This window comes from Pseudophryne corroboree, chromosome 3 (assembly GCF_028390025.1).
Source record: "Pseudophryne corroboree isolate aPseCor3 chromosome 3, aPseCor3.hap2, whole genome shotgun sequence".
NCBI classification, from domain to species: domain Eukaryota; kingdom Metazoa; phylum Chordata; class Amphibia; order Anura; family Myobatrachidae; genus Pseudophryne; species Pseudophryne corroboree.
Window position 1 is genome coordinate 722,541,363 of NC_086446.1, and position 72,089 is coordinate 722,613,451.

The 72,089-nt window shown below is 47.8% G+C and overlaps 1 long non-coding RNA gene across 1 annotated transcript; it reads left to right on the forward strand.

Annotated features, from left to right (window-relative positions):
* The first annotated feature begins 1,799 nt into the window (after positions 1–1,799).
* On the forward strand, positions 1,800–43,340 carry LOC135058200 (uncharacterized). Its single transcript, XR_010244672.1, has 3 exons — positions 1,800–2,231; positions 28,511–28,670; positions 41,459–43,340. It is a non-coding gene; the product is annotated as an uncharacterized LOC135058200 (long non-coding RNA).
* The last annotated feature ends 28,749 nt before the right edge of the window (positions 43,341–72,089 follow it).

Consider the following 72,089-nt stretch of genomic DNA (forward strand, 5'->3'; position numbering starts at 1 on the left):
TCAGTTGTGGTTCCTCTTCCCAACCATCGGAAGAATCCCCGAGTTCACAACACCCTCAGTCTAGGCCAGTGACATGTTGGCTGCTGCTGTTCTACGCCAACCTGTTGGGATCTGCTGCTGGTAGAGACTTGGCATGGCTGACTCTCTTAGGTTGGAGTCCTGCTTCCTCTGCTCGTCCGCATCCCTCCCCTCCTCCTCAGTCACACACCGCAGACCTCGCGCAGCTGCCGGGCACTGTGGTAAGGGGAGACTGGGAGTGACTGGTTATCCCCCAGGAGACGCTGCGGCTGGAGGGAGGAGGGGTCATAGCATGCACGCGGCGTGGACCTCACGGCTGCTGGGCACTGTGGTAAGGGGAGACTGGGAGTGACTGGTTAGCTCCCAGGAGACGCTGCGGCTGGAGGGAGGAGGGAGTCGGAGCCTGCAAGCAGCTCGGACTTCTGCAGCGCTATCCGCCGGCTAAAGTGTGTGAAGGAGCTGGGCGCTCCTCACTGCGGGTGGCAGCGCTGCAGCTAGCGGTGGGGTTGCCAAGGCTGGAGAAAATAGAGGCAGTACGGAACCTGCACAGCGGCAGGTGCCCCACAAAACTGCAGCTAAGAAGCGTGGAGTGCTCCAGAAAGTGACGCTCCTCCGCGCCAGAGAGACCCTGCTGAGTATGCTGATGTAGGGGGTCAAGCACACAGTGAGCCGGTGCCCGTCTGTCTGTACGGCATACCCCCTCACACACCCCCATACCTCCCAACTCTCCCGATTTTCGCGGGACAGTCCAATTTTTTGGGGTCTGTCCCGCTGTCCCACCCGCGGGTCGCAGTGTCCCGCGGTGGGGGGAGCAGTTGGAAAGCTCCTGGAGCAGCGGTGAATAGTGGAGACAGAGGGAGAGGGGGCATCAGGGGGTACGGATTAAGGGGGGGTTCCAGCAGCAGAGCAGGATTAAGGGGGGGCCAGGTGGTATGTACCGTTGGCCCCACAGTTTTAGGGGGCCCCCCAGCTCGAGTAGCTCTGTCCCAGCTCATAAGCTCCCCCGTTTTGCCAGCAACAGCGGCAGCATTGTGCTACAGTCAGCACACGCTGCTGCATATTGGCAGGTCTGTGGTGTTGCAGGGAGGCAGCAGTCTCCCTGCTTTCTTCTGCCTGTGCGGGTGTGTAGGGGGGAGCGACCACCTCCTCTGGATTTAGCCCTAGCTGAGGGGCCAAAATTCCATAAAAATAAAAAAATCCCGGAATTTGCATAAGGGGCCGTGGCCTCGCGTCCCGCGATTAGGCAACGCCCCCAACCCCACAGCAGGCACAGCAATGAGATAGGGCTCCCCTGTCTCAAGAGCCATGGGCCCCCCGGACTCATAATCAGCCCCTGGGGGCATGCCAAGAGCTCACAGAGCGCTGGGCATGCCCCCTCACTGACGAAAACGGGGGACCTCCCGTGAAGCCACGCCCCTTGTATTGGTCACGCCCCCTTTTAGCTGCGTGTGTGTCCCTTCTTCTGCCTAAAGAAAGCTCCCTAAGAAAGCTGGGAGGTATGCACCCCTTCCTGTGCCATGCCCATACTATCTGCTTCTTCTCCTAGTCTCCTATAGATTTGGCTAGATCTGTGACTCATTTGACTAACTCCGCCCAGTGTTGTGACTCTGCCCAGCGTTAGCAAATAAGTCACAAAGTCACAGATCTGGGCTATTATATAGGAGATTATGTATCGAGTATACTGTGGGAGAAGTGCATGCAGTTACACCCAGTGGCCACAAGATGGGGCAGTTGTAGTAGAAGAAGATACTGCTGAGTGAAATTCTAAAGCTCCACAGAGAAGGTTAATGCCCAGATCCCTCAACAGAGGCCCCAGAGTGGGAACACAGCCAAAATTGTGCCAGAGGGCCACCAGACCTGGTGCAGCCCCAGTCCAGAGTCCCCCCACAGCACACAGGCACACTACCTCTTATTATCCAGCTCCTCCAGAGAAATCCAAAATGGCCACCGCATCTCCTGGGCGCCTGTCTCTCTGCTGTCCCCCACTGCCAGATGCCTCCTCTGCCTGCTGCCCACGGGGGGTGACCACTGGGGGTCTGGAGAAGTCAGCCGCTGGTGCCTGCGTCCTGGGGGAGGTCCGCGCCGATTCCCGGAGCTCCAATCGCGGGTGTGGAAAGTACGCGAGGCCCTGGCTTCTGGAGGTGCGTAGGCCGCAACCTGCGGGAACAGAGAGAACTGCTTCCCGGCTCTGCGGCAAACTCTACTGGGCACAGGTGTGTTACAGGGGGAAGGGGAGCCCCCGGAGGGTGTCCACAGAGCAGTGGCGCACCCAGGGGGGGGTTTCCGAGCACCCAGAAACCCCCCTCCACTAAAAAAAAAAAAAAATAATTTTTTTTTTTTTTTTAAGCTGCATGAGTATTATTAATGGCTGTCTAGCGTCCTCTGCAGCCTGCTGTCTTCCTGGTGGCACTTGTAAGAGCAATAAAAGTTTATTTTAATTATAGTACATATATATATTTCCCTCATGTGCTTATCCATTCTTACTTTAATAATCTTCAACTGCATCAACTCCAGCAGTCTTCGGCCACCTGATACTTATTCCAGTGTCATCTGCTGATGTAACTATGTGTATTTACCCTGTACTTGTCCTATACTGTCATCAACTGTAAGTTGCTGTTTTCCTGTTTGATTATTCATGTACTCTGTAATTGGGCGCTGCGGAACCCTTGTGGCGCATATAAATAAAGGATAATAATAATAATAATAATATATCCATGTACATACATATATACACATGTATATACATACATACATATAAACACACACACACATGATATATATATATATATGTATATATACGTGTGTGTGTGTGTGTATGTATGTATGTATATATATATATATATATATATATATACTGTATGTGTGTACTGTAGACAAGCCTCCTGGCTTGACCATAGTTCTGCAGCCACCACAGGAGAGACACCCTGGCCCTGGGGGACAGGCTTATTTTCTGATGTATTTGTAGATGGGACCCCGACCACTTGTCCAGAAGGTCCCACTGAAATGTCCTCGCATGGAACCCGCCGAAGGGGATGGCCTCGTAGGCTGCCACCATTTTTCCCAGTACTCGAGTGCATTGATGGACTGATACCCTTTTTGGTTTTAGCAGGTCTCTGACCATGTTCTGGAGTTCCCGGTCTTTTTACACTGGGAGAAAAACCCTCTTCTGTTCCGTGTCCAGAATCATGCCTAAGAAAGATAGCCGAGTTGTTGGAATCAATTGTGACTTTGGTAGATTTAGAATCCAGCCGTGCTGCTGCAGCACCCTCAAGGAGAGCGACACGCTTTTCATCAATTGATCTCTCGATCTCGCTTTTATCAGGAGATCGTCCAAGTACGGGATAATTGTGACTCCCTGCCTGCGCAGGAGCACCATCATTTCCGCCATTACCTTGGTGAAAATCCTCGGGGCCGTGGAAAGCCCAAACGGCAACGTCTGAAACTGGTAATGACAGTCCTGTACAGCGAATCTCAGGTACGCCTGATGAGGGGGATATATGGGGACATGAAGGTATGCATCCTTTATGTCTACTGACACCATAAAATCCCCCCCTTCCAGGCTGGAGATCACTGCCCGGAGCGATTCCATCTTGAATTTGAACTTTTTTAAGTACAGGTTTAGGGATTTTAGATTCAGAATGGGTCTGACCGAGCCATCCGGTTTCGGGACCACAAACAGGGTTGAATAGTACCCTTTCCCCTGCTGGACTAGGGGAACCCTGATAATCACTTGCTGTTGATACAGCTTTTGAATTGCAGCTAAAATGATTTCCCTCTCTGGGGGAGAAGCTGGCAAAGCCGACATGAAAAATCGGCGAGGGGGCACCTCTTCGAAATTCTAGTTTGTAGCCTTGGGATATAATTTCCATCGCCCAAGGATCCACGTGTGACAGAACCCAGACCTGGCTGAAGAGTCGAAGACGTGCCCCCACCGGCGCGGACTCCCTCAGCGGAGCCCCAGCGTCATGCAGTGGATTTAGTAGAAGCCGAGGAGGACTTCTGCTCCTGGGAACTAGCCGTCGCAGGCATTCTTTTCCCTCTACCCTTACCTCTGGCGAGGAAGGAAGAGCCCCGACCTCTTCTGGACTTATGCGACCGAAAGGACTGCATCTGATATTGTGGTGTTTTCTTTTGCTGTGGGAGAACAAAAGGCAAAATAGAAGATTTACCCGCGGTAGCCGTGGAAACCAGGTCCTCTAGACCCTCCCCAAATAAGACCTCACCCTTGTAAGGTAAAACTTCCATATGTCTCTTTGAATCGGCATCCCCTGGCCATTGGCGGGTCCACAGGGCTCGCCTAGCAGAAACAGCCATGGCGTTGGCTCTTGAACCTAACAGCCCAACGTCTCTCGCAGCGTCTCTCATATATAAGGCTGCTTCTTTAACGTGACCCAAGGTCAATAAAATGGTATCCCTATCTAGGGTGTCAATGTCAGATGACAAGATATCTGCCCACGCTGCTACTGCGCTACATACCCATGCCGACGCTACCGCCGGTCTGAGCAAGGCACCCGTATGTGTATAAATTAATTTTAAGGTAGTCTCCTGTCTGCGATCAGCAGGATCCTTGAGGGCCGCCGTGTCTGGAGATGGTAGCGCCACCTTTTTGGACAAGCGCGTTAAAGCCTTGTCCACCCTGGGCGAGGATTCCCACCGTACCCTGTCCTGCGCGGGGAAAGGGTACGCCATAAGAATTCTCTTGGGAATCTGTAGTTTCTTGTCTGGAGTCTCCCAAGCCTTTTCAAATAAAGCGTTCAGCTCATGAGACGCGGGGAAAGGTTACCTCAGGTTTCTTTTCCTTAAACATGCAAACCCTCGTGTCAGGGACAGAGGGGTCATCTGTGATATGCAAAACATCTTTTATTGCAATAATCATACAATGAATACTTTTGGCCACCCTAGAGTGTAACCTCGCATCATCATACTCGACACTGGAGTCAGAATCCGTGTCGGTATCAGTGTCTGCTACGTGGGACAAGGGACGTTTCTGAGACCCTGAAGGGCCCTGTGACACAGCCAAAGCCATGGATTGACTCCCTGTTCCTTCCCTGGACTCTGCTTTGTCCAATCTCTTATGTAATAAAGACACATTTGCATTTAAAACATTCCACATATCCAACCAATCAGGTGTCGGCGTCGCCGACGGAGACACCACAATCATCTGCTCTACCTCCTCCTTAGATGAGCCTTCCGCTTCAGACATGCCGACACACACGTACCGACACCTCCACACACTCAGGGATATATATCTATATGGAGACAGTCCCCCAATAAGGCCCTTTGGAGAGACAGAGAGAGAGTATGCCAGCACACACCCAGCGCCACCGGACACTGGAATATAAACCCAGACAGTACAGCGCTTTTATATATATATATATATATATATATATATATATATAAAAATACACTCACTGCGCCAAATAGATGTGCCCCCCCCCCCACCTCCTCTTTTGTGCCCTCTGTACTTGTGTTCAGCAGGGGAGAGTCCAGGGAGCCAGCTTCTCTGCAGCGTGCTGTGGAGAAAATGGCGCTGGTTAGTGCTGGAGGATCAAGCTCCGCCCCCTCAACGGCGGGCTTTGGTCCCGCTCAAATCTTTATACTGGCGGAGGTTTGTGTAATATACTGCCTCTGCAGTATATATTTATGCCAGTGTCCCTAGAGGTTAATTTTGCAGCCCAGGGCGCCCCCCCCCCCCCCCCTGCGCCCTGCACCCTTACAGTGTCGTCAGTGTGTGATAGTGTGGGAGCAATGGGGCGCAGCGTTACCGCTGCACGGTACCTCAGTGAAGATCAGAAGTCTTCTGCCGCCTTTGAAGTCTTCTTTCTTCTTATACTCACCCGCTTCTATCTCCTGGCTCTGTGAGGAGGACGGCGGCGCGGCTCCGGGACGAACAACGAGGGTGAGACCTGCGTTCCGACTCCCTCTGGAGCTAATGGTGTCCAGTAGCCTAAGAAGCAGAGCCTATCATTTAAGTAGGTCTGCTTCTCTCTCCTCAGTCCCACGATGCAGGGAGCCTGTTGCCAGCAGTGCTCCCTGAAAATAAAAAACCTAACAAAAGTCTTTTTCAGAGAAACTCAGTAGAGCTCCCCTGCAGTGCATCCAGTCTCCTCTGGGCACAGGATCTAACTGAGGTCTGGAGGAGGGGCATAGAGGGAGGAGCCAGTGCACACCCATCTGGAGCTAATGGTGTCCAGTAGCCTAAGAAGCAGAGCCTATCATTTAAGTAGGTCTGCTTCTCTCTCCTCAGTCCCACGATGCAGGGAGCCTGTTGCCAGCAGTGCTCCCTGAAAATAAAAAACCTAACAAAAGTCTTTTTCAGAGAAACTCAGTAGAGCTCCCCTGCAGTGCATCCAGTCTCCTCTGGGCACAGGATCTAACTGAGGTCTGGAGGATGGGCATAGAGGGAGGAGCCAGTGCACACCCATCTAAAGTCTTTAGAGTGCCCATGTCTCCTGCGGAGCCCGTCTATACCCCATGGTCCTTACGGAGTCCCCAGCATCCTCTAGGACGTAAGAGAAAATAGAAAGAAGATACTTATATGACACATATTCTGTGTCATAAGTTTCTTCTTTATATTATTCCAATCATTTTAATACATACAATGAGTTTGGGAGGCACTGATAGCAGTGTTGGAAGCAGTGGCGGATCCAGGGGGGGGGGGGGGCACTCGGGCCGTGCCCCCCCTGTCATTTGTGGCCCGTTAAGTCTCAGGGGCCCCGGCCGCGGCCTCGGATTGCGCTCAGTTGCAGAGGATTTTCTTTTTTCATTTGTGCCGGCCCGGCCCCAGCAGGCTGTCAGCGCATGCTGATTTGACAGCTGCCGCTGGGACCAGAGCCGGCTCACGCCCACAGTGAGTGCAGCCCTCCCTCCCTCCTCCTCTCCTGCTGCAGTGCATGTGACCAGCAGGCAGCAGCGCACGGAGGCCGGGAGACGGGGCGGGCTGCGGGACAGGCTAAGGAGTCAGACAGCGCGTAGTGGTGGACCCTGGACCGCGTGGACTGGATTTCACTTCCAGCCAGCCCAGGCTCCCCAGCTGCCACACAGAGAGGAGACAGAGGCGCCGATCGAAGCAGGCAGAGCCGCAGAGGCAGCAGCAGCAGGACGGAGACAGTTACTCACTGTGTATATCAGCCTGTCACAGTGAGTATGCTGTTTGCTGTATCGATGCTGCCAGCCTGTGCCAGCTACCTTTAACGTGTGTGCGGCTGCTGCTGCTGCGGCGGGCACTAAGGGGGGGCGATCCGGTCTATATGTATTATATGGTGGTATGTGCCTGCCGGGGGTGGGGGGCAATCAGCACTTGGTGTGTGGTGAATGGATCAGTAACCACTAAGACGTCACTGGCAGTGTGCCTGCCAGTGTTGGCCTCACCTCCAGCAGCACCGTCCTGGCAGGCACCCCCCCCCCCACACACACACACACGCTGATTGTTGGCCTCACGAGGGAGATGATGATGTGGCTGAGAGATGACAGGGGAGGGAAGAGAATGGTGTGGATCAGAGACACAATGGGGAGGCTCATACTGTGTGGTGTAACTTGAATTTTGGCTCATACTGTGTGGCATAAGGTGAATTTCGGCTCAGACTTTTTTGGTGTAAGGTGAATTTCGGCTCATAGTGTAGTATAATTTTATTTTTCGGCACATACTGTGTGGCGTAAGGTAAATTCCAGCTCATACTTTTTGGTGTAACGTGAATTTCGGCTCATACTGTGTGGCGTAACTTGAATTTTGGCTCATTCTGTATAGCATAATTTAAATTTCGGCTCATACTGTGTGGCGTAACTTGAATTTTGGCTCATACTGTGTGGCATAATGTGAATTTTGGCTCATTCTGTATAGCATAATTTGAATTTCGGCTCGTACTGTGTGGTGTAACATGAAGTTCGGCTCATACTATGAGGCGTATTTTGAAGTTCTGCACATACCATGTGGCGTAATGTGAATTTTTTGAGGGAGGGGCCCCCAAATCGGTATCTTGCTTAGGGCCCCATGAGATCTAAATCCGCCTCTGCTGCCCGCCCACTATGCAAATACTCCAGCCGCAGCCAGAGCAGTGAGGGGCCGGGCATCCCACATATCCAGGCTGGCAGCCTCTCACTGCGCTGCTGCGGCTGGAGTATTTACATAGTGGACGGCATCCTTCCTGCTGGTACTAGTCCAACCTACCACGTTGCCTCATTGAAGACCGGAGCTGCTGCGGAGTGCGGGACTGCGGCGGGTATGATGGCTGAGAAACAGCTTCCGACCTCAGCTGCTGAGCCTGGACACTGGTGCCAGGAAGCAGGCTTAGGTAAGCAGGAGGGGGGCTGGCCAGCTTTGCTGCTGAGAGGCAGCCCCTGTGATCAGCTCACTACTCACTACCCTGGCAGCAGCCCACATATGAGATTTCTCTTCAACCCTACACTGACACACACTGCCCCCTGCCCCTCACACACTGTACCCTGCCTCTCACACACTGCCCCGCACACGCTGCCTCCTGGCCCCTGCCCCTCACACACTGCCTCCTGCACTCTGCCCCTAACACGCTGCCCCTCACACGTTGCCCCCTGCCCCTCACACCCTGCCCGCTGCTCCTCACACGCTGCCCCCTGCCCCTCACAAGCTTCCCCCTGCACCCTGCCTCTCACACACTGCCCCCTATACACTGTCCCTCACACGCTGTCCACTGCACCTAACATGCTGCCCCCTGCACCCTGACCCTCTCACACTGCCCCCTGCCCCTCACACGCTTCCCCCTGCACCCTGCCTCTCACACACTGCCCCCTTCACCCTGCCCCTCACACGCTGCCCCCTGCACCTCACATGCTGCCCCTCACACGCTGCCCCCTGCGCCTCACACGCTGCCCCTTGTAGTGGGGACATACCCCATTTCTGGAAGCGCATGCACCGAAGCCGCACGCAAATACATTTGCCCCTTCCATGGTGCCCCCCCTATCATTTTCTTCTGGATCCGCCCCTGGTTGGAAGGTATAGATGTGTCCTCTTGTATGCGCATGCATTGCAGCATGTAAATTGCAATGCACCCCCATGACCTAGTAGGCCATATTGCAGAACCATTCACACTATATGATCCTATGGGATCGCGAATGCGAACTCAGCACATGTGACTGCTAGCGGTCACTTTTTCACAGTATGCATGGTGCGGTGTGCTGGAGTGCCAACAAAGATACAAGAGGACACATCTGTATGCAGTAAGAAATAGGGAGATGTCATCATGCAGGGAGAGAATAGCTACGTTTTCACTGTGACAATTTTCCTAGTATATGAGCCTGTGTACAGTATCTGTCATGTCTGAGCAGCAGGGAGACTTGGCAGCCAACAAATGGAGCGTTATGATCTCTTGTATGAATTGTTCTACATACTGTACATTGGGGCTAATTCAGACCTGATCGGTGCTGTGCGGCCTGAACTGCGCATGCCCCGGCGCCCCAGTGCGCCGGTGCATGCCAGACAGCAGACGGCTGTCTTTAGCTAGCGATCGCCTCTGCCTGATTGAGGGGCAGAGGCGTTCGCTGGGCGGGAGGGGGCGGGACGGCGGCGTTAAGCCGCCATTTAATGGTCATGCCATGCCAACAACACAGATTTTCCTTTCATAGTGTCCCAAGCGGTGCTCTGTAGCTTCTGCACTTGTTTCCGCTGCCAAAGTTTCAATAAAATGTTTCTTCCATTTCCAGTGTTTTTCAATAGATAAGGAGAGTCCCTGGCTAGGCACGAAATCTATATAAGAGTCTTACATTTTTGTGATTGGTTGAAGATGTCTTTGTTGCTAGGCAGATCAGAGTTCTGAATGAGTTGTAATTGGTTAGGGCCAGCCTATCGGTGAGTGTAGGGGAGGTGATTTAGTGCATGAAGAGTAGAAACTTCCAGATTTGCTTCCTCTTGTCGGTTGGAAGTGATAAGTGCAGGCTGTATTATTGCTGTCTCTCTCACTCTTTCTACCCCTTGAAAATTCTTGCTCTGATTTTTTCTCTATTCCCTCCTTTTCAGTTATTCTTTATTCCCTATTTCTTTATCTATCCCTTTCCTATCTACTTTCATTTTGTCATTTTATACTTTTGTACAGTTTTCAATTATTTGTTGCCCCCTCCCCCTGCTGCCTTCTCTTGCCCCCCCCCCCTGCCATTGCAAATTGCCCAGCTCGTGTGTCCCCTGCAGTATGCCCAGGCCCAAGCGCTCTGCTCCCCGTCCCCAGCGGCTGGTAGACTCAGCTCCCCCGCCGGGCGCTGTGCGCCTCCGCCGCCCTGCTGCTCTCCCTGCCAGGCCCGCTCTCATCTCCGGAGCGGGAGACGCAACGGCGCATGATCCGTCAGCGCCTCCCGTCTCCGTGCACACTGCAGCGCCCGGTGGCTCCGTGCATCCCGCGGTCAGCGTCTCTGGCACGGCGGCCGCTGGCGCTGTGCGGCTGATGTCTCTTGGCGGGGATTCGGCACCCCCGGCCGTGAGTGTCCCTGTGCCTGCAGCGCCGGCCAGCCGCTTCTCTCTTGCGATCAGCGGGTATGGGACGGCGGTCACCGGTGCTGCTGCGAGCTATGTGCGCGGCGGGAATTCGGTACCCCTGGCCGCGCTGGTTTAAATTATAGGGGTGGGTGCGGGCGCGGCTACCCCGGGGCATAGCGGGCCCCCCGCGGGTCCCGCGCCCGGTGCTATTGTGGCCCCTGATGCGTCCCTGGCTGCTGATGGGCATCACAGGGCCCCAGTGGCCGGGGGTGTCAGCGGGCATTTGAATAATCTAGCGGGGGGGGAAGTACTGTGCTCCGAGTGCAGGCTCCCCCCACGACGGCCATTTTAGTGCCTGGCTGCAGCTCCCATGAACCTCAGCAAGCTGCTAGTGCTATGCTGGGTGGGGAGGGGCAGCCATCTGCTGGACACTTGGAGGTACTGCAGGCCTTTTCTGTACAAGGCTCCGCAGCAGCCTCTGTGTCTTTTCCAGGCCAACCTGCGTCCTTTACAGCTTTCAGGTCCGTGGCGGGGGATAGTTTTACTACAGGCACCCTTGGCTTGCCGGCATTCTCCTCCCCCAGCGGTATGGGCCTACCTTATTTGCAATTTCCGTTTGCCCCAGCAGTTTCTCAAAGTTTTCCCCCACTATCAACCCCACAGGTGGTCCAGTCAGTCTGGTCCTCTGGGATGGGGCAAGCTTTCGGCCACCCCCCTAATGTTTCTTCTTTCAGGGGAGGGTTCCAGTCCACTTCCCTTCTGGCGCCACCCTTCCATCAGTTTCCGTACTATCAACCGCTTTATCCCCCAGCGCAGCCGGGCCCTACGGGTATCCTTGGCAGGGTGGTTTTGGGTCCCCAAATGGTCGCTTTCCCAGCGTTAGCCAGGCAGGTACCGTGCCTCCGTACCTTCCCCCATCCCATGCGCCGCCAGTTCAGGCGGTACCGTCCGTGTCGGGTACACCGTTACCTTTGGGGGCCCCGGGCGGAGAAGCGTCGCGCCCCCTCCCCGGTCCATTGGTTGGTTTGGCTGACGTTCCTGGTAACTTAATGCCGCATGTTTCAGTTCCCGAGGTTAGCGCAGACAGCTCTTCGGCCCCTCAGGCTGCTCCGGTGCAGGACGGATCCGGGAGGCGCGGAGACGCGGACCCATCTCCGGCAGGTGCCAGTACTTCGTTTCCTGGTCTCTCGCAGGCGGCTGAGATGGCCGACACCCCTGGCCCTTCAGGTTCTGGTGAGCATGATGTTGCGGCTGATTCATCTGTTGTGTCATCATCTGAATCCTCTGGTAGCAGCGAGGGGTCTGATTTGCCCAAACGCCCGTGCAAGCTTGCGAAATTAGTTGCGCGCGAGGTCGCCAAGGTGGTGGGCAAGGATAAGGTGCAGAAAAAGGTGGCGGCTCCTGACGAGCCACCGTTGTTTTCGGAGATGGTTCGCTGCACCAACACTGCTGTTACTCGGGGCTTACGGAAGAGGATGAAGGAGAAAATAGTTAAAGGGAAATTTGTCGACCTGTTCACCCTCACGGACGACATGAGGAAGGACTTCGAAAAGGCTAAGAAGGTGGGGGTGTCGGTGAAAATGCTTTCCGGAGTTTTCATCACTGGTTGAGAGGTTTCTTAGTCTTTTCTGCTGTTTACCTGAAAACTCGCCCCGACGAACATCTGAATGTGGTGAAATACATGTTTTTTATTAACGAGATGTTCTTAAAGTACAAAGGTTCCGTCCGGAGGGATTATGATGAAAAATTCCGTAAAATTCAGGATGGCAATCCGACGTTACCTTTGGGTTTTAAGGATGTCGAGGTTTGGATGGAAGTTTCCAACCAAGGGGGTAGTACGGTTGAGGGACAGACCAAAAGGAAGTTTTTGGGGGGTAAGAATGTCCCCGGGACGGCAGCGAAGGGCAAGTGTTTCGCGTTTAACGACTCTAAATGCACTAGGGGTGGGCCTGTCGTTTTCGTCACTCCTGCCGCATCTGTGGAGCCAATCACCCTGCCAAGGATTGTAAGTCTGGAGGCGGGGTTAAGCAGGCCGACCAGGGTGCTGCTGCCGGCAGTGCGAAATAGGGCAACCCTATAGTTGTACCGGAGTTGGCTAAATGGTTGCACCGTTGCCCCAAGAGGGCAGATGCAGAGTTCTTGTTAGCCGGGTTTAGTTGCGGTTTTCGTTTGCCCATTTCGGAATCAGTTCAGGTCGTGTCTCGCAGGAATTTTAAGTCGGCAAGAGAGTTTCCCCATGTGGTCAGGCAGAAGGTGGAGGCGGAGGTGAAGTTAGGTCGCATGTGCAGCCCTTTCACATGTGAGCCTCTGCCCGGGTTATGCGTATCCCCCTTGGGGGTAGTTCCCAAGAAGGCACCCGGCAAATTCCGCTTGATCCAGCATTTGTCCTACCCACATGGGGGCTCCATTAACGATGCCATTCCTGAGGAGTTTTGCACGGTCAGGTATCAGTTGTTTGATGAGGCACTTGAGTTTATTTGGGGTTTTGGGCCCGCAGCCAAGTTAGATGTTGAGTCCGCTTTTCGCCTTCTTCCCCTTCACCCCGACTCTTTCAGGTTCATGGGTTTTCGGTTAGGCGTTTTTTTCTATGTGGACAAATGTTTGCCGATGGGTTGCTCTTTCTCTTGCGCCTATTTCGAGAAATTCAGCTCGTTCTTGCATTGGTGCATTTCTGCGGGAACTGGGCACGTTGGGATTGCCCACTATCTCGATGACTTTCTTTTTGTAGGCCCAAGAGACAGCAGCATTTGCCAGGAGCTCCTTTTTTCGGCGGTCGCCTTGTTCAGGGTTCTGGGAGTGCCTGTTGCCCACGATAAGATGGAGGGACCCACGTGTTGCCTTTCTTATCTGGGTATCGAGGTTGACACTAGCACGGGTTGTTGTCGCATTCCTGCGGACAAGGTCAGGAAGCTTTTGGGACAGATCGAGGACTGCTTGAGTAAGCGTAGAGTTAGACTTCGTCAGGTGCAGTCTCTTTTAGGCTCCTTTAATTTTTCTTGCCGGGTCATTCCTATGGGGAGGGTTTTTTGCCGTAAGCTCGAGAGGGCCATGGCTGGAGTGACCATTCGTCTGTCTCGTGAGATTAAGGACGACCTTAGAACTTGGTCGACCTTTTTGGTTACCTTTAATTCAGAATTGTTGTGGCCCCTCCGGCCCGTCGTTAATTCTTCCCTGGAGCTGTTCACAGATGCAGCAGTTTCTACGGGTTTTGGTGCTTTTTTCCAAGGCGAGTGGTGTGTTTCGGCCTGGCCCCAGTCTTGGGTATCACGTGGATTTACTGCTAACCTACTTTTATTGGAGCTGTTTCAGATAATTGTGGCAGTGGAGTTGTGGGCCTCCAAGTTGGCAAACTGGACGATCGTCTTTTGGTGCGACAATTTGGGGGTGGTGCAGGCGGTAAACAATCAACGTGCATCATCGCCACAGGCTTTGCGGCTGTTGAGATTTTTGGTGTTACAATGTCTACGTTTTAACATCAATTTCACAGCAAAGCACGTGCCTGGGGTCGAGAATGGCATCGCTGATGCGCTGTCGCGTTTCGACTTTGCCAGGTTTCGCATGTTGGCCCTTGGGGCGGAGGCCCTAGGCTTGACATGTCCAACTTCTGTTTGGCAGACTATAGAACTGGCGTAGTCGGCTTGGCGCTGAATTCCTTGGCTCCTTCGACCCGTCGGGCATATGCTGCTGCTTGGCATGAGTGGCAGGTGCACCAGCTTAGGTGTGGGGCCGGGGGTAAGTCATAGGAGGATGTTTTGTTGGCCTTTGTTTGGGAGTGTTACCAGAGTGGTAGGTCCAAGGCATCCATGTCCGCGGCTTTGGCGGGGATTTCGTTCCATGCTCGGTTGCAGCAGGGGACGGACCCCACCAGGTCATTTACTTTATCCAAGGCGCTCAGGGGTTGGGCAAGGTTAAGTCCATCCCAGCCAGATACGCGCAGACCTATTGACACACAGTTGTTGCATGAGCTCATGGCGATTCTGCCGGCGGTGACTGATTCCGCGTTTGAAGCGTCCCTTTTCCGTGCAGCCTTTTCATTCGCATTTTCTGGGGCCTTTCGAGTTGGCGAGCTGGTGGCCGCTAATAAACGGTCCACTGATACAGGCATGCTTTTCAGGGACCTGGTGCTAAAGGACGGTGTCGTTATGTGTAGGTTACCCCGTTCCAAGACCGACCAGCTGGGTCGAGGACGCTGGGTAACTTTGAAGGCTCAGGAGGATGACGACTTGTGCCCTGTACTGCTCGCGTAAATTTATTTGCCCTTACAGCCTAATTGTGGTGCTCAAGTACTGCTGCACGGGGATGCATTGCCTCTTACTCGGTTTCAGTTTGCCGCTGTGTTGAAGCGCTGTTTGGCCGCCCTGGGGCTTAATAGCGCTGAATATGGGACGCATTCCTTCCGCATCGGTGGAGCAACTTGCGCTGCTGCACGCGGCCTTCCACCGTCAGCAATTCAGGAAATGGGTCGATGGAAGTCTGCCGCGTTGATAATGCTGAAATATCCTTAGGAAAGAAAGCTATACCGAAAACACACCTTAAATACACTTTACCATGGAGCCGCTGTGGCCGCTGTACTTAACACACACTCTGCGCACTTTGTACGCTATTAGCGTACAAAGTCCCATACTGCGTACGGACTTCGCGTACAAACGCCGCGCTAATGGTACAAAGTACTCACAGCGCGTACACACCCAGAGATACACCACAAACCCTGAACAGTTATGCAATGCAATGAAAATACGCTTTAAACCTTAGTAGGGCAATGAAGACACGACACCACTTGTGATTTTACCGCTGGGTTCCGACACCACAGTGGATTATTGCTAAAAGGGGGGTTACAATACAAACTACAATACAATATAATATAACAGAGTAAATGGCTACATTCAATGGTACCTACGTGAGTAGATTCGCTTGCGCTTCCCGGCCCGGTCCTCGGTCATCTGATAGATAACTTTGTGAGTCTTGTGTCAGACCAGGCCTGCAGCAGCTCTCTTTATACAATTCTTCCAAAAAGGAATACAATAGATACTGTAATCTCTTTGTCCATTGGACACAGGAATGCACATTTACAGTACAGGAGAGGTCATAGGTCGGTTTGAATAGGTAGGCAATGTCTTTCCCAACTGCTCCTGTGGGTGGTCTCCTCTGGATTCCCGCCGCATACATAATGTACAGTAAATACAGTTTATATCTATATTCTGCTCCTGCACATAACTATCCGCAGGAACATGCGATCTTTCTCAAACCAACACCGGAATGTTACCCTTAAAATACCCTTCAGCTGGATACCAAACACCACCTTAGGACTTTGTTCTGTCCCCTCCTATTCTGTAAAGGTGAATCCCTTTGTTCTGCTACCATTTAAACTGTTGTTACTTTCTGATGTGGTGCACAGGGCCGTCTTTTCGTATGGGCTCAATGGGCTCTTGCCCAAGGGCCCCAGGAGTATAAGGGCCCTAGGCTGATAGCTGAGAGCCCCCTCTTTCCAGGGGTACCAGATTTTTGAAAATCGGCCCTGGGGAACCAGAGATATCGGACTTCAAAGCAGTGGTCCCCATCCGAGCCTGTTAATTGCTCTACCCAGCCAGATATCTCAGGCTCTGTATGACTTAGAGTTTTTCTGAGGGTACATTTCAAAATATGTGACTCTCCACTTTCAGTGGACACTGGCAGCTTGTCTCTACTATGCCCAGAACCAGAGATATCAGCCTTCCAGCAGCCGGTCCCTGCTCCAGCTCCACATGCCTAATATGCAGTATTATATATTTGTTGGTGGATTGCTCTGGTTCCTGAACTGTGATACCCAAGTCCCAGTACCTCCTAACAGGTGGGACTCTCTAGTTTTTTTTATCCCATTCAAAGCTATGGAACTTGAGATATCTGCAGTCAAGTAAGCTGCTCTCTCACCAGAAAATGATGAAAATTAAGCCCACTCCACTATCTACCCCTCCTTTATGTATTAAACGCCCCATACCACCCTGGAAGTCGTGTACCGGGGCCCCTTCATTCAGCCCAAAGCCTCCTTCTACAGTTTAGTGTTCTCCCTCCCGCCCCATCTGTTCAGTAAAGGAGTAATTAGCAGAAATTACTGCTCCAGGTCCTACATGCTGAGCGGAAGATAGAACACCCCCTACCACCCGCGGGACATCAAAGCTGCCGCTGATAGCACCCCCCACCCCTACCGCTGGAGGATGAGTAGGGGCCCCAGGGTATTGCTGTGCCCAGGGGCCCACACTGCTGTTAAGATGGTCCTGGTGGTGCAGGGATACTATGTGTACATTGTGCACTATTTGTATTAAATATGTAATGTGTTTTGATAGCCTACCGTGCGTTCACAAACTCTACCGTAAATACTCATACCACGCGTTAATGCGCAGGACCGCGGGCGCGACCATACGCAAATTGCGGATATGCGCACGCACGACAGAACAAGTGCATGCAGGGAGGCCATCTGTGTGTAGTTTGTACATGATGTGTGTACTGCAATATTTTTCGACTTTGACAGTCCACCCTTTGGCAGTCACCAATAATTGCCACTATCTAATCACTAAACAGAAAAATATCTATACAATATCTACAGAAGCTTTGATGATCGGAGAGAGTTGTAGATGGGAAATGTTTGACCTAGTGGGATAGTAAAAAGCATGTATGTATGAATCCATGTCTGAGGGGCATGTATCATCGTGCCGTGTATGTTCTAAATAAGCTTCGAGGTATTGCGAAGCATACATTAAATCCTTCTCATCCTGTACTAAGGGTCTGTAAATGGGCCAACAAACACTACCGAGCTCTTGTCGGATTGTTCCAACAAATGGGGTGCACATTTAGTTGATGATACATGGAGGGGAGACATATGTGAGTGCTAGTATATGTGGATATCACCTGTCGACTATGTGTGCTATTAATTGGAGGTTGCAGAGATGAAGATAAGACACATATTTAAAATACATTCACATAAACATTTTTGGGTAGGGCTAATGTCTTTTCCGGATGGATGTATCTGGGCAGAGGGGGAAACAAAAGAAAAACGGGTGAAAGAAACAGGCCATGAAATTCATTTGCAATCCTTATCATAACACTGTCTCTATGGATGGGTCATAAATTAAATCTGCTGCTATAACAGCGCCCTTGCTCCTTAAGGTGTGTACACATGGTGAGATTTACCTGTCCAATCTGTCTGGTGAGAACAAAAATCTGATATTGGATGAGAGCAAATGACAATAGACCATTTGCTCCTAACCACTGGAAAATAGACAATGGTTGTTCAAATAAATAGGTTAAATCAGTTTGTTTGGAAAAATGTGTTAAATCAATAGTTTTAATCCATTTTCCAGTGTTTGGGAGAAAATGGTTGATTGTCATTTGCTCTCATCCATTGCCAGATTTTTGTTCTCACCAGACAGATTGGACAGATAAATTTCACCGTTGTGCCGTGCTTGCGCCGTGTCAGACTTCGAAAACACCTAAATATCAAACGAATAATTATGACGACAACCAGGATACAAAGGAGAAACTTCCCTACACTCGTAATAACATTTTGAGCCCACTCTCCTAAACCTGAGAACCAATTTCGTGGGTTCAAACATGAGACCCAGCCGGTCAGTTCATTACTCACAGTCGCCAAGGTAAGGTTGTGTTTCCTCCTGAACTCCCACTTCAACTGCAAGATATCGTCCATCTTTTGATCGATAATCTCCGTTGGGTCGTCAGTACTGTTCGTAATATACGTACAACACTTCACCCCATATTGAGTTGCCAGAGTAACACAGTACCCACCTGTCATGGCTGTGATATAATTTAGGACCATCCTGTGCTGAATCAGTTCCTTCTTGTAAGCTTGTAACTCCCTTCCCGTATACCTGAAGGTGTCGTCATACATCTCAGTGATATTATCTATCAAGTTCGCTAGCGCATGGATATACCTATAATTTATAATTCCTCTGGCAGTACGGGTGATGTCTAATGCGAGAAGGAATTGAATCCCGGTGGATTCGTGGATCAAATCAGAGGCTGCGTGCTCTGTCTTATCTATGAGGTGTCTCTTGATAATGTGTTCATAGTGAGTATGAGTATAAGGAGCATGAGCACTGCGGTGAACGTCTTTCATCTTATCATGGGTTATGGTCATGACCTCTGGCAGTACTCTCCCAATATAACACAATCCCTCCGAGCTCGGTGCAAGCCACTTGTACGCCTTCCTCCCACATATGAAATAGGCATCATCTGGGAGAACACAGGGGACAAAATATAACATCACCATATTACAAACTTTCCAAGTGAAGAAACCAATCCCTAGTTCTCCCATCTGCTCAGTACAAGTATCGGGCTGGATGATATGAGCACAGTACTCTGGCCATACTTTTCCAACCCACATGGTCTTGCTTCCACGAGTATACCTATACCGGAAATACCTCCCACTGTTGGCTATTTGGCGTACAAGTTCAGAGTCTATGGGTATCCTATCAGCTCTGTGTGAAAAGGTCATTGTCTGGTTATTCCACGTCACTTCGCAATTTCCCGGTCGGTAATTGGAAATATTGAAACATAATAAGGATCTGTCTACATGATACTGGTTGAGCTTCAAACTAGGGGGCCTAGAAATATTGAATTTCTTGTCCACCGGTCTCCCACCCCGTAATTCGAGTACCTCATCTATTGCTAAAGGGTATGGTACTAATCCTGACTTGCTCTGACCTTGAGGTACCTGTGAGCACACCCAACATTCTGTCTGGTTTAAGACCTTACCCACTAGTGAGTCTGTAATCACTCAACGGATGACGGTCCATGTCGATATTAAGGTTGGACTGACATCTTTGGATGCACCCATCCTCAACTATATTCTCACAATTCCTACAAATGCAATATTCATCAGACAATAACCCCTCACAGTGCCTCCGAGCTCCTTGACTACCAGAGCGCTTACTGATGCCAGCCTTTACCAAAATGATGTGCTGATCCTGAGATCCTACAAATTCGTACTTGCCATCAGAACCCATTCCAGATCCCTGCTCGACCTCTCTGGGACCCTCACCAAAACAAACTGTCCTTATCAAAACCAGAATTACTAACAGAACCCGAAACGCAGTCTCTTGTGATCGATCCATTTCGTTAGGGGAAAGGAGGAAAATAAGAAGGAGAAAAGAAAGGAAAAATGTAGGGGGAGGTGAAAAAAGAAAGTGGTACGACAACCGTTCTAGCTCTTGTTACTCTCTGTGCTCAGATGCCCTTCAACAGTCCTGCCTCTCAACTTCCCGGAACAAATACTCTAGTGTCTCTTTGCTTTGCTCTTTGGACACACAGTTCCCTTTGCTCTTTGAACATACAGTTACCAAACCACAAAAACTTGATGAAACTGCACGAGTTCTCTCCGGGTCAGCGACCTGCTTGCAGTGGGACGAGTGGATCCACGTCTCTCTTTCGGTGACCTTCAATGCTGTTGTGCTGGTTAACAAGACTTGATATGGTCCTTCCCACCTGTCTATGAGGCAACCTGAGCGTAAGAAATTTCGAAACATCACATAATTCCCAGGTTCAATGTCATGACAATTACTGTTCGGTAGGTCAGGAATCACCAGCTTTAAATTTCTCTGTTGATTTCTCAGCTGCTGGCTCATCCCAACCAAATATTTTACAGTCACTTCATTATTAAATTTCAAATCATCCTGGGGGTCTATCATTACATGAGGTTGTCGACCAAAAAGGATTTCAAAGGGTGATAGGTTAAGGGGAGACCTGGTAGTGGTTCTGATGCTGTACAATACTAGTGGCAAAGCTTCCGGTCACGACAATCCAGTTTCAACCATTAATTTGTTCAGCTTGTTCTTAATAGTGCTATTCACTCTCTCCACCTTTGCACTCGCCTGTGGACGGTACGGAGTATGCAGCTTGCTATTAATTCCCATCAGTTTGCACATGACCTGAAAGACTTTACCTGTAAAATGGGTACCCCTATCACTTTCAATTATTCTAGGGATACCATATCTACACATAAATTCCTGCACAATTTTCTTTGCAGTGAACGTAGCAGTATTTGTGGCAGCAGGGAATGCTTCTACCCCATTTGAAAATACGTCAATACAAACTAACACATATTTTAAATTCCTACAGGGTGGTAACTGTATGAAATCGATTTGTATTACCTGAAAAGGGCCGTCTGTCGGAGGAATATGGGATGGCTCTGTTGGTATTGACTTTCCAATATTCTTCCTCAAGCAAGTAAAACATGTCATTGCTCTCTTAACTGCATGAGAAGAGAATCCTGGCGCACACCAGTAGGCTCTCACCAGCTTACACATGCCCTCTTTGCCCAGATGAGTCAGACCGTGTGCCGCCTCAGCTAGACTTGGAAGATATGCTCTGGGGGCCACTGGCTTACCTTGTCCACCTGTCCAGAGTCCTGAGGACTCCTGGCCATACCCCTTTGACCTCCAGACTGCCTTTTACTGTAGAGAACACAAATCTTGCATTTCAATTAATTGTTGTGTATTGATCGTGTTAAATGTCATCAGTGATGTGATGTTCGTTTGTATGGGGGTGCTGGCTGCTGATTTAGCAGCTTCGTCTGCCCGGCTGTTACCAAGTAAAATTGGTTCTTGGTTGTAAGTATGTGCTTTGCACTTGATAACAGCGACTCTGTCTGGTTCCTGTATCGCTGTTAGAAGTCTTTTTATGTGGGACGCATGGGCTACAGGTGTGCCAGCTGCCGTCATGAAATTTCTGAGGCGCCATAGGGCCCCGAAAGCATGCACTACTCCAAAGTCTCCCAACTCCATCCCCCACCACGGGACACTTCGACCTGCAGGCAGGACAGCGATGCAGTGCCAGAAAAATGTCCCACAAAAATTAGGATAGTTGGGAGGTACAGATGTGTCCTCTTGTAACTTTGCCAGCAGCGTGCGCAGGCATTGCAGCATATAAATTGCAACTCACCCCTATAAACCAGTAGGCCACATTGTGGAACCATTCACACCATACGATCCAATGGGATCACAGATGCGATCACAGTACATATGTCTGCTAGCGGTCACTTTTTCACAGCATGCATGCCGTGGTGCTCTGCATTGGCAGGACACATCTGTATGTGTAACACCTCGGGGTTGGCGGGTGTCTATGTGGTTAAGGATAGGTATCACAGATGTTCAGTGGCTTGGTGATACACCCTTTCCCTAAGATATTTTCCCTGTACCTTGTTTGATGTGAGTGGTTCAGGGAGTTAGGAAAGATGAACAGGGAGGTCGTTTAACAGCAAATCTCCGTAGTGAATACTCTTTATTTTACCGCAATGAATGCTGGATGGAAAAAGATTAATTTTTTCATATAATCAAATTAATCAAGACAATGACATTCAAGAAAACTAATTCAATTGGTGGCATAAAAAAAAGACTAATTCAGTCGACAGCTCACAATACATTGGATGACTCATTGTGGTTTAAAAGGTACCAATTTATAATCATATAATCACTAATAATAATTAGTGCAATATTCACAAAAACAATGAAGAAGAGTATAATGGGAAAAAAAAAGAATAGTTTGCAAAAAACTGATTAAGGTCTCTGAGGCTCATAAAAAGGATACTATATTTTTCCTTTATTGTCCCTATACACAGTCCTGATCTTTACTGGCAATTTAAGCATTGAAGCTCATCGATCCTAAAGTACAGATGTGTCCACTTACATCTTTGCTATTTTGCTCAATTTGGCACAACATGCAAGACACGGCTAAGCTGATTTTTACGGGTAACGATGGATTTTAACATTTTTGTTTGCTATAATAGAATAGGTATAAAGTAACATATTAAAGTAGGACATTAAGAAAAATCACAAGGCATGGCTAAATCTCTGAGTCTATGGCATGCCATACTTGGCGGGATATAGCAAAGATATATATGGACACATCTACCACAGCGATCCTGAAGTTGAGACTGAACTTCTGCGCAAAAAGGTTAAATACCTTCTTGATGATATATGAGCCCAGGAATTAGAGGCCTATCTCTGTGTCAGGATAGACAGTGTCACTGTATTCCAATTATGCACAAAGCTTGTGTGACAAATATGTCACCAACTTGGTGAAATATTTCTATAGCAATATCAATATACTACTGAAGGCACTGTCTTTAAATTAGGGTTAGTCTATGGCAGGTGTCTGTATTATGCTTCCAGTCACTCTTTCAGTGTGGTAGCTGAGTGGTGTATATGTGTGAGGAAAATGGGGTTTAGCACTCACCCTCCTATAGTTCAGCATAGTAATTTAGTTCACGCAGACTTTCAGTATAGCTCCTCTGCGTCCCATGTCCGTCTCCATGTGGTGTCCCACTTGATCAAGATGGCCACGGCATCCGCACACCTGCTTAATCTCGGCAGCGTCTGTCTCCCACGTCCACTCTCCTAGTTCTCAGCACTCTCCGAATAAGCACCCCGCTACCTTACTCTTCAGCACTGGTTACAGCCACCACCTGTGTGACTGCCTGGCTTTCTGGCTTCACAACTCTGCTCCCCTCCTCACATATGCATCTCCTGCCTGCAATGGCTCCAGCTCCAACCACGTCACTCTCCTTGTTTCCACAAGGCTTCACTTGCTCCTCCTCCTTTCACCAATCTCACCACCTCACACATCAGGACACATGACCAGCTCTGGTTAATGTCTGCTGTGCCAGTAACGCTCCCAGGTTTGCAACCACTTGTTCACACACCTAAAGGGGCACACACTATTTTTTACGGGGTGCCACATATGCAGTGAGAATTAGGGAGATGTCATCATGCAGGAAGAGAAAACCTACATTTTCACTGTGACAATTTTCCTAGTATATGAGCCTGTGTACAGTATCTGTCATGTCTGAGCAGCAGGGAGAATTGGCAGCCAACAAATGGAGTGTTATGATCTCTTGTATGAATTTTTCTACATACTGTACATTAACTCCATTGAGAACATCACTTTCTCTCCTTCCTCTTTGGATGTCAGCAGCTTTCCTCTGAAGTCCCTATGTGCCTTTAAAAGCCATGCCAACAACACAGGATTTCCTTTCATAATGTCCCGAGCGGTGCTCTGTAGCTTCTGCACTTGTTCCGCTGCCAAAGTTTCAATAAAATGTTTCTTCCATTTCCAGTGTATTTCAATATGAATCTTGTTCTCATCTTTAAAGAACACGTGTCATTATCATCAGCCAGTTCGAGTCAGGCTTGGAGCCGCTTATACAGTACAAATGCATTAGAACACGGCTGTAGAGAATGGGGCCAGGTCTAGGTACGTGGAGGGTGTGGGTAAATAGTATAGGCTTGGCCATGACCCCTACAAAAAATATATATGAAAAAACACTAAGTGCATGCTACTCAGGGGTCTCTGAGCACCCCTCACTGAGGGGCAGATTGAGGAGGGTTGGGAGAGAGTGTTGGACTCTGCAGGCAGAGAGAGAATGCACAGTGTGTGCTGGGCTGAGGAGAGAGGCTGCTGCTGACAGATAAGAAGTGTGTGTGTGTGTGTGTGTGTGTGTGTGGGGGGGGGGGCGTGGCAGACCTGGGCCCCCACCGGGCCTCTCCTATAAGCCTGGGTAACTAGTACCTGCTACCTGCTCTCCCCTCTCTCAGCACCCCTGCATTAGAATATACTAGAATAAAAAGGGTTCGGTATGGCATCCGGACACGGGATATTTTGTACCCTCCCCTTCCCTAACCCTAATCCTCGAGGGGTGGCGGCCACGGTAAAAAAAAAAATTACATTTAGGTTTAAATTCCACTGCAAATATTGCAGACAGTAGGCAATTTTGACAAATCACTGTCCATTACATGTTCCCCATTGGCTATGTCGACACTGAAGCAAAAGGAGCTGATTTTCAATCACATGGATCTCTATTCATGGATGTAAATGGCAAGATTTTGCATACAGCATAAGCTAAATAACTCACAGAGATGGCATTTGACATGTTAGACAGGAGTGGTCGAACTGGGCGCCAGGTTTTTAAGGGCGCATAGCAACTTTACATTTTTCAGAGCTCACAAACCAGCAGTGGTGGCTTCTGATTGGCTGCTGGACTGGAAGCTTTGAGTGTCTCCTGAACCGGCACCATATTTGAGATGCCCGCTGGAGACAGGAGACTAGACTTACTGATGGGCAGGAGAGTCACGTGCTGTGGCTGTGCTCTCCTTTCTTTGGACATGGAGGCCAGCAGCAGCAAAACCCAGCCCAGTAGAGGTGGCGGTGAGCAATATTTGGGGCAATTTGTGTAAGCAGCACTACTAGGGCATTATGTGTAACTAGCACTATTGAGGACAGTATGTTTATCTGGCTCTATATTGGGGGCATTATGTGTACCTGGCACTATACTGGGGCATTATGTGTACCTGGCACTACTGGGGGCATTATGTGTATCTGGCACTATACTGGGCACATTATGTGTATCTGCCACTATATTGGGGGCATTGTTTGTATCTAGCACTATATTAGGGGCACTATGTGTATCTGGCACTATACTGGGCACATTATGTGTATCTGGCACTATACTGGGGGCATTATGTGTATCTAGCACTATATTAGGGGCACTATGTGTATCTGGCACTATACTGGGGACATTATGTGTATCTGGCACTATACTGGGGGCATGATGTGTATCTAGCACTATATTAGGGGCATTATGTGTACCTGGCACTACTGGGGGCATTATGTGTATCTGGCACTATACTGGGGACATTATGTGTATCTGGCACTATACTGGGGGCATTATGTGTATCTAGCACTATATTGAGGGCAGTGTGTGTATTTGGTAGTACTGGGAACAATTTGTGAATCTGGCACTACTGTGGGCATTATATGTAACTGGCACTATACTGGGGGCATTATGTGTATCTGGCACTATACTGGGGACAGTATGTGTATCTGGTAGTACTGGGGACATTATGTGTATCTGGCACTATATTGAGGGCAGTATGTGTATCTGGTAGTACTGGGGACTTTATGTGCATCTGGCACTATACTGGTGGTATTATGTGTATCTGGCACTATACTGGGGCATTATGTGTATCTGGCACTATACTGGGGACATTAGGTGTACCTAGCAGTACTGGGGACATTATGTGTATCTGCCACTATACTAACTGCTACTGTATTAGCATAAGGTAACAGATCTGGCTTCTGTGACTGCCTGCAACTACAGCCCCTTTGCACATCACTTAGAATCAGCCCCAAAGAATGGAAAGAATATATATATATATATATATATATATATATATATATATAGACAGTGGAAGGCAGCACTCGGAGACAGTCACAAGTACAAAACGTGCTTTAATTCATGTCGATGTTTCGGGAGACGTGCTCCCTTCCTCAGGACACAGCAAAACAAGTGCAAAAACTGTGCAATACAACATTTAAATACCTTACCTTCCCCTGGCCCGCCTGTCCCCGCCGCTGCCAGCGGCATCCCGTTTCACGGCGTCCTTAGCAGAGGATTGTCTTATGTTCCCACTAAATCTCCGGACACGTTTCAATGGAAGGTTGAAGCGTTTAAATTCAATAGAAAGTTGAAACTTAAGGAACATTTCAGTAAAGATATAGAGCAGATACAGAGGGGGACGTTTACGCCTCAGCCCAAACGGTTAAAGTCTGGCTCTAAGTTCGACCCAGTTTCGCACAACGCCTCTATCAGAACTTTCACCCGCATGATGGAACACTTGCAGGACGATCCTCCCCCCCATGTTCATAGAAATATGTCTAGAAAGGAATTCAGCGCCCTTAAGGATTTAAGTGTCAGGCAAGACATAATCATTAGGGGCGCTGATAAAGGGGGTGCGATTGTCATCTTGGATACTGGTGATTACATTGCTGAGTGTGGTCGTTTGTTATCAGATAGCCATACATATAGTCTGTTGGAGGGTGATCCGACCTCTAAGTATAAGGTTGAAGTAGACCATATTTTGACACAGGCCAAGATGGGGGGTTTAATTACTAATGAAACATATAATAAACTGGTATGTCCACATCCGGTGGTCCCAGTTTTTTACTCAATCCCCAAGATTCACAAAGATCCGCAGCACCCGCCTGGTCGGCCGATCATTTCGGCCGGGGGCTCGCTCTGTGAATCTATTGCCATATACCTAGATTTCTTTTTGCAACCATGTATTCAGGCCACCTTTTCACACCTAACAGACTCCAGTTCTCTGTTGAGACAATTTGCCCAGTTGGGGCCCATACAAGAAGGTACGGTCTTAGCAACGCTCGATGTAACTAGCTTATATACCTGTATACCGCATCGGGTGGGGCTATTAGCCGTTAGACATTTGATCACTAACAATCCACTATATGGGGGCCCTGACGTGGATCTGTTTATTAATTTATTGGAATACACTTTGACTCACAATTATTTTATTTTCAATGGCAAGTTTTACATACAAAACACCGGCTGTGCGATGGGGTCAGCGGTGGCCCCTTCGCTGGCCAATGCCTATATGTGGGAGGTGGAGCGACAGGTGTTTTTTGAGGACAGTGAGGTGGCTGCACAGATTAAGCTATATACGCGGTATATAGATGATCTGTTGCTACTTTGGACTGGTGACGAGAGGGCTTTGGCTAGGTTGGTAGAAGCACATAACCAGTCCCCTAGCCCAGTCAAGTTTACCCTCTCGACTCATAAGTCGGAAATCTGTTTTTTGGATATTAAAATCTTGCTGCGAGGTGGAGACCTACAGACAACGGTGTATACCAAGCTTACCGACTGTAACACACTCCTCAGATATGACAGTTTCCACCCACCCACTTTAGTACAAGGCTTACCGTACTCCCAATACCTCAGTGTGTGTAGAATAACTACGGCTCCTGAGGACATGGAGGTCCAATTAGAAATTATGACCAATAGGTTTCTCCAAAGAGGTTACCCCTTGGGCTTATTAAAACATGCATGTGCAAAAGCGAGATCCAAAAACAGAGAGGAATTACTCCGGGTGAAAAAACCTGTAGAGCAGACCCCTAAGGTGGCCTGGGTCAACCAATTTAATACAGCTAGTAGAAGAACTAGCAAAAAAGTTAAACAGATGTGGCCGATGATAACTTCAGACCCCAGTTTACAAGTGTTGAAAAATAGTAGAATCATGCCCGGATATACACGTAGCGCCAACATTAAAGACCTTGTTGTAAAGAATGATGTGACAGGTTTCAAGCAGATGCAGCCAACTAGTCATTTCATGACACGAAAAGCAGGCTGTTACAAATGCTTGGGCTGCACAACCTGCAGCTACATGCTCACGGGAGATTCCATTTCCCATCCCCATACAGGGAAAAAGATCAGGATTCAAAGCACACTCACATGCAGCTCAGTATTTGTCGTTTACGTGTTAATTTGCCCGTGTTTATACTACGTGGGCAAGACACAGTGCTTGTTCAAAGAAAGGATGGCCCAGCACCGGTCTGCCATTAGGGCGGCACTGGTGTCGGGCAATAGTGACCAACCGGTGGCACGGCACTTTGCACAAAAGCGTCATAATTTATCATCGGTACGATACAAAATAGTGGACCAAGTTCCAGACACATTGAGGGGAGGCAATCGAGCACAAAAACTGTTACAGCTCGAGGCGAGGTGTATCCATAAATTAGATACGATCCATCCTCGAGGTCTGAATGAGTACTTAAGCCTGAATTGTTTCTTATGAGCCAGAAAGAAGAATCAGGACATTAACAGTGATCAGTTGTTACCGCTAGTTGGGTTGAAAAGAAACAGAATTAGGGGCTGTAGGGAATGAGTGTTCCCTATAATATACTTGTCATAAAGAGTTAACCAGTCCTGCGCTAGGTGTGAGACTGTGATCTGACCGTTTCAATATTAGTTTGTCCATTTGGGTCAGGTTATAGTGAGAATAATGTATAAGCCTTGAAGATGATACTGAAGGTATCAACTATGTATTTATTTATTTATTTCAACACTGCACCCAAATTTTGTTTACAGATCACACACATATTTGAAGCAGTGTGTGTCCTAGGCACCAGGGGTTTTTATATTAACACTGTTTTCCATTTTGATGGTCTTGTTGTAGATTTCACAGTAGTTAGCCAGTTATGTTTGTTTATGTATTTCAGTATCCCCATGGCAACGTGTGTGCACTTCCTGTGTTTACCCTGCAGCGACCGCGCCGCCCGCCCACGGAAGGACGTCACTCCGGAGGGGCGGGGAGATCCGAACCCGGAAGTGTAGTCGCCGTGAAGCGGGACGCCGCTGGCCACGGCGGGCCAGGGGAAGGTAAGGTATTTAAATGTTGTATTGCACGGTTTTTGCACTTGTTTTGCTGTGTCCTGAGGAAGGGAGCACGTCTCCCGAAACGTTTACATGAATTAAAGCACGTTTTGTACTTGTGACAGTCTCCGAGTGCCGCCTTCCATTGTCTATATTTGAAGCCACTGTTGCTTAAGGAGGGCACCGGAGCAGCCACCCAGGAGGGACGAGGAGTGCCAGACCCAGGCTTGCAGTATATATATATATATATATATATATATATCTATTAGTGATGAGCGGGTTCGGTTCCTCGGAAACCGAACCCCCCCGAACTTCACCCATTTTACACGGGTCCGAGGCATACTCGGATTCTCCCGTATGGCTCGGGTAACCCGAGCGCGCCCGAACATCATCATCCTGCTGTCGGATTCTCGCGAGATTCGGATTCTATATAAGCAGCCGTGCGTCGCCGCCATTTTCACTCGTGCATTGGAAATGTTAGGGAGAGGACGTGGCTGGCATCCTCTCCGTTATTGTTGAACTTGATTGTGCACTATTGCTTAATTGTGGGGAGGGCTGGGGAGCAGCTGTATAATATAGGAGGAGTACAGTGCAGAGTTTTGCTGATCAGTGACCACCAGTTATCCGTTCTCTGCCTGAAAAAAACGCTCCATATCTGTGCTCAGTGTGCTGCATATATCTGTGCTCACACTGATTAATTGTGGGGACTGGGGGCAGCTGTATTATATAGCAGGAGTACAGTGCAGAGTTTTGCTGACAGTGACCAACAGTATACGTTGTCTGCCTGAAAAACACTCCATATCTGTGCTCAGTGTGCTGCTTTATTGTGGGGACTGGGGACCACCAGTATAATATTATATAGGAGGAGTACAGTGCAGAGTTTTGCTGACCAGTGACCACCAGTATATAATATATAGCATTACGGTACAGTAGGCCACTGCTGTACCTACCTCTGTGTCGTCATTAAGTATACTATCCATCTAGATTCTATACCTGTGGTGCATTTCAGTTGTGCAGTTTGCTGACACAGTGACCACCAGTATATATAACAGTACGGTACGGAAGGCCACTGCTGTACCTACCTCTGTGTCGTCATTAAGTATACTATCCATCTACATTCTATACCTGTGGTGCATTTTAGTTTTGCAGTTTGCTGACACAGTGACCACCAGTATACTATATATAGCAGTACGGAAAGCCACTGCTGTACCTACCTCTGTGTCGTCATTAAGTATACTTTCTCTAACGTCCTAGTGGATGCTGAGAACTCCGAAAAGACCATGGGGAATAGCGGCTCCGCAGGAGTCTGGGCACAACTAAAAGAAAGCTTTTAGACTACCTGGTGTGCACTGGCTCCTCCCACTATGACCCTCCTCCAAGCCTCAGTTAGATTTTTGTGCCCGGCCGAGCTGGATGCACACTAGGGGCTCTCCTGAGCTCTTAGAAGAAAGTATATTTTAGGTTTTTTATTTTACAGTGAGACCTGCTGGCAACAGGCTCACTGCAACGAGGGACTAAGGGGAGAAGAAGCGAACCTACCTGCTTGCAGCTAGCTTGGGCTTCTTAGGCTACTGGACACCATTAGCTCCAGAGGGACCGACCGCATGGAACTGGCCTTGGTGTTTGGTCCCGGAGCCGCGCCGCCGTCCCCCTTACAGAGCCAGAAGCAAGAAGAAGTCCGGAAAATCGGCGGCATGAAGACTTCTGTCTTCTCCAAGGTAGCGCACAGCACTGCAGCTGTGCGCCATTGCTTCTCATACACACTTCACACTCCGGTCACTGAGGGTGCAGGGCGCTGGGGGGGGGGGGGGGGCGCCCTGAGCAGCAATAAAAACACCTTGGCTGGCAAATATATCACAATATATAGCCCCAGAGGCTATATATGTGATAAATACCCCTGCCAGAATCCATAAAAAAGCGGGAGAAAAGTCAGCGAAAAACAGGCGGAGCTATCTCTCTCAGCACACTGGTGCCATTTTCTCTTTACAGTATAGCTGGAAGACAGCTCCCCAGGCTCTCCCCTGTAGTTTGCAGGCAAAAAGGGTTAAAAAGAGAGGGGGGGCACTAAATTTAGGCGCAATATTGTATATACAAGCAGCTATTGGGAAAAATTCACTCAATATAGTGTTAATCCCTAAATTATATAGCGCTCTGGTGTGTGCTGGCATACTCTCTCTCTGTCTCCCCAAAGGGCTGTGTGGGGTCCTGTCCTCAGTCAGAGCATTCCCTGTGTGTGTGCGGTGTGTCGGTACGGCTGTGTCGACACGTTTGCTGAGGAGGCTTAGGTGATGGCAGAGCAGATGCCGATAAATGTGATGTCGTCCCCTGTGGGGCCGACACCAGAGTGGATGGATAGGTGGAAGGTATAAACCGACAGTGTCAACTCCTTACATAAAAGGCTGGATGACGTAACAGCTATGGGACAGCCGGCTTCTCAGCCCGCGCCTGCCCAGGCGTCTCAAAGGCCATCAGGGGCTCAAAAACGCCCGCTCCCTCAGATGGCAGACACAGATGTCGACACGGAGTCTGACTCCAGTGTCGACGAGGTTGAGACATATACACAATCCACTAGGAACATCCGTTACATGATCCCGGCAATAAAAAATGTGTTACACATTTCTGACATTAACCCAAGTACCACTAAAAAAGGGTTTTATGTTTGGGGAGAAAAAGCAGGCAGTGTTTTGTTCCCCCATCAAATGAGTGAATGAAGGGTGAAAAAGCGTGGGTTCCCCTGATAAGAAACTGGTAATTTCTAAAAAGTTACTGATGGGGTACCCTTTCCCGCCAGAGGATAAGTTACGCTGGGAGATATCCCCTAGGGTGGATAAGGCGCTCACACGTTTGTCAAAAAAGGTGGCACTACCGTCTTAGGATACGGCCACTTTGAAGGTACCTGCTGATAAAAAGCAGGAGGCTATCCTGAAGTCTGTATTTACACACTCCGGTACTAGACTGAGACCTGCAGATAGTGCTGCTGCTGCGTGGTCTGTAACCCTGTCAAACAGGGATACTATTTTGCGAACATAAGACGTCGTCTTATATATGGGGGATGCACAGAGGGATATTTTGCCGGCTGGCATCCAGAATTAATGCAATGTCCATTCTGTCAGGAGGGTATTAGAGACCCGATACTGGACAGGCGATGCTGACTTTAAAAGGCACATAGAGCCTTATAAGGGTGAGGAATTGTTTGGGGATGGTCTCTGGGACCTCGTATCCACAGCAACAGCTGGGAAGAAATTTTTTTACCTCAGGTTTCCTCACAGCCTAAGAAAGCACTGTATTATCAGGTACAGTCCTTTTGGCTTCAGAAAAGCAAGCGGGTCAAAGGCGCTTCCTTTCTGCACAGAGACGAGGGAAGAGGGAAAAAGCTGCACCAGGCAGCCAGTTCCCAGAATCAAAATTCTTTCCCCGCTTCCTCTGAGTCCACCGCATGACGCGGGGGCTCCACAGGCGTAGCCAGGTACGGTGGGGGGCCGCCTCAAAAATTTCAGCGATCAGTGGGATCGCTCACAGGTGGATCCCTGGATCCTTCAAGTAGTATCTCAGGGGTACAAGCTGGAATTCGAGGCGTCTCCCCCCCGCCGTTTCCTCAAATCTGCCTTGCCGACAACTCCCTCAGGCAGGGAGGCTGTGCTAGAGGAAATTCACAAGCTGTATTCCCAGCAGGTGATAGTCAAGGTGCCCCTACTTCAACAAGGACGGGGTTACTATTCCACACTGTTTGTGGTACCGAAACCGGACAATTCGGTGAGACCCATTTTAAATTTGAAATCCTTGAACACATACATAAAAAAATTCAAGTTCAAGATGGAATCGCTCAGGGCAGTTATTGCAAGCCTGGAGGAGGGGGATTACATGGTATCCCTGGACATCAAGGATGCTTACCTACATGTCCCCATTTACCATCCTCACCAGGAGTACCTCAGATTTGCGGTACAGAATTGCCATTACTAATTCCAGACGCTGCCGTTTGGTCTGTCCACGGCACCGAGGGTGTTTACCAAGGTAATGGCGGAAATGATGATACTCCTTCGAAAAAAGGGAGTTTTAATTATCCCATACTTGGACAATCTCCTAATAAAGGCGAGATCCAAGGAGCAGTTGTTGGTAGGAGTAGCACTATCTCAGGAGGTGCTACACCAGCACGGTTGGATTCTAAATATTCCAAAGTCACAGCTGGTTCCGACGACACGTCTACTGTTCCTGGGAATGATTCTGGACACAGTCCAGAAAAAAGTGTTTCTCCCAGAAGAAAAAGCCATGGAGCTGCCGTCTCTAGTCAGAAACCTCCTGAAACCAAAACAGGTGTCGGTGCATCACTGCACGCGAGTCCTGGGAAAGATGGTGGCTTCTTACGAAGCAATTCCTTTCGGCAGGTTCCATGCCAGAATCTTTCAGTGGGACCTGTTGGACCAATGGTCCGGATCGCATCTTCAGATGCATCGGCTGATAACCCTGTCTCCAAGAACCAGGGTGTCTCTGCTGTGGTGGCTGCAGAGTGCTCATCTTCTAGAGGGCCGCAGATTCGGCATACAGGACTGGGTCCTGGTGACCACGGATGCCAGCCTTCGAGGCTGGGGGGCAGTCACACAGGGAAGAAACTTCCAAGGATTATGGTCGAGTCAGGAGACTTCCCTACACATAAATATTCTAGAACTGAGGGCCATTTACAATGCCCTAAGTCAGGCAAAACCCCTGCTTCTACACCAGCCGGTACTGATCCAGTCAGACAACATCACGGCGGTCGCCCATGTAAACCGACAGGGCGGCACAAGAAGCAGGACGGCAATGGCAGAAGCCACAAGGATTCTCCGATGGGCGGAAAATCATGTGCTAGCACTGTCAGCACTGTTCATTCCGGGAGTGGACAACTGGGAAGCAGACTTCCTCAGCAGGCACGACTTCCACCCGGGAGAGTGGGGACTTCATCCAGAAGTCTTTTAAATGATTGTAAACCAGTGGGAAAAACCACAGGTGGACATGATGGCGTCCCGCCTAAACAAAAAACTAGAGAGATATTGCGCCAGGTCAAGGGACCCTCAGGCGATAGCGGTGGACGCTCTAGTGACACCGTGGGTGTACCAGTCGGTTTATGTGTTCCCTCCTCTGCCTCTCATACCAAAGGTACTGAGAATAATAAGAAAACGAGGAGTAAGGACAATACTCGTGGTTCCGGATTGGCCAAGAAGAGCGTGGTACCCGGAACTTCAAGAGATGATCTCAGAGGACCCATGGCCTCTGCCGCTCAGACAGGACCTGCTGCAGCAGGGGCCCTGTCTGTTCCAAGACTTACCGCGGCTGCATTTGACGGCATGGCGGTTGAACACTGGATCCTAAAGGAAAAGGGCATTCCGGAGGATGTCATTCCTACGCTGATTAAAGCCAGGAAAGATGTAACTGTAAAGCATTATCACCGCATATGGCGGAAATATGTTGCTTGGTGTGAGGCCAATAAGGCCCCAACAGAGGAATTTCAGCTGGGTCGATTTCTGCACTTCCTACAGGCAGGAGTGACTATGGGCCTAAAATTAGGCTCCATTAAGGTGCAGATATCGGCTCTGTCGATTTTCTTCCAAAAAGAACTAGCTTCACTACCTGAAGTTCAGACATTTGTAAAAGGAGTGCTGCATATTCAGCCCCCTTTTGTGCCTCCAGTGGCACCCTGGGATCTCAACGTGGTGTTGAATTTCCTAAAATCACATTGGTTTGAGCCACTAAAGACCGTGGATCTAAAATATCTCACGTGGAAAGTGGTCATGTTATTGGCCTTGGCTTCGGCCAGGCGTGTATCAGAATTGGCGGCTTTGTCATTTAAAAGCCCTTATCTGATTTTCCATATGGATAGGGCAGAATTGAGGACTCGTCCCCAGTTTCTCCCTAAGGTGGTATCAGCTTTTCACTTGAACCAACCTATTGTAGTGCCTGCGGCTACTAGCGACTTGGAGGATTCCAAGTTGCTGGACGTAGTCAGGGCCTTGAAAATGTATGTTTCCAGGACGGCTGGAGTCAGGAAAAGTGACTCGCTATTTATCCTGTATGCACCCAACAAACTGGGTGCTCCTGCTTCTAAGCAGACTATTGCTCGCTGGATTTGTAGCACAATTCAGCTGGCGCATTCTGCGGCTGGACTGCCGCATCCTAAATCAGTTAAAGCCCATTCTACAAGGAAGGTGGGCTCATCTTGGGCGGCTGCCAGAGGGGTCTCGGCTTTACAACTTTGCCGAGTTGCTACTTGGTCAGGGGCAAACACGTTTGCAAAATTCTACAAATTTGATACCCTGGCTGAGGAGGACCTTGAGTTCTCTCATTCGGTGCTGCAGAGTCATCCGCACTCTCCCGCCCGTTTGGGAGCTTTGATATAATCCCCATGGTCTTTTCGGAGTTCCCAGCATCCACTAGGACGTTAGAGAAAATAAGATTTTACTCACCGGTAAATCTATTTCTCGTAGTCCGTAGTGGATGCTGGGCGCCCGTCCCAAGTGCGGATTGTCTGCAATAATTGTACATAGGTATTGTTCACTAACGGGTTATTGTTATGAGCCATCTTTTGAGAGGCTCAGTTATGTTTCATACTGTTAACTGGATATGGTATCACGTGTTATACGGTGTGATTGGTGTGGCTGGTATGAGTCTTACCCGGGATTCAAAATCCTTCCTTATTGTGTCAGCTCTTCCGGGCACAGTATCCTAACTGAGGCTTGGAGGAGGGTCATAGTGGGAGGAGCCAGTGCACACCAGGTAGTCTAAAAGCTTTCTTTTAGTTGTGCCCAGACTCTTGCGGAGCCGCTATTCCCCATGGTCTTTTCGGAGTTCCCAGCATCCACTACGGACTACGAGAAATAGATTTACCGGTGAGTAAAATCTTATTATCCATCTACATTCTATACCTGTGGTGCATTTTAGTTTTGCAGTTTGCTGACACAGTGACCACCAGTATACTATATATAGCAGTACGGTACGGAAGGCCACTGCTGTACCTACCTCTGTGTCGTCATTAAGTATACTATCCATCTACATTCTATACCTGTGGTGCATTTTAGTTTTGCAGTTTGCTGACACAGTGACCACCAGTATACTATATATAGCAGTACGGAAGGCCACTGCTGTACCTACCTCTGTGTCGTCATTAAGTATACTATCCATTTACATTCTATACCTGTGGTGCATTTTAGTTTTGCAGATTGCTGACAGTGACCACCAGTATATATAGCAGTACGGTACGGAAGGCCACTGCTCTACATACCTCTGTGTCGTCAAGTATACTATCCATCCATACCTGTGGTGCATTTCAGTTGTGCGCAGTATATATAGTAGTAGGCCATTGCTATTGATAGTTACTGGCATATAATTCCACACATTAAAAAATGGAGAACAAAAATGTGGAGGTTAAAATAGGGAAAGATCAAGATCCACTTCCACCTCGTGCTGAAGCTGCTGCCACTAGTCATGGCCGAGACGATGAAATGCCATCAACGTCGTCTGCCAAGGCCGATGCCCAATGTCATAGTAGAGAGCATGTAAAATCCAAAAAACAAAAGTTCAGTAAAATGACCCAAAAATCTAAATTAAAAGCGTCTGAGGAGAAGCGTAAACTTGCCAATATGCCATTTACGACACGGAGTGGCAAGGAACGGCTGAGGCCTTGGCCTATGTTCATGGCTAGGGGTTCAGCTTCACATGAGGATGGAAGCACTCATCCTCTCGCTAGAAAAATTAAAAGACTTAAGCTGGCAAAAGCACAGCAAAGAACTGTGCGTTCTTCTAAATCACAAATACCCAAGGAGAGTCCAATTGTGTCGGTTGCGATGCCTGACCTTCCCAACACTGGACGGGAAGAGCTTGCGCCTTCCACCATTTGCACGCCCCCTGCAAGTGCTGGAAGGAGCTCCCGCAGTCCAGTTCCTGATAGTCAAATTGAAGATGTCACTGTTGAAGTACACCAGGATGAGGATATGGGTGTTGCTGGCGCTGGGGAGGAAATTGACAAGGAGGATTCTGATGGTGAGGTTGTTTGTTTAAGTCAGGCACCCAGGGAGACACCAGTTGTCCGTGGGACGAATATGGCCATTGACATGCCTGGTCAAAATACAAAAAAAATCAGCTCTTCGGTGTGGAATTATTTCAACACAAATGCGGACAACAAGTGTCAAGCCGTGTGTTGCCTTTGTCAAGCTGTAATAAGTAGGGGTAAGGACGTTAACCACCTCGGAACATCCTCCCTTATACGTCACCTGTAGCGCATTCATCATAAGTCAGTGACAAGTTCAAAAACTTTGGGTGACAGCGGAAGCAGTCCACTGACCACTAAATCCCTTCCTCTTCTAACCAAGCTCCTGCAAACCACACCACCAACTCCCTCAGTGTCAATTTCCTCCTTACCCAGGAAAGCCAATAGTACTGCAGGCCATGTCACTGGCAAGTCTGACGAGTCCTCTCCTGCCTGGGATTCCTCCGATGTATCCTTGAGTGTAATGCCTACTGCTGCTGGTGCTGCTGTTGTAGCTGCTGGGAGTCGATCGTCATCCCAGAGGGGAAGTCGGAAGACCACTTGTACTACTTCCAGTAAGCAATTGACTATCCAACAGTCCTTTGCGAGGAAGATGAAATATCACAGCAGTCATCCTGCTGCAAAGCGGATAACTCAGGCCTTGGCAGCCTGGGCGGTGAGAAACGTGGTTCCGGTATCCACCGTTAATTCAGAGGCAACTAGAGACTTGATTGAGGTACTGTGTCCCCGGTACCAAATACCATTCCATTTCTCTAGGCAGGCGATACCGAAAATGTACACAGACCTCAGAAAAAGACTCACCAGTGTCCTAAAAAATGCAGTAGTACCCAATGTCCACTTAACCACGGACATGTGGACAAGTGGAGCAGGGCAGACTCAGGACTATATGACTGTGACAGCCCACTGGGTAGATGTATTGCCTCCCGCAGCAAGAACAGCAGCAGCGGCACCAGTAGCAGCATCTCGCAAACGCCAACTCGTTCCTAGGCAGGCTATGCTTTGTATCACCGCTTTCCAGAAGAGGCACACAGCTGACAACCTCTTACGGAAACTGAGGAAGATCATCGCAGAATGGCTTACCCCAATGGGACTCTCCTGGGGATTTGTGACATTGGACAACGCCAGCAATATTGTGCGTGCATTACATCTGGGCAAATTCCAGCACGTCCCATGTTTTGCACATACATTGAATTTGGTGGTGCAAAATTATTTAAAAAACGACAGGGGCGTGCAAGAGATGCTGTCGGTGGCCCGAAGAATTGTGGGCCACTTTCGGCATTCAGCCACCGCGTACAGAAGACTGGAGCACCACCAAACAATCCTGAACCTGCCCTGCCATCATCTGAAGCAAGAGGTGGTAACGAGGTGGAATTCAACCCTCTATATGCTTCAGAGGATGGAGCAGCAGCAAAAGGCCATTCAAGCCTATACATCTGGCCACGATATAGGCAAAGGAGGGGGAATGCACCTGACTCAAGCGCAGTGGAGAATAATTTCAACGTTGTGCAAGGTTCTGCAACCCTTTGAACTTGCCACACGTGAAGTCAGTTCAGACACTGCCAGCCTGAGTCAGGTCATTTCCCTCATCAGGCTTTTGCAGAAGAAGCTGGAGACATTGAAGGAGGAGCTAAAACAGAGCGATTCCGCTAGGCATGTGGGACTTGTGGATGGAGCCCTTAATCCGCTTAACCAGGATTCACGGGTGGTCAATCTGTTGAAATCAGAGCACTACATTTTGGCCACCGTGCTCGATCCTAGATTTAAAACCTACGTTGTATCTCTCTTTCCGGCAGACACAAGTCTGCAGAGGTTCAAAGACCTGCTGGTGACAAAATTGTCAAGTCAAGCGGAACGTGACCCGTCAACATCTCCTCCTTCACATTCTCCCGCAACTGGGGGTGCGAGGAAAAGGCTAAGAATTCCGAGCCCACCCGCTGGCGGTGATGCAGGGCAGTCTGGAGCGAGTGCTGACATCTGGTCCGGACTGAAGGACCTGCCAATGATTACTGACATGTCGTCTACTGTCACTTCATATGATTCTCTCACCATTGAAAGAATGGTGGAGGATTATATGAGTGACCGCATCCAAGTAGGCACGTTAGACAGTCCGTACGTATACTGGCAGGAAAAAGAGGCAATTTGGAGGCCCTTGCACAAACTGGCTTTATTCTACCTAAGTTGCCCTCCCACAAGTGTGTACTTCGAAAGAGTGTTTAGTGCAGCCGCTCACCTTGTCAGCAATCGGCATACGAGGTTACTTCCAGAAAATGTGGAGAAGATGATGTTCATCAAAATGAATTATAATCAATTACTCCGTGGAGACATTCACCAGCAGCAATTGCCTCCACAAAGTACACGGGGACCTGAGATGGTGGATTCCAGTGGGGACGAATTAATAATCTGTGAGGAGGGGGATGTACACAGTGAAAGGGGTGAGGAATCGGAGGATGATGATGAGGTGGACATCTTGCCTCTGTAGAGCCAGTTTGTGCAAGGAGAGATTGATTGCTTCTTTTTTTGGTGGGGGCCCAAACCAACCAGTCATTTCAGTCACAGTCGTGTGTCAGACCCTGTCGCTGAAATGATGGGTTCGTTAAAGTGTGCATGTCCTGTTTATACAACATAAGGGTGGGTGGGAGGGCCCAAGGACAATTCCATCTTGCACCTCTTTTTTCTTTCATTTTTCTTTGCATCATGTGCTGTTTGGGGACAATTTTTTTGAAGTGCCATTCTGCCTGACACTGCAGTGCCACTCCTAGATGGGCCAGGTGTTTGTGTCGGCCACTTGTGTCGCTTAGCTTAGTCACACAGCGACCTTGGTGCGCCTCTTTTTTTCTTTGCATCATGTGCTGTTTGGGGACTATTTTTTTGAAGTGCCATCCTGCCTGACACTGCAGTGCCACTCCTAGATGGGCCAGGTGTTTGTGTCGGCCACTTGTGTCGCTTAGCTTAGTCACACAGCGACCTTGGGGAGCCTCTTTTTTTCTTTGCATCATGTGCTGTTTGGGGACTATTTTTTTGAAGTGCCATCCTGCCTGACACTGCAGTGCCACTCCTAGATGGGCCAGGTGTTTGTGTCGGCCACTTGTGTCTCTTAGCTTAGCCATCCAGCGACCTCGGTGCAAATTTTAGGACTAAAAATAATATTGTGAGGTGTGAGGTGTTCAGAATAGACTGGAAATGAGTGGAAATTATGGTTATTGAGGTTAATAAAACTATGGGATCAAAATGACCCCCAAATTCTATGATTTAAGCTGTTTTTTAGGGTTTTTTGTAAAAAAACACCCGAATCCAAAACACACCCGAATCCGACAAAAAAATTTCGGTGAGGTTTTGCCAAAACGCGTCCGAATCCAAAACACGGCCGCGGAACCGAATCCAAAACCAAAACACAAAACCCGAAAAATGTCCGGTGCACATCACTAATATCTATAAACTGTAAATAGACTTGCAACAATATACTTTTAATATGGGACACCTACAGTATGATATTATATCCCTTTAATCTACAGTATGACTTACACAAGTTCTGTGGCTGATTAAATCCAGGTAGAATGCAGGTAGGAATTTAGACAGCCAAAGAACCTGTATAAATCATAGGTGTCCCAGAGTACCGTATATACTCGAGTATAAGTCGACCCGAATATAAGCCGAGGCACCTAATTTTACCACAAAAACCTGGGAAAACTTATTGACTCGAGTATAAGCCTAGGGTGGGAAATGCAGCTCTACCCGTACACAGACCTCATAGTGCCAGATATGCCCCACAGTGCCAGATGTGCCAGATATGCCCCACAGTGCCAGATGTGCCAGATATGCCCCACAGTGCCAGATATACCCCACAGTGCCAGATATGCCAGATATGCCCCACAGTGCCAGATATGCCCCACAGTGCCAGATGTGCCCCACAGTGCCAGATGGGCCCCACAGTGCTAGATATGCCCCACAGTGCCAGGTGTGCCAGATATGCCCCACAGTGCCAGGTGTGCCAGATATGCCCCACAGTGCCAGATGTGCCAGATATGCCCCACAGTGCTAGATACTTACCCTCCGTCGCTCCCGCGCTGTCTCTGAAGGAGGGACACGGAGAGCGCAGCGCGCGGCTCTCCTGTGTCCCTCTTGCGTCTCCGGCGGCAGCGGCGTGTGTTAAAGGAAGTGCCAGTTCGTGCACTTCCTTTACCACACAGACGCCGCTGCCGCCGGAGATGAAGAAGGGACACAGGAGAGCCGCGCGCTGCGCTCTCCGTGTCCCTCCTTCAGACGACAGCGCGGGAGCGACGGAGGGTAAGTATCTAGCACTGTGGGGCATATCTGGCACTGTGGGGCATATCTGGCACACATGGCACTGTGGGGCATATAACGCTGACTCGAGTATAAGCCGAGGGGGCTTTTTCAGCACAAAAAAAAAGTGCTGAAAAAGTCGGCTTATACTCGAGTATATACGGTATATGGATCTTATGGCAAGCTTATGTATAAGTCAATTTAGATGTACTAAATGCAAGCTTTATTCAGTATTATATGCTTTATGTTATGCATAATGTTATATTCTCTTTTTTTCTTTCACTTTTCCCCCAATTTAAATATATTATTCATGGTCTTTCTTAATAACATTTAAGTGACATTTTCTCATTATTTTCGTTTATTGAATTGTGCTATTATATGTGAATTAACCGCAGTTATTCATTTACAGCATATAGTTGCTCAAATAAGCAAACTCCAGAACATGATATTCTGCAGAGCAGATGTTGAAGTAACAAAATAAAACTGTTGTCATTTGCAGAAAAGAATGTCAAGTGGTCAATTATTTTTCTTCATGGAAGAGCCGAAAGTAATTTGTGAACAATGACAAGATAATATCAAAGAGCTGAACCTACAAAAAGCACTGAAAAGTGGATCGGTGGTAAATTGCTGTAGGTCCGTTTTAACGAGCCCTCACTCTAGGAACTGTGCAATAGCGCTGCGAAAGTTGGGGAAAGATAACCAGAGACTATTTTGACCTCACATAATTTCAAATAACTTTTTATTTGAGGGACAGACAACAACTGTGAACAACGAGGAAACATAGTACGATCCACACACAGAAGGGTTGTGATGTCATTCCTGTCAACCATAACAAAGAGAGAAAAGTGCATTTCAAGCAAACATGACAAAAGTGAGCACAATGCTTCTACAAGCTGTTGATATATAGCCTATTGGAATGGTGGTCACAATAGGGGCACAGCTGTGGAAAGTGACTGGCCACACACAGAATTCTTAACTATGCTGGGTTTATTGATAAACAGCAGCTACAGGATATGGGTGGTATGCAATTAGCTCCGATCATTTTGGAGCTAATGAGTTCGCCTCACTGAATATTCAATTAGGGCCATTTTCGTCCATTTTTAAGGCAATTTCGCCAAAGCCTTTTCACCTTTTTTTTTTTTAAAGTGAAAAGGCATTGGCGATAAATGCCTCAAAGTCGGTGAAAATGGCCTACGTTTTCAACGGAAAACACATGGATTTGTCAATCCACGTGTTTTCTGCCCCTGCCACAAATTTCGCCTAGACGAAAATCCGGCCCTCTGATTGCATATGGCGAATTTCCATTCACCCTAAAAATAGCAAAATGCTCCGTTATTTACGCCTAGCCAATTGCATACCCCCCCCCCCCCCCCCATTTAGGTCCACAGTAGCAACAGAAGCGGAATCAAACACAGGGTAATAGCAGGCAGTGGCATCACTAAGGGGTGACACCAAAATGCTGGCTCCTGTCACAGTGTAGAAGTCGGCAGAGCAGCCAGACAGTCTACAGGAGCAGGCCAGCATCTCCGGGATGACATGGGGGTTGTGCTACGAGGCCACGCTCCCTTGCCATGAGGTTATGCCCGTTTTTGTAAGTGGCATTTACACTGCACAGGGTGCATAGAGCAAAGTGATGCCCTGGATAGCAGGTATCTGTGTGCCTCACCTCTAGGAGCTACTGTGACACTCTTACAAAGTAAAGATGGCAGCAGTCTGTATGTGTGCAGTAGCACATCAGGTTGGAGGTCGCGCCTCCTTGCAGACTCTGGGTCCTAGTGCCAAAAAGTGTATGCAGCATAGGAGGGAGCACAGAGTGCTGCTCTCCCAAATACAAGCGACTTAATCAAACTTGATCAAACAACTAAACCTGTAGGAAAAATATAATAAAAAAATAAATAAAATTGATTTTAAAATAAATGTTTTGGGCCCTTTATCTAATTTAGAAGGTAAACTAATAGTGTTCTGTTCACCTTTTTTATTAGTTGTGTTGATCAGTTTAAAAAAAACAACAACCCAAAGAGAGAAATAGCAATAACCAATTATCCACTTCAGAATTAAGCAATACAGCTCCACTGTCTGCATCCTTGTCATAGTATAGTTCTATAATACATTTACTACCTCTGATACTGATGTTTCCAAAAGCCCGACCAACCCATTCCCAAAGAACACATTCATTCCAACCCAAAAACTATCTAACACACCCATACATTTGCCCGTCAAATATCACAAACTGTGACAATTGTAATTTTTTGTTTCTTAAATAAAATAAAAATCACACAAATTCACCACTCTCCTAATAACACTTCAAACTGTAATTCATCTGACCTCAGGAAATGTTAATTCCAAAAAATTGCAATAGTTTGTTAAGCTGACCCTTTATGGCCACTCCGTTTTGGTCAGTCCCTACACTGACTTTCAAGGATATGAGCATTGCTCTCAGGCATACTTTGGATTTTAAATGCGCAGTATGCTTCTATCATGGGTTTAGGCCAGAGGTTCTCAAACACAGTCCTCGGGGCACCCCAACGGTCCAGGTTTTAAGTATATCCATGGCTCAGTACAGATGGCTAAATCAAATTGACTGAGGTACTAATTAGTCACCTGTGGCCAAACATGGACATACATAAATGCTGGACAGTTGGGGTACCTTGAGGACCACATTTGAGAACCTCTGGTTTAGGCCCTGGCCCACTCTTATAAAGAGACAGAACCGCACCCAAGCATATCAGTTAATAAACACCTGGTGAATTTCTTAACATTTGATTTACAAATGGAAAATAGGAGTGCAAGAAAAAGTGTGACTATAAACTTTTTTTCCCTTCCAGGATAGTGTCCGTAGTTTTTACATATCTAATTATATATTTATTGAAAAAAAGGTAACTAGTATACAGCATTATTCCTAGTGTCCAAACAAGTTTTCTGATCGATGTTTTCAATAGACAATGTATAAAACTTTTTTTTGCTGCTTTTTATATATTTTTTATATTTCTTTCTACTCAATCTTATTTTTTATATGTATGCACATTGAATGTTTTTTTTAATAACACAGTATGCAATGGATTCTTATTTATTTCATTCTGCACCTGTGAGCAGTTCAGTGTGTGTAAATATGCTTAAAATGTCTATCATAGACTGTTCTTCATCCATCCGCATACACCAACATCCATAAAGAAATAACTGACACTGACACCAGAATAATGTTTGCCAATAGAATTGTCAGCTTTTATTAAAACAAATGGTATGGTGGCAAGGAGGGACGGCCTATTTAAACGTCCCTATTTATTCTAACCTTTCCTTTTAACTGTGGCTGACCACAACACAAGAGGAGGCAAGGGCCCAACTTCAGCCCGGCCTCCATCGCATAACAAGGGTTTTTTTTAAAGGGCCCAATTTCAGCCCAGCCCCCATCACATCACAAGGGGAGGCTTTTAAGGGGCCCAATTTCAGCCCAGCCCCCCACTCATCACAAGGGGCCATCATGGGCCATTTGCCACCCCTTGTGTTACTTGATCTTTATCGGGAATACCGTGGCCAACTCTCCACTCAAGGTATTCCCCAACTCCCACCCAAAGGTGCTCAGGTGTGTACCAACTCCACCGGAGACCGAAGCCCACCTGGTCCGATGGAACTCCGGCCCCGTAATGTATCAAACTCCACCACCTTCACATCTCCTGAGCACCTATAAAACTCTTTAAATTACAGCCACAATTTCAGGCCGTCCCAACCCGCCACAGTTTCAACGAAACCCCCGCCACTATACCTCTACCTTAAAAATATCCTTACTACTCCTAAAAATCCTCCAACCTATCAATAAAATTCCTGAGTGAAAACCGCTAACAACAAATCCTCCATAAAAATTTCCATACCCCTCAAATTCAGATGGACACCATCGGCCATATAAAGATGAGGGGCAGAAACTGAAATTGAGGGATGTGGGACCACAAACCCCCAATTTTCGCTAACAGCTCTGCCCACCACAGAATTGATCCGGCGCCGGATCAACTCTATGGCAGCAGGTCTGTCCGCACCTCTCCACACCAAACGAGGGATAATGTCCGACCATCCCACACTCAGAAAGCACAACCTATTCTGCAGACTAACTAAGTCCCTAACTATAGTTTTACGAAGGTCTAAACCAGACCTTCTGGTCAAATCGTTTCCGGCAACATGGAACACCACCCTCAGCGGGTATCCCGACCTCTCCAACTGTTGGCAAAAAAGGGGGATGACTTGCTCCCAGCGAAGTCCCCTCACTCCGATCCATCTGACCAGATTAGCTTCAGGGGACTGAAGACACTCCACACCAGATCTTTCACCATAGTACACGTATGAGTGCCCCATAATCCAAATTGGACACTCATCCAAGCGCAAATCTGAAAATACAAAAGCATTCACAGAAACTTATCGAACAAAAAACCCCTAACACAAACAATCTTGCAACAACGTTACCCAAAAACATCCCATTATAAACTCACTAAAATGGTTCTATTTATTTATTTATTAAATAGTTTAATTTGGCCTCTAAGGTGAGAATTTTTGAAGCGGGGATGACTTCGTAAAAAGGGGGTTTGGGTAAGGGGGATCAGACTTGACGAGAGGCGAAAAACACACCTGCCAAGCGGGTATGAACCCCCAAGGCTTAAGGCACTTGACAGGATAAAAAATTCCTCAAGACCCCCAAATATGGCGAGTGGCTGAAACCTCAAGTCTGATTTTTTTTTTTTTTTTTTAAACAGGTCAAAACCTGATATATTTCCGAAATACATCAGACTTCCACCTCCCCAGAGCTCTAATTTGCCCGCTCGAACAGCCTTCAGCGGCTGCTGCTGTCGTCGCACCTATCCGAAACGAATGGGTACCATATCTCGATACCGGCAAACCCATCGTGCAAATACAACGTTCCAACACCCATCTAAATTGAAATTGCATCACCGGCATACCATCCAAATGCTGCAACCATGGACCTGGCATATCAGTCCTTGTTTTCACATAAACCCTCGACAAGGACACAGGACAAATCTCTTCGTCGTCCACACATCTCAAAACGACCCAACAACCTTTGCCCAATTGGTCCGTTTTGGAACGTTGTACTTTGCACCATAAGCCTCCATCTTCCAATGACACATGTTCACGAAGCATAGGTGACATCGCAGTTTTTGAAGCTGACACCAGTTCACTGACTCTGAAGGCCCCAAAAAAGGCCATGACGAAACACAATGTAAATAAAAGTGCTTCGTAATCAGATGCACAGACCTCATGCAACACGACCGCCATGCGCCGCAATATTGAAATGGTTATTGGTCTACGTGCATCTTGTACAGGGGGCATAACTCGAGCCCAACCTTTAAGAATCTTTGCTAGAAAGAAAGACTTAGTAAAATCATGCCGGCCATCAAGTCTCAAGAAATAAGAAAGAGCAGACAGTAAACATGTTACAAACCCTCTTGACCTGCCTGCTCTAAAACATTCCCAAACGTAATCCAATAACATTGCATAATTGGTCTTACCTTGCTCCTGATGCAAATGAACATATCTTTCCCACTCTCCCATAGCATTTCTGTACCCTCAAAGGGTGGAAGGAGCCAAGGATCGCAGAGCTAAGCCCTCCAATCCGGGCGTATAACCTGCCAGGCATAAGACGGGCTAGGGTCACCAGATACATTTGAATCCGGAGCTAGCACCCTAAACCTGCGCCACTCGAAACGCGATAGCACATCTGCCACACCGTTTTCAATGCCTGGAACATGCTTAGCGCGAAAACTTATATTTGATTGAAGGCAGCGCAACACCATTTGTGCCAACAACCGCAGTACTGGCATGCCGGAAGCTCTCTGACTGTTAACCGCCTGAAACACCCCCAAGTTATCACACCAAAAAACTACTGACAAGTTGGCTAAAAACCTCCTGCCATAACTCCAGAGCCACCATGATAGGGAATAATTCTAATAATAACAAGTTGCTAGTGAGTCCCTCTTCAACCCAAGATTTTAGCCATGGGGAAGCACACCACCTGCCCTCCAAAAATGCTCCAAACCCCGTAGAACCTGCTGCATTGGTGAATAATTGCAACTCAACATTGGAAATGGGTATGGACTGCCAAATAAGAACACCATTAAAAGTGGCCAGGAACTCTTCCCAAATGTGTAAATCCCTGCGAATTTCTTTGGATAATCTTATAAAATGACTGGGTTTTTTAACACCCGCTGTGGATCTCTCCAACTTCCTGCTAAAAACTTTACCCATGGGTATAACTCGACAAGCATTCCGGGTCAATGGGCAACAGCCGAAAAACCGATTCTATATCAATTTTACTCATAAGAGCCCCACTACCGAATGATCTCACCTTGTCTAAAGCGTCCTCAAAGGACTGATACACTACCATGGACAAACTCTCAGGATTTGCATCATTCACTGAAGACCCTCTTGGAAATGATAAATGCTATATTATCCTGAATTTACCCGGAGTCTTTTTTGGAACAACCCCAACTGGGGACAAAATTAAATAAGGCAATGGGGGGCAACTAAAAGGACCTACCATCCTACCCAAAGCAACTTCCTTATCAACTTTTTCTTTTAACATAACTGGGAACTACCGAGCCGAACGTAAATTGCCAATCCGACCACATTTAACTTGGCTTTTTATAGGCAACGGAAAAACCTTTTGAGAAACCTAACCTTATAAACTCAGAATCGTCTCTATTTGGATAGTGATCCAACCAATGCAATAATTTGTGCAATTTAACAGGAGTAGGTGCTAGTGATGAGCGGGTTCGGTTCCTCGGAATCCGAACCTGCCCGAACTTCAGCTTTTTTTACACGGATCCGAGCGACTCGGATCTTCCCGCCTTGCTCGGTTAACCCGAGCGCGCCCGAACGTCATCATGACGCTGTCGGATTCTCGCGAGGCTCGGATTCTATCGCGAGACTCGGATTCTATATAAGGAGCCGCGCGTCGCCGCCATTTTACACGTGCATTGAGATTGATAGTGAGAGGACGTGGCTGGCGTCCTCTCCGTTTAGAGAAGAAATAGATAGGAGAGTGAGAGTGAGACAGTGACACTTCATTTACTGGAGCTTAGGAGGAGTACTCAGACAGAGAGTGCAGAATTTTGCTGATAGTATTAGTTAGTTATACTAGTGACAGAGTGAGACAGTGACACTTCATTTACTGGAGCTTAGGAGGAGTACTCAGACAGAGAGTGCAGAATTTTGCTGATAGTATTAGTTAGTTATACTAGTGACTGACCAGTGACCACCAGTGCAGTTTTATATTATTTAATATAATCCGTTCTCTGCCTGAAAAAACGATACACAGTGACTCAGTCACATACCATATCTGTGCTCAGCCCAGTGTGCTGCTGCATCATCTATGTATAATATCTGACTGTGCTCACACAGCTTAATTGTGGGGGAGACTGGGGAGCAGTTAGGTTATAGCAGGAGCCAGGAGTACATATTAAAATTAAACAGTGCACACTTTTTTTCTGCAGGAGTGCCACTGCCAGTGTGACTGACCAGTGACCTGACCACCAGTATATAGTATACTATATTGTATTGTGAATGTCTGCCTGTAAAAGTTAAACACACGTCGTGTGACTTGTGTGGTGTTTTTTTATTCTATAAAATAAAAAACTCATTCTGCTGACAGACAGTGTCCAGCAGGTCCGTCATTATATAATATATACCTGTCCGGCTGCAGTAGTGATATATATATATTTTTTATATCATTATTTATCATCCAGTCGCAGCAGACACAGTACGGTAGTTCACGGCTGTAGCTACCTCTGTGTCGGCACTCGGCAGTCCATCCATAATTGTATACCACCTACCCGTGGTTTTTTTTTTCTTTCTTCTTTATACATACTACATCTCATTATCATCCAGTCTATATTAGCAGCAGACACAGTACAGTACGGTAGTCCACGGCTGTAGCTACCTCTGTGTCGGCACTCGGCAGTCCATCCATAATTGTATACCACCTACCCGTGGTTTTTTTTTCTTTCTTCTTTATACATACTACATCTCATTATCATCCAGTCTATATTAGCAGCAGACACAGTACAGTACGGTAGTCCACGGCTGTAGCTACCTCTGTGTCGGCACTCGGCAGTCCATCCATAATTGTATACCACCTACCCGTGGTTTTTTTTCTTTCTTCTTTATACATACATACTACATCTCTTTATCAACCAGTCTATATTAGCAGCAGACACAGTACGGTAGTCCACGGCTGTAGCTACCTCTGTGTCGGCACTCGGCAGTCCATCCATAATTGTATACCACCTACACGTGGTTTTTTTTTCTTTCTTCTTTATACATACATACTACATCTCTTTATCAACCAGTCTATATTAGCAGCAGACACAGTACGGTAGTCCACGGCTGTAGCTACCTCTGTGTCGGCACTCGGCAGTCCGTCCATAATTGTATACCACCTACCCGTGGTTTTTTTTTCTTTCTTCTTTATACATACATACTACATCTCTTTATCAACCAGTCTATATTAGCAGCAGACACAGTACGGTAGTCCACGGCTGTAGCTACCTCTGTGTCGGCACTCGGCAGTCCATCCATAATTGTATACCACCTACCCGTGGTTTTTTTTTCTTTCTTCTTTATACATACATACTACATCTCATTATCAACCAGTCTATATTAGCAGCAGACACAGTACGGTAGTCCACGGCTGTAGCTACCTCTGTGTCGGCACTCGGCAGTCCATCCATAATTGTATACCACCTACCCGTGGTTTTTTTTTCTTAATTCTTTATACATACATACTACATCTCATTATCAACCAGTCTATATTAGCAGCAGACACAGTACGGTAGTCCACGGCTGTAGCTACCTCTGTGTCGGCACTCGGCAGTCCGTCCATAATTGTATACCACCTACCCGTGGTTTTTTTTTCTTTCTTCTTTATACATACATACTACATCTCATTATCATCCAGTCTATATTAGCAGCAGACACAGTACAGTACGGTAGTCCACGGCTGTAGCTACCTCTGTGTCGGCACTCGGCAGTACGTCCATAATTGTATACCACCTACCCGTGGTTTTTTTTTCTTTCTTCTTTATACATACATACTACATCTCTTTATCAACCAGTCTATATTAGCAGCAGACACAGTACGGTAGTCCACGGCTGTAGCTACCTCTGTGTCGGCACTCGGCAGTCCGTCCATAATTGTATACCACCTACCCGTGGTTTTTTTTTCTTTCTTCTTTATACATACATACTACATCTCTTTATCAACCAGTCTATATTAGCAGCAGACACAGTACGGTAGTCCACGGCTGTAGCTACCTCTGTGTCGGCACTCGGCAGTCCATCCATAATTGTATACCACCTACCCGTGGTTTTTTTTTCTTTCTTCTTTATACATACATACTACATCTCATTATCAACCAGTCTATATTAGCAGCAGACACAGTACGGTAGTCCACGGCTGTAGCTACCTCTGTGTCGGCACTCGGCAGTCCGTCCATAATTGTATACCACCTACCCGTGGTTTTTTTTTCTTTCTTCTTTATACATACATACTACATCTCATTATCATCCAGTCTATATTAGCAGCAGACACAGTACAGTACAATAGTCCACGGCTGTAGCTACCTCTGTGTCGGCACTCTGCAGTCCATCCATAATTGTATACTAGTATCCATCCATCTCCATTGTTAACCTGAGGTGCCTTTTAGTTGTGCCTATTAAAATATGGAGAACAAAAATGTTGAGGTTCCAAAATTAGGGAAAGATCAAGATCCACTTCCACCTCGTGCTGAAGCTGCTGCCACTAGTCATGGCCGAGACGATGAAATGCCAGCAACGTCGTCTGCCAAGGCCGATGCCCAATGTCATAGTACAGAGCATGTCAAATCCAAAACACCAAATATCAGTAAAAAAAGGACTCCAAAACCTAAAATAAAATTGTCGGAGGAGAAGCGTAAACTTGCCAATATGCCATTTACCACACGGAGTGGCAAGGAACGGCTGAGGCCCTGGCCTATGTTCATGGCTAGTGGTTCAGCTTCACATGAGGATGGAGGCACTCAGCCTCTCGCTAGAAAAATGAAAAGACTCAAGCTGGCAAAAGCAGTAGCACCGCAAAGAACTGTGCGTTCTTCGAAATCCCAAATCCACAAGGAGAGTCCAATTGTGTCGGTTGCGATGCCTGACCTTCCCAACACTGGACGTGAAGAGCATGCGCCTTCCACCATTTGCACGCCCCCTGCAAGTGCTGGAAGGAGCACCCGCAGTCCAGTTCCTGATAGTCAGATTGAAGATGTCAGTGTTGAAGTACACCAGGATGAGGAGGATATGGGTGTTGCTGGCGCTGGGGAGGAAATTGACCAGGAGGATTCTGATGGTGAGGTGGTTTGTTTAAGTCAGGCACCCGGGGAGACACCTGTTGTCCGTGGGAGGAATATGGCCGTTGACATGCCTGGTGAAAATACCAAAAAAATCAGCTCTTCGGTGTGGAACTATTTCAACAGAAATGCGGACAACAGGTGTCAAGCCGTGTGTTCCCTTTGTCAAGCTGTAATAAGTAGGGGTAAGGACGTTAACCACCTCGGAACATCCTCCCTTATACGTCACCTGCAGCGCATTCATAATAAGTCAGTGACAAGTTCAAAAACTTTGGGTGACAGCGGAAGCAGTCCACTGACCAGTAAATCCCTTCCTCTTGTAACCAAGCTCACGCAAACCACCCCACCAACTCCCTCAGTGTCAATTTCCTCCTTCCCCAGGAATGCCAATAGTCCTGCAGGCCATGTCACTGGCAATTCTGACGATTCCTCTCCTGCCTGGGATTCCTCCGATGCATCCTTGCGTGTAACGCCTACTGCTGCTGGCGCTGCTGTTGTTGCTGCTGGGAGTCGATGGTCATCCCAGAGGGGAAGTCGTAAGACCACTTTTACTACTTCCACCAAGCAATTGACTGTCCAACAGTCCTTTGCGAGGAAGATGAAATATCACAGCAGTCATCCTACAGCAAAGCGGATAACTGAGGCCTTGGCATCCTGGGTGGTGAGAAACGTGGTTCCGGTATCCATCATTACTGCAGAGCCAACTAGAGACTTGTTGGAGGTACTGTGTCCCCGGTACCAAATACCATCTAGGTTCCATTTCTCTAGGCAGGCGATACCGAAAATGTACACAGACCTCAGAAAAAGAGTCACCAGTGTCCTAAAAAATGCAGCTGTACCCAATGTCCACTTAACCACGGACATGTGGACAAGTGGAGCAGGGCAGGGTCAGGACTATATGACTGTGACAGCCCACTGGGTAGATGTATGGACTCCCGCCGCAAGAACAGCAGCGGCGGCACCAGTAGCAGCATCTCGTAAACGCCAACTCTTTCCTAGGCAGGCTACGCTTTGTATCACCGGTTTCCAGAATACGCACACAGCTGAAAACCTCTTACGGCAACTGAGGAAGATCATCGCGGAATGGCTTACCCCAATTGGACTCTCCTGTGGATTTGTGGCATCGGACAACGCCAGCAATATTGTGTGTGCATTAAATATGGGCAAATTCCAGCACGTCCCATGTTTTGCACATACCTTGAATTTGGTGGTGCAGAATTTTTTAAAAAACGACAGGGGCGTGCAAGAGATGCTGTCGGTGGCCAGAAGAATTGCGGGACACTTTCGGCGTACAGGCACCACGTACAGAAGACTGGAGCACCACCAAAAACTACTGAACCTGCCCTGCCATCATCTGAAGCAAGAAGTGGTAACGAGGTGGAATTCAACCCTCTATATGCTTCAGAGGTTGGAGGAGCAGCAAAAGGCCATTCAAGCCTATACAATTGAGCACGATATAGGAGGTGGAATGCACCTGTCCCAAGCGCAGTGGAGAATGATTTCAACGTTGTGCAAGGTTCTGATGCCCTTTGAACTTGCCACACGTGAAGTCAGTTCAGACACTGCCAGCCTGAGTCAGGTCATTCCCCTCATCAGGCTTTTGCAGAAGAAGCTGGAGACATTGAAGGAGGAGCTAACACAGAGCGATTCCGCTAGGCATGTGGGACTTGTGGATGGAGCCCTTAATTCGCTTAACAAGGATTCACGGGTGGTCAATCTGTTGAAATCAGAGCACTACATTTTGGCCACCATGCTCGATCCTAGATTTAAAGCCTACCTTGGATCTCTCTTTCCGGCAGACACAAGTCTGCTGGGGTTGAAAGACCTGCTGGTGAGAAAATTGTCAAGTCAAGCGGAACGCGACCTGTCAACATCTCCTCCTTCACATTCTCCCGCAACTGGGGGTGCGAGGAAAAGGCTCAGAATTCCGAGCCCACCCGCTGGCGGTGATGCAGGGCAGTCTGGAGCGACTGCTGATGCTGACATCTGGTCCGGACTGAAGGACCTGACAACGATTACGGACATGTCGTCTACTGTCACTGCATATGATTCTCTCAACATTGAAAGAATGGTGGAGGATTATATGAGTGACCGCATCCAAGTAGGCACGTCACACAGTCCGTACTTATACTGGCAGGAAAAAGAGGCAATTTGGAGGCCCTTGCACAAACTGGCTTTATTCTACCTAAGTTGCCCTCCCACAAGTGTGTACTCCGAAAGAGTGTTTAGTGCCGCCGCTCACCTTGTCAGCAATCGGCGTACGAGGTTACATCCAGAAAATGTGGAGAAGATGATGTTCATTAAAATGAATTATAATCAATTCCTCCGCGGAGACATTGACCAGCAGCAATTGCCTCCACAAAGTACACAGGGAGCTGAGATGGTGGATTCCAGTGGGGACGAATTGATAATCTGTGAGGAGGGGGATGTACACGGTGATATATCGGAGGATGATGATGAGGTGGACATCTTGCCTCTGTAGAGCCAGTTTGTGCAAGGAGAGATTAATTGCTTCTTTTTTTGGGGGGGTCCAAACCAACCCGTCATATCAGTCACAGTCGTGTGGCAGACCCTGTCACTGAAATGATGGGTTGGTTAAAGTGTGCATGTCCTGTTTATACAACATAAGGGTGGGTGGGAGGGCCCAAGGACAATTCCATCTTGCACCTCTTTTTTCTTTTATTTTTCTTTGCATCATGTGCTGTTTGGGGAGGGTTTTTTGGAAGGGCCATCCTGCGTGACACTGCAGTGCCACTCCTAGATGGGCCCGGTGTTTGTGTCGGCCACTAGGGTCGCTTATCTTACTCACACAGTCAGCTACCTCATTGCGCCTCTTTTTTTCTTTGCGTCATGTGCTGTTTGGGGAGGGTTTTTTGGAAGGGCCATCCTGCGTGACACTGCAGTGCCACTCCTAGATGGGCCCGGTGTTTGTGTCGGCCACTAGGGTCGCTTATCTTACTCACACAGTCAGCTACCTCATTGCGCCTCTTTTTTTCTTTGCGTCATGTGCTGTTTGGGGAGGGTTTTTTGGAAGGGCCATCCTGCGTGACACTGCAGTGCCACTTCTAGATGGGCCCGGTGTTTGTGTCGGCCACTAGGGTCGCTTATCTTACTCACACAGTCAGCTACCTCATTGCGCCTCTTTTTTTCTTTGCGTCATGTGCTGTTTGGGGAGGGTTTTTTGGAAGGGCCATCCTGCGTGACACTGCAGTGCCACTCCTAGATGGGCCCGGTGTTTGTGTCGGCCACTAGGGTCGCTTATCTTACTCACACAGTCAGCTACCTCATTGCGCCTCTTTTTTTCTTTGCGTCATGTGCTGTTTGGGGAGGGTTTTTTGGAAGGGACATCCTGCGTGACACTGCAGTGCCACTCCTAGATGGGCCCGGTGTTTGTGTCGGCCACTAGGGTCGCTTATCTTACTCACACAGTCAGCTACCTCATTGCGCCTCTTTTTTTCTTTGCGTCATGTGCTGTTTGGGGAGGGTTTTTTGGAAGGGCCATCCTGCGTGACACTGCAGTGCCACTCCTAGATGGGCCCGGTGTTTGTGTCGGCCACTAGGGTCGCTTATCTTACTCACACAGTCAGCTACCTCATTGCGCCTCTTTTTTTCTTTGCGTCATGTGCTGTTTGGGGAGGGTTTTTTGGAAGGGACATCCTGCGTGACACTGCAGTGCCACTCCTAGATGGGCCCGGTGTTTGTGTCGGCCACTAGGGTCGCTTATCTTACTCACACAGCGACCTCGGTGCAAATTTTAGGACTAAAAATAATATTGTGAGGTGTAAGGTATTCAGAATAGACTGAAAATGAGTGTAAATTATGGTTTTTGAGGTTAATAATACTTTGGGATCAAAATGACCCCCAAATTCTATGATTTAAGCTGTTTTTTAGGGTTTTTTGAAAAAAACACCCGAATCCAAAACACACCCGAATCCGACAAAAAAAATTCGGTGAGGTTTTGCCAAAACGCGTTCGAACCCAAAACACGGCCGCGGAACCGAACCCAAAACCAAAACACAAAACCCGAAAAATTTCCGGCGCTCATCTCTAGTAGGTGCCCTACTTAGACACACCCGTTGCTGGGATTCGTTGTTGTTGCTGCTTGTGCCAACTACCTCTCCCACTAGCCGTTTGCTGGCAGTTTTTAATGGGGTGGGTTCCTTCACAGCGGATACAAACATGCCGAAAACTACACTTGAACCCTAGGGTACATTGACTATTATTAAAGGCATAGCATTTGCCTGACCGATTCTTACCCACAATCCATCTGTTACAGGAATTACCTAGTTTATCCGCCAGACCCTCTAAACCACTCTTAAGAGGTTGAGTAACATCTACAAAAATCTCAACATCTTTTTTACCAAAATCCATGATCTCCTTCCCATTTTGTTTTTTACGAAACTCCTCATCATAGGACCTCCATGCTGTTCCGCGCCCGGATCTGGCCAATTCGTGTAACAAATACATATATTTAATTATGTTCATGTGCTCCTGAGGCCTGGATTCCAAATAACAAGCTGAAAAAATAAGCATGCCCTTCTGCCAGTTAGGGTAAGACTTATAAGCCTCCTCACATATACCTGATTTCTTTTTAGCCGCTTCAAATGCTTTTCTCCCTTTGCTAGTTAAAGCAAACATATTCACAAATTTTCCTTGTCTAATCCGTTCCCTAATTCTGGGTCGTATTCCTCTCAAAACTGCAGTATTAGCGCATTGCAAAGAATCCTCAGGACCCTCCTCCGAGGACATGCTGGAGCTACTATGTCTGCGCCATCTTTTATGTCTTGCATTGTAACCCCTGCATCTGCTATCACATGAAACTGAGGACTCAGAGGAAGAAGTAGATGAGTCCCTGTAACCTCTGCGCCCATACTTACGCTTTTGTGACGCTTTCTTCCCACATCCTTTCTCTGTAACTGCGCCCCTGTTACCTGACCCAACTACTGCATCATTTTGGCGCGCTGCAGGGTACACAACCGACTCACCATAAAGATCTCCCTCGTCCAGTGCAGACTCCACCACCGCCGCTGATTCCCCAGAATAGTCCTGCACTTCAGGGGCTGCAAAGAACTCCTCTGTAGAAATGCAAGGAGAAACATCTACCAACAACTCATTAATATTCCTATTGCCCCTATTACTTCCACCCGATCTGGGCTGTAAAACAGCCGTCCCTAATTCACCAACGCCATTCCCCTGCAAACCGTCAGGATTCTGTTCCCTCAAAAAATTCCTTTCGGTGTTATTAGCATTCAACACCGGGACCAGCGCTGATATAACTGAGGTGCATATAGACGCTACCTCAGACGAGTTGAATCCAGCTCCATAACTTCCAAAACGCACCGCATCAGCATATGACTTCCCTGGTACTGTGCCCCTCATACAATGTACCTCTGGTGCTCCTCTTTTACCCCTAATATTACACGTGGCGAGCCTTCCTTGCTGCCTTCCAGCATTTCTAATACCCGATGTGCTCTGCGCCCTGGCCCGCTCCAACCGTGTCAACGCCATTACCATTGTTAGGTGCCCCCTCTCCTTGCACCGACTCTTGTACCCTTGTACCTCTCCCATTGTGCTCACCTCTAGTAAGAACAGAACTGCGTCGACCACCTCTGGCAGCCACGGACCCCCGTGGGCCCACGGGGCGACCGCATCGTACCTCAGGCACATGCACTCCTGAGGTAACTCCCCAGGATGTTACCATTCTCCTCAACACCCCTCTCGACGACGCCACCATAGCCCCAACACTTCGCGACATGGTGTTCACGGTAACCGGTTCTTCAGAATAATTTCTTAAAGTACTAGTCAAAACAGCAGCTCGTGTCACAGCCGCGCTACTGACCCGGCCTCTGCGTGACGCAGCTTCGCCAGCCAAAACCCTCTCAGGCGGTCGAGCCCGACCCCTGGCGGCGACATTACCAACATTGTTCCTAGCCTGACTTCTTGTTTGTAATGACCGTTGCTGTCCCCTCCCTGACACTAAGACAGCAGCATCACTTTCCCCGCTGTCAATAAAACGAACAGGGGGACGCACCGCACGACTAGGCCTCGGCATGTTAGAAGATAGGAAAGATAGCTAAGAAAAAGGCAAAGAATAAAAGAGGGTTGAAAAGATTAGAGATTAGTAAAGATGGAAAGGAAATAAGAAGAAAAATACCACAAAATCACAAATAATACACAGTTCAATACAAAACAAATGCAGAGCACTTCACTGTTCAATTTTCACTGAGGAAAAGGGGGAGAACCTATTCAGTCCTCTCCTTATAAGGGCTAAGCCCCTCCCATCACCAGATTCCTCAGTCGACTCATAGGCCCACTGTTACCATGGATACCTCCACTTATCACAGCTGCTTCATTCAGCCTGCTATTCAGAATTTTATGTCACTACAGCCATATAAAGGGGGTAATTCCAAGTTGATCGCAGCAGGAATTTTTTTTAGCAGTTGGGCAAAACCATGTGCACTGCAGGGGGGGCAGATATAACATGTGCAGAGAGAGTTAGATTTGGGTGGGTTATTTTGTTTCAGTGCAGGGTAAATACTGGCTGCTTTATTTTTACACTGCAATTTAGATTTCAATTTAAACACACCCCACCCAAATCTAACTCTCTCTGCACGTTATATCTGCCCCCCCCCCTGCAGTGCACATGGTTTTGCCCAACTGCTAAAAAATTTCCTGCTGCGATCAACTTGGAATTACTCCCAAAATGTCCTCCGTTCTCTGTCTCTCATTTCACCTTGCACTAGATGTTATACTGTGATTTACATTGTTTATGTAACCCAGTTGCTATAATAATCATAGGCGTGCGCAGCACATTTTATTAGGGTGTGCACCGCCGGAGAGGCAAGTCTAGCACCACCTATTGGGAGTGGCTAGCACCATTTTACAATTAGTGTAAGTGAGAGAGCATAAGAATGCAAAGAATGCCTCTCAGCCTGCCCCCCCTTCACTCTGTGCCTCTCAGCCTGCCCCCCCTTCACTCTGTGCCTCTCAGCCTGCCCCCCCCTTGACTTTGTACCTCTCAGCCTGCCCCCCCCCCTTCACTCTGTTCCTCTCAGCCTGCCCCCCCCCCTTCACTCTGTGCCTCTCAGCCGGCTACCCCGTCCCTCTGTGCCTCTCAGCCTGCCTCTCCCTTTCACTCTGTACCTCTCAGCCTGCCCTCCCTCCTTCACGCTGTGCCTCTCTGCCGGCTACCCCATCCCTCTGTGCTTTTCAGCCTGTCCCTCCCCTTTTCACTCTGTCTCAGCCTGCCCCCATTCACCCTATCAGCCTGCACCTCAATCTGTGTGTCTCAGAATCCTCCCTTCTCCCCCCTCCGTTCTCTCACCTGCATGTGAGGCCAGGAGCAGCGCCGCGGCAGTCAGTAATCAGACAGGGCAGGGACTCAGAGCGCTGCGCAGTAGTGAGAGTGACAGGCTCGCTGGGGGCAACTGAAATGTGGCGCCGGCCGCAGGCCAACCAGAAGCCGTGGTCTGGCCGCCAATCAGGAACTGCTGCTCCCGATTCGCTGCCGCTACAAGAGGTCCAATTGGCTGGAGACCGGCGCTGCATTTTAATGCCACCTTCGAGTCTGTCACTCACTATTGTGCAGCACTCCGAGTATCTGCCCTGTCTGATTACTGACTGCCCTGCTCCTGTCCGCCGGCTCACATGTACTCCTCTGCCACCTGGGCCTCCTTGTCTGTCAGGGCCCAGGACAAAGTTTCGACGGTTGGCCCTGCGTACGGGGGGTGATGGACATTAGGGGGTGCCTGTGCGCACCAGGCCCCCCGTGCGCACGCCTATGATAACAATGTTATTTGTCAGTGCTCACAGTGTTCCAGTAACAGGACCTAGCGGACATCACTGCCGGTATGACGTCAAAGCCAAAACCAGAAGTAATTCCGCGGACACCTGGTGGACAGACTGGATGCTGTTGGAAGTCCTTGTCTGCAAGTATTTAAATGTTTGATGTTGTCACATTCACTGTGCGTGTCCTGATGACGGGGTTCCGTTGATAATTAAAAGCATTGTTGTTTTACCTTAAACTGTCTTGGAGTGTTGCATTGTCTGCAACGCTACGTTGGGGCAAGTATCCCTCTAGGAGGGCACACAGGCAAGTAATGTGTCAGTTTGTGTGGTGGATTATTTAGTTATATCTATATATATAATATATATATATATACAGTATATGTATATATATATATATATATATATATATATATATGTTCTGGGAGTGATATGAATTACCGACGGTTGGGATGCCAGTGGTCACATGACCAACCGCAGCATTCTAACGTCTAGAATGCCAACAGGGGACGGGGCAATTAATTGACCCCTCCCCTGCCCCCTACACCAACCCATCTGGGGTGGTGGCTTTGGCTAAGATAGTGGATGGTGTCAGCTACGGCTAATCACAGGTGGTGGCAGCTAGTGCTAAGACTTGGAGGGGGGGTGGCTATAGTTAACCCCCCCGGTAGTGCCTAACCCTAATCCCCCCACCCCCACCTGGACCCTAACCCTCACCTCAATACTTACATTCGTGATGCCATTGGTCGGGGTTCTGGTGCTAGGATATCGGGTGGTGCCGGGATTCAGTGTCTGTCACCTGACTGCCGGCAACCAGTGTGTCATTTTTTTTTATATATATATATATATATATATATAAAAAATAACTATGAAGACAACATGTATTTTTATTTTATGAAAAATAGAATACTTCATTGTTGGTTATATTGTGACATTCAAATTTGCAGTGGTAAAAAAAAAAGTTCTGCTGTATGGAAATTTGCAGTGCACTGGAAAAAGATAGCACATTTCATATTCAAGGAATATGAAGGATATGTTTTCAAGCTGTATATTTTTTTCTTGCTGCAAAGGTGATATTTTACAGTTCTGGTCTCTTTATCTGTCTACATTATCTAGGGAGGAATTACTGCTGATGTATTGACCACCTATAGTGGTCGACCTAAACATTGTCGACCTAGACAGTGTCGATCTTCAGACCGGATCCCTGTGGAGAGATGGTGCGGGACTGCAGGAGGGGCATGAATGATATTTTTTTATTGGTTCCTGTGAATGGGTGTATTTGGGCCCAGTTCTTTGCTTCGCCTAGGGATTACAATGCTGTTAACACGGCCCTGGACTTTTTATTTAAGTTTACAGTATAGCATCTTTTTCACATAGCTATAGCACGCAAATCCACTGATGGTTTATGGGTGTGCACTAGCAGTGAGAAGAAAATACAAACAGAGTAAATTACTGAGCGGAAAATGTGGACACATCGGTATATGTTGGGATGACACCTGTTTTTACGTTCACCTGACATGTAGCTTAATGTTGTTTTTCTAGCAGAAAAGTAAAATTCAACAATGCAAATGTCCCGTGGTCCACAACCTTTATACTGCTTCCACTTTGCTTATTCCTACGTGAATTTCACCCGTGTCACAAAATGATAGGTAAATGTAGGCGCAAATTGAGAAAGAGTGACATTGAACGCGGTAAACAGAACACTCAGCCTATTAGCATTATGTAAAACGGATGTACTTCCCAGAAAGCTGACAAGTCATTTAAACATGACACATTATTATCACAAAGTGACGATTAGGTGCTGCTCTTTTACTAATCCAGTCCCATGCCGTGAGGTGGTGAGTAGTTCAGAAAAAAAAAGAGAGAAAGAAAATTAGAAGAATTTATAAGGGAAATAATCTGGAACAACATTGTTATTACAAAGGTGGTATGATCCCCGCCAAGCTGATACCCCTTTCATACCTCCAATGCCGGATTCCACCCAGGAATTGGAAACAGGTCCTTCCCGGGTGGGATCCGGCATTGGACCCTAACGGCAGACTTCCCGACCCGGCAATTTGCCAGGTTTGTTGCCATAGCGGCAGGGGGCGGAGCCGGCACTGTAAGCTGAGCTCATCTCCGCGCCCCCTCTTGCTATGTAGTGAACGGGTCCCGAACCTGTTTACACTGCCACTGACCCGGTATTCAACCCGGGAATAACCCTTCTTATAACCCAGGTTGAATTACCAGGTCGGACGACCCGGGAATTTTCCATGGCCCCTTTCACATTGCACAGTGACCCGTGTCGACCTGGCAATATGCCGGGTCTATACCGGGTTATTTTTGCGGTGTGAAAGAGGTTTTAGTGACCTCTGCAGTACTTTATGCCCCATTCTGCATACTGTACATGCTGGTTATGCAAATCATGATCTCAGGTTTGACAGATGCTTTTTTTTTTTTTTGTGGTGTTACATGTTACAGATGGAGTAGGTTTACTGCAGTAAATGATGTGCAATAAGATAAGGTTCATTTTGCTTATTTTTTCTCACAGCAAAACAAATGGGGAAATGTAATAGGCATAGGCACACGCAGGAAGGGGGGGCGCGGGTGTTCTGGTTGCCCAGAAACCCCCCTCCCCTTGGCAAGTGCCAAACTATGACAACAATAGCAATGGTATAGAATACGATTACTAGAGCTGCCGCCGCATCATGCAGAGCTGCTGCACATGCCCAGTAGCAGCTTTTTCTACAAAGTTTGCTGTGTGTGTGGTTCTGAGCCCTCATGCAGTGCACTGGACCAAAGAGTAGCTACCAGAAAGAAGAGACAGGAGCCTTACCATGAGGTGGGAGAATGTGTGCTTAGAAAGTGAGGTACTAGTTCCATAATGTTTGTGCCTTTATTATAGTATGTTTAACCTTTTTCAGACCACTTATATTATTTATATAATTTAAATATGTTTCTTACAGCCTACACTATAGATCAGTGGTTCTCAACCTCGGTCCTCAAGTACCCCCAACAGTTCATGTTTTCCAGGTCACCTAGCAGTTGAACAGGTGTATTTATTACTCACTAACACATTTTAAAAGACCCAAAGGTGGAGCTAATTATTTCACTTGCAGTCCTGTGAGGAGACCTGGAAAACATGAACTGTAGGGGGTACTTGAGGACCGAGGTTGAGATCCACTGCTATAGATCATCTATAATGTTCCACAGAGTGGAATATATGGAGATTGCATTTGGAAACCTCCCTCTAGAAATCCTGTGTTTGCCACTGATAAGGTGTGAGAATCAGAAAGTGAGAGCTTTTGTGAGAGTACTCCTGTTTTTTCTTTTAAAGTAGCAATCATTTACATGGCAAAACCAGGTTGATTTTGCACATGTAAATAATGGCCACTTTAAAACAACTCTCACAAAATCTCTCACTTTCTGATTCTCAAACCTTATTACATATCCCCCCCCCCCCCCCCCATTATTTCTGTCATAAGAGTGCAAGGATACTCCTGCGTGCTGCTCTTCATTTCAATGCACTCTACTCCATCTGTGCATTGCAAATGCAATAAAATAATTCATTGAATCTTTCAATTTTTACATATATTACATGGCTTTCTAGGGGTAGCAACTTTGACAATGTACTCCTCATGGTTTAACTGATATCACTCCCCCATTTGTGTGACAGCTGTGGTAAATGGATGAGCACAGAGACAAATCACTTTCCTGGTGTTACAGAGAATATCATGTCATATTATTGAGCTCATGTTATTGAGATCATCACAGGGGATTCCTTGCTGCTGATTGTAGATCTGTAAGCATTGCCTGGGGCATTTTCCCTCACTGAAAGAATGGCTAACATTTCTGTAATTGAAAAAAAATCATGACAGTTATATATATAGGATCTTTACGCAACAGGGCTCAAGATACCTGGGCCCTCATTCCGAGTTGTTCGCTCGCAAGCTGCTTTTAGCAGCTTTGCACACGCTAAGCCGCCGCCTACTGGGAGTGAATCTTAGCTTATCAAAATTGCGAACGAAAGATTAGCAAAATTGCGAATAGACACTTCTTAGCAGTTTCTGAGTAGCTCCACACTTACTCGGCATCTGCGATCAGTTCAGTCAGTTTCGTTCCTGGTTTGACGTCACAAACACTCCCAGCGTTCGGCCAGACACTCCTCCGTTTCTCCAGCCACTCCCGCGTTTTTTCCCAGAAACGGTAGCGTTTTTTTGCACACACCCATAAAACGGCCAGTTTCCGCCCAGAAACACCCACTTCCTGTCAATCACATTACGATCACCAGAACGAAGAAAAAACCTCGTAATGCCGTGAGTAAAATACCTAACTGCATAGCAAATTTACTTGGCGCAGTCGCAGTGCGGACATTGCGCATTAGCGACTAATCGCTCCGTTGCGAGAAAAATATAAAGAGCTAACAACTCGGAATGACCCCCCTGGTAGGATTGAGGTGCTCTGACACAGGTAGTGTAGTGGACATTTCACTACATACTGTACTGCATCTTAGTATCATCGCAGCTGCATAAAAGCATAGACCAGAGATGCTAGTTTATGACTGTTGTTGCCAAGGAAATAGTACAATCCATTTACAAAACACGGATTAAGCATAACAGGAGGTGGAGGGAGAAATTGGTGTGGCCGCTCTTATCAGAACACATTTTAAGTAGAGATGAGCGGGTTCGGTTTTACTCGGACTTACTCGGGGCTCGAAACTCCATCTTGGGGGTCATTCCGAGTTGTTCGCTCGCTAGCTGCTTTTAGCAGCATTGCACACACTAAGCCGCCGCCCTCTGGGAGTGAATCTTAGCTTAGCAGAATTGCGAACGAAAGATTAGCAGAATTGTGAATAGAAATTTCTTAGCAGTTTCTGAGTAGCTCCAGACCTACCCACAGATTGCAATCAGTTCAGGCCGTTTCGTTCCTGGTTTGACGTCACACACATGCCCAGCGTTCGGCCAGCCACTCTCCCATTTCTCCCTGGCACGCCTGCGTTTTTCCGCACACTCACAGAAAACGTCCAGTTTCCGCCCAGAAACATCCACTTCCTGTCAATCACACTCCGATCACTTCAACGATGAAAAATCTTCGTTCGGACGTGAGTAAATCAACTAAGTTTTGTGCTAAAATACTAACCGCATGCGCACTGCGTACCATGCGCATGCGCATTTTTGCCTTAATCGCTCCGTTGCAAAAATCGGAATGACCCCCCTTATTGGATCACGGATGTCACATGTTTTGGATAGCCAATAAGGAAAACCCGAAATAACCGAGTAAATCTGAGTAAAACCGAACCCGTTCATCTCTAATTTATAGGGTTGGAAACGATATGCCGACATATGGGATTCCGGCAGTTAGAATACCTAACGCAGCATCCCAATGCTCAGAATCCTGACAGGGGAAGGTAAGTACCTTCCCCCCAATGGCACTCTAACCCTAACCCTCCCTTCTAGCAGCCTAAACTTAACCCCCCTCCCACCCTCGCAGCCTAACCCTAACCCCCCCGGTGCCCCCTTCCCTCAGCCTAAACCTAACCCTCCCCCCCCCGGCAGCCTTACCCTAACCCTCCCTGGGGTGCCTAAGCTTAACCCCTCTGCCCACAGCCTGAATCTACCACCCCCGCCCCATAACCCAAACTCTCCCTCACGCCGCCCTATAGGGGGGTACTCACGGAGCGATATTCTAAGCAATCTGACTAGATTGCTTAGAATATAAGCCTGATTGCTCCGTGTGTACCCCTTACAGCGATAGCGATGCGCCGCCCCGCGCATCGCTATCGCTGCTGCTAGATTGGCCTGCCAAACAGGCCAATCTAGCGGGTCGCTCACTTCACCTGCTGGGTGAAGTGAGCGTCTCCCCCCGCACGCTCAGCACAGATCGCGCTGTGCTGAGCGGCGGGAGAGATGTGTGCTGAGCGGTTCGCTCAGCACACATCTCTCCCCGCTTCGGCCCCTCTATATGGGCCTTAACCTAACCTCGCCCCCTCCCCACTGCGGCTTATCTCTCCTGTGGCCCAGCATACTATTGTTCGGTATCTAGGCGGTCAGAATTCCAGTGCCGGGTTTATGACCCAAATCGGGATACCGGTGTCGGCATTCTGAGTAGTGTCGGGATCCCGGCGTCTGTATTTAGTTAGACTAGCGGGATCCCGACCGCCAGGATCCTAACTGGATCCCCTTACTAACACAAATTGTGACTTAATCTCACACAAATGTAAAAAAACCACAAGCATCCCCGGCCGTTGTAAGTTAGCAACGTAGTTTTGGTTCCTCTTGCAGCTTAAAGCAGTGCAAACGCATCTTTGGAAAATAGAGCAATTACCGCTGCTTAGTTGCAAGAACCCTAGTGTATTTGGGACACCTAGAACCACAGTGCATGAGGACATACAGTACATGTATAGTCCTAAAATTCAAAAACAAATGTGCTTAAAAGTTAAAACATTTTTTCTGCCCTAGTTTGAGATAAAAAAAAAATGCAAATTGTCTTTACTTTATGTACTATTAGATTATGATAACTAATAAAGAAATGACCTCTTAGGTCTAACTTTTATTTTTGCCAATTAAAATCTCACTTTTATGTTGAAAGGGGACAGATTTGTATTGTTTGGTTTTACTGTATGGTCAAGATTATTACACGGCGCTATAATTCCTTGAAATGTGAGAAACCGCAATTCGGTCAAGTAGAATTTAACCTGTGTAGTTTTGTAATTCTCTGCGTTCTATGCCAGAGTTATTTCTCTTGTTTCGGCAGATTTATTTTGTTGAATAGGTCTCTGAGCGCTGGAAGTAATTATTGTCGGCGTTCCCTACTGCTGTGATACAAATGTGCTGGTGATTTTCATGGCTTTCTAAAAATGAATGTGCATAAATTCTTCAAACGAGAGAGAAAGTCAGGAGGAAATGGCATTCGAGTGGGCAAAGCAGCCCAGAAAACACATCAACAGCCTTACCACATGATAGACCAAGAGATAAATTAAAGCTGCCAACACAACAACTGCTTGTTCTGCCAAGGAATTGTCAAGAGTGATCGAAATATCCCTTTCTTAGCATCTGAGTCCTCTTATTTTCCAATCAGAGAGGAGAACATAAGGAAAAAAAGAAAAGGAAAGAGAAAATGAGACAGAAATAAAAGGCTGTGTTATGTATACTGGGACATATGTGTCAGCTATACAGATTCCCTTTTTCCTCAAAAGAGAGAACCTCATATATATACACTGTATACATTATAAAACTAGATATTTTACCAACTGTTGTCTGGGTTCCTGTCTCTCTTTCTCCTTCTGTATCTCTCTTTCTTACTCTCTATCTCCAGTGTTTCGCCCACTCTCTTCTCCTCCCCTTTCTCCCCCTCTTACTCCATCTCTCTCTTCTCTCTCATTTCTTATATTTCTTATCAGCATTTGATTTTATTATATAGTTTATCCGTAGCATGACCTTTTCCCCCCAAAAGCACTTTTTGGGACATCTTCACCTTTTGATTGACTGATTTTTATTGTCACTGACCTGGGTAGGGAGTGTTGAGAACTCGGGGGTTCTTCCGGTGATCGGGATGAGGAACCACAGCTGGGCCGGAGCAGGGATGGCCGGATGTAGGTTTTCCTCATGCAGAACTTAGCCGTTGTAACCGATGTGTAATGCTAAAGAATTAGTTGTGGCCAAGGCTTGGGGGCAATGCTGAAGTACACAGAAGAATGAAGAACTTGTGAGCGATGTTGAAGAAATGAATGAAGATTTGAGAACGATGTTGAAGCACACAGAAGAATGAAGAACTTGTGAGCGATGCTGAAGCGATGAATGAAGATTTGAGAACGATGTTGAAGCACACAGAAGAATGAAGAACTTGTGAGCGATGCTGAAGAGATTAATGAAGATTTGAGAATGATGTTGAAGCACACAGAAGAATGAAGAACTTGTGAGTGATGCTGAAGAAATAAATGAGGATTTGAGATTCAGTGTAACTCTGGAAGGTTGGGAGGCGTTCCACTTAGGGATACCCTGTAATACTGGAAGCACAGGAGGTGTCCCTCTGAGAGATACACTGAACGCTGGTAACGCAGAGAATGTCCCACTGAGTGATACACTATAACGCTGGTAGCACAGGGAAGGTTCCACTGAGTGATACACTGTAACGCTGGTAGCACAGGAAAGGTTCCACTGAGTAATACACTGTAATGCTGGTAGCACAGGGAATGTCCCAATGATAGATACTCTGTAACGCTGGAACACAGGAGACGTTCAGCTTGAGAACACGCTGAACGCTGCTAGCACTGGTGATCATTGGAAAGACGATACTCAGGCGCCGGGGCTCTGTACGGCATCTGCCTTTGAACTTCCCGCCCTCTCCCGATTGGCGGAAGGGGCCGATGACGTCACCCGCTCACCATGCTCTCGTGGATGCCGGGCGCAATGACGGCGCCCACACCCCGAGAACCCGCCGGAGGCAGCGCCAGCAAGACGTGATGACCCGGAGCCCACCGGGGGCAACGGACGCCGGGAGACCCAGCGCACCCGGAGCGGTAAGCGCGGCAGCCGCAGCGCCGCGAATGTGACAGTGCCCCCTCTTCTAGGAGTGCCACCTGGACACTTTCCTGGTTTCGTTGGATGTTTAGAATGAAAGTTCCGGACTAGTCGGGGAGCAGTGACTTCAGAAGCTTTGACCCAGCTCCTCTCCTCAGGACCATAACCTTTCCATTCTACCAGATACTGTAAATTCTTGTGAAGATAACGAGAGTCAAGAATAGTTTTGATTTCAAATTCTGTTCCAGCTTCAGTCTCTACCGAGGATGGGCTAGGAGACTCCGAATGAAACCGATTTAAAATGAGGGGACGAAGGAGAGAAACATGGAAAGAATTTGGTACCCGAAAATGGGAAGGCAATCCCAATTTGCAGACAACAGGGTTCAGGACTAGCAAAACGGGGTAAGGACCGATGAACCTCAGAGCAAACTTCATAGCGGGTACTCTTAAACAAAGATTGCGGGTAGAGAGCCATACCCTGTCACCAACTTTGTAGTGAGGAGCTGCTCGCCGTTTTCTATCCGCAAAGAATTTGTAGCGGCCAGCAGGAACATCCTCCGAAGGAAAAATTGGTAATTCTGGGACTCGTGGATAGAATCCATAATTAATGAAGAATGGGGACTCACCAGTGGAAGAGTGGTACAGATGATTATGGGCAAACTCGGCCCAGGGTAACAGTTCCACCCAATCGTCCTGTGAAGGAGAGAGATAAACGCGGAGAAAAGTCTCTAAATCTTGATTGACACGTTCAGTTTGCCCATTGGTTTGTGGATGGTAAGCAGATGAGAACTTGAGTTTTATTTGTAAGGCTGAGCAGAGGGCCTTCCAAAATCTTGCAGTGAACTGTACTCCTCGATCAGAGACTATCTCCCGAGGTAACCCGTGCAGGCGGAAGTGTTCACGAATAAATAGTAAAGCCAACTTGGTAAACCGGTCAACGGAACAAAATGTGCCCTTTTTGAAAAGCGGTCAGTAATCACCCAGATGGTATTGTAACCCTTGGAGAGGGGTAATTTGGTAATAAAGTCCATAGAAATATGGGTCCAGGGTTTCTTAGGAATGGACAGTGGACGAAGCAACCCCGCAGGAAGCAGACGAAGAGTTTTGTGCTGAGCACATTGAGGACATGAATTGACATAATCTTGTATATCCTTCTTCATGGTGTCCCACCAATATGACCTTCGTAGAAATTCACACATTTTTTGAACTCCAGGATGACCGGAAAACTTGGAGATATGAGCCCACTGCAGTAACTTTGGTCGAAATTCAACTGGTACAGACATTCTCCCAGGAGGAGGACCCAGAGAAGTGGGAGCTGCTGAAATAGAGATTGGACTGAGAATTAAACTCTTTTCAAAGGAATTTTCCTCATCCAGGCCGTTAAAGAACAAGACAGAGCATCAGCCTTAGCGTTAAGAGTCCCGGCCCGGTACTTAATAACAAACGAGAACCGAGTGAAGAAGAGCGCCCATCTAGCTTGACGGGGATTCAAACACTGGGCCATCTTGATATACAACAAGTTCTTGTGATCGGTGTAAATAGTAATTAGGTGTTTAGCACCTTCCAATAAGTACCTCCATTCTTCTAGGGCAGATTTTATTGCTAAAAGTTCCTGATCTCCAATGGTGTATTTTCGTTCAGCAGGAGAGAACTTACGAGAATGGAAACCACATGGATGTAACTTCCCATCAGAAGAGTACTGTGAAAGGACGGCACCGATGCCTACTGAGGAAGCATTGACTTCCAAGAAGAATGGTTTTGAGAAATTCGGTTGTTGGAGTACCGGAGCAGACATAAAGGCTGATTTCAACTGGGCAAACGCTTCTACAGCTTTGGAAGACCAGAAACTTGGGTCAGACCCCTTTTTGGTTAGGGCAGTAATGGGTGCAACGATGGTAGAAAATCCCTTAATGAATTTCCGGTAGTAATTTGCAAAGCCCAGGAATCTTTGTACCGCTTTCAAGGAGAGAGGCTGAGTCCAGTCCCGAATGGCAGTGAGTTTTTCCGGATCCATGCGAAGCTCCGTACCCGAGATGACATAACCAAGGAACGGAATTGAAGGGACCTCAAAGATACATTCGGAAATCTTGCCGTAGAGACGATTCCTTCGTAAGCGAAGAAGTACTTCTTTGACCTGTACTCTGTGCTCTGCAAGATTCTTAGAAAATATCAGAATGTCATCCAAGTACACCACTATGCTTTGGTATAACATATCTCGGAAGATTTAATTTACAAATCCCTGAAAAATGGCAGGGGCATTGCTGAGGCCAAACGGCATTACAAGATATTCGTAATGCCCGTCCCTGGTATTGAAGGCCGTCTTCCATTCGTCCCCCTGTCGGATACGTATCAGATTATAGGCTCCTCTTAAGTCGAGCTTAGTGAAGACGTGGGCTCCACGAACCCTATCAAATAGCTCTGTGATTAGCGGCAAAGGGTATTTGTTCTTAACGGTGATATCGTTTAAGCCACGATAATCAATACATGGTCTTAACCCCCCGTCCTTCTTCTTCACGAAAAAGAAACCTGCTCCAGCCGGGGAGGGTAGAGGGGCGAATTAATCCTTTCAGTAGATTAGATTTGATATAGTCCAATATAGCTTGGGTCTCGGGTAATGACAAGGGATATGTGCGTCCCCGGGGTGGCATTTTCCCTGGGATAAGCTCAATGGGATAGTCCCAGGGTCTATGGGGTGGTAACTGGTCGGCCGCCTGTTCCGAGAACACATCTGTGAACTCCCGATAGGCCTCCGGAATGAGCTCCTCATCCGACTTGGAAGATGCATGGAGCGGGTAAACAGGAGTGAGACAACTAGAGTGACAAAACGAACTCCAGGACAATATTTGTGACGACTTCCAGTCGACGTGAGGGTTGTGAATTTTAAGCCAAGGTAGACCAAGAACAAGATCGTGAGGCATCTCCGGAATTACTAGAAACTCCAAATGTTCTTGATGTAGAGCTCCGACCTGCAGCTTGATTGGCTCTGTGTGACTTGTAATAAGACCATTAGATATTTTGGTACCATTGATGGCAGTCAACGTAATAGGTCATTTGACAGACTGTAACTGTAAACCCAGACTCTGAACACAAGAAAGAGAAACAAAATTCCCTGCAGCCCCAGAGTCCAGCAGGGCCTTAACCGGTTTGGCTATAGACTCAGAAAACAGAGACACGGAGAGTAAACAATCCACTGTCGGAGAAGATTTAGATGTAACCTCTAACTTGACTCCTTCGGAACAAGCTAGCCCTGCCCGTTTCCCGGACGGGACTTGCAGAACTTGATAAAGTGATCCGCGGCTCCACAGTAGAGGTAGAGTTTACCCTCACGACGGCGATGTCGTTCCTCTGGGGACAGCCGGGATCAGTTGATTTGCATGGCTTCGTCCGGACTCAGGGTAACTGTTTGCTTAGGCAAGAGAAGCCGGAATCTGGATCGATCCGACCGACTACGTTCGCCACCTCGTTCCTGCATGCGAAGATCCACCTTGACACAGAGTGAGATCAACTCTTCTAAAGGATCCGACAGATCCCTAGTGAACAGCTCGTCCTTCAGACGGTCAGAGAGCCCGTTCCAGAAAGCGGCCCTGAGAGCATCATTATTCCAGCATAGTTCTGAGGCAATATTTTGGAAGTGAACCACATACTGTCCCACAGAACGGGAGCCTTGACGGACTCGGAGCAGGTCCGAGGAAGCAGCGGTCGTTCTACCGGGCTCATCAAAAATCCTTCGGAATGACGCAATGAAATTAGTGTAACTGGAAACCAATGGGTCAGATCGTTCCCACAACGGAGACACCCAATCCAACGCTGAACCTTCAAGCAAGGAAATAATGTATGCCACTTTGGACCGATCTGTGGGGAAATTGTGTGAGAGAAGTTCAAAATGCACCTCGCATTGGTTGAGAAAACCACGGCAATTCTTTGGATTCCCATTATAGCGAGAGGGAGTGGGAAGCTGAAGGCGTGACCTGGTTCCAGACAAGGATTGAACATTACTGGAGACAACTACTGGAGCGGGTACTGGAGCAGGAGCCGGAACTACTGAAGCCAGGGAAGCCTGAATTTGATCAAGCCGGCCGGATAATTCCTGGAGATACTGCATCACCTGGCTCTGTGCCGCCTCCTGACTCTGAACTCGGGAAGCCAAGTTTTGGATGGCGCTTGACTATGGGTTCCGATCCCCCGGGTCCATGTGGCCTGAATATACTGTCACTGACCTGGGAGTGTTGAGAACTCGGGGGTTCTTCCGGTGATCGGGAAGAGGAACCACAGCTGGGCCGGAGCAGGGATGGCCGGATGTAGGTTTTCCTCATGCAGAACTTAGCCGTTGTAACCGACGTGTAATGCTAAAGAATTAGTTGTGGCCAAGGCTTGGGGGCGATGCTGAAGTACACAGAAGAATGAAGAACTTGTGAGTGATGTTGAAGAAATGAATGAAGATTTGAGAACGATGTTGAAGCACACAGAAGAATGAAGA